Raw genomic sequence first — 64,013 nt, forward strand, 5'->3', positions numbered from 1 at the left:
ATAAAAGGAGCTGTTATGCAACCACTCATTCAGGTTTTACGCTGAGGAGCCGATATAAGGTCCGTCCATTTCAGCGGGTAGTTCAGCGTTGTGGCAGGAGGGACCAACGTCTCGTTCCCTCCATCAGGGAACGGAGGTTACACCAGTAACCATGACGTTCCCTATCTGTCACTCACTCGACGTTGGTGTCGATGTAGTGACACTAGGGGTCCCTATACAAAATGCCACAAGGCTGAACGGTGTTACGTGAGCTGGCGGTGTGTGGTGGGCAGACTTGCTGTGTGCCTCATAGCCAGCACACCAGGTCGATACGTAACCTCCCCAACACAGTTATGAGTGTCGAATGGCCCTTTTTGGGGACAAGTCGACTACCCAAAGATAGAGACAGGCTTAACCCAGTCGTGGCCTCTTTTCCCCTTCTCTTTTTCCACTCCCTAAAAAAGAAGGGGGATTATCTGACTGGGCCGCCAGGTCTAGTCGGGGGGTGTCCCTCCCAAGGGGAGGATACCGCGGAGACCACACCTCGCCCCAAGAGAGGGGGGGATATTTAAGTGGAAAAATACTTCACATGGTCTTTCCAACCATGTGGAGAGCCTTCAAGGTAGATCCTGCCCAATGGGGGAGGAGTTACTACAAACATGGAGACTGGGGCAGAGGGGCTCTGCCCAAGGAAGACGCAGTTTGCCAGCAGGGAAACAAACTAGTGGAAGATATAGATCGCATGGGGTTTAGCCTTACAGGGAACCACCACATGCGGAGCACCTACCCCAGAACAGGGCTCTTAGCGCGTGTACTGGGCCGGCAGTGAGTCTCTCTGAAAACTCGACTGCCACAGGGCTCGGAGAAAGTCAACCAGGGAACAAATTTTTTGAACACTACTGGGAATTAACGGTGCACGTCTTCAGTTCAAAAGGAGGTGGAAGGTGCTATGTGCAAGCGATACACCCGACCGGCTATCACGGGCTTATCCGCTTGTGTTGCATGCCACTACCTGGGACAAAACCGGTTCCACCCGGAGGTTGTAGAAATTTGCAAAGGTGTTGGGTGTTGCCCAGCCCGCTGCTCTGCAAATGTCTGTTAGAGAGGCACCTCTGGCCAGGGCCCAAGAAGCCGCTACACCACGGGTAGAATGGGCTCATAACCCTACCGGGGGCGGCATGTTTTGGGCGAGATATGCCATGGTTATGGCGTCAACGAGCCAATGGGCAATCCTCTGCTTGGAGACAGCGCTTCCTTTCCGCTGTGCACCAAAGCAGACAAAGAGCTGCTCAGAGACTCTAAAGCTCTGCATGCGATCCAAATAGATGCATAAAGCGTGCACCGGACACAGCAACGACAGGGCTGGGTCTGCCTCCTCCTGGGGTAGCGCTTGCAGGTTCACCACCTGGTCCCTAAAAGGGGTGGTGGGAACCTTGGGCACATAGCCCGGTCGGGGTCTCAGGATCACGTGAGAATAGCCCAGACCGAACTCCAGGCACATTTCGCTGACAGAGAACGCTTGCAGGTCACCTACCCTCTTGATGGAAGTGAGCGCAGTCAGGAGGGCAGTCTTCAAGGAGAGTGCCTTAAGCTCAGCTGACTGCAAAGGCTCAAAGGGGGCTCTCTGTAGACCCTGAAGAACTACGGAGATATCCCATGAGGGAACGAGGCACGGTCTGGAGGGATTCAGCCTCCTGGTGCCTCTTAGGAACCTGATGATCAGGTCGTGCTTCCCTAAGGACTTACCGTCAACTGCGTCATGGTGTGCTGCTATGGCAGCAATGTACATCTTCAAGGTGGAAGGGGACAGCCTCCCTTCCAACCTCTCCTGCAGGAAGGAAAGCACTGATCTGACTGCGCATCTCTGGGGGTCTTCGTGTCGAGAAGAACACCGCTTAGCGAATAGACACCACTTAAAGGCATTCAGGCGCCTCGTAGAGGGGTCCCTAGCCTGAGTGATCCTGTCTACCACCGCGGGTGGTAGGCCACTTAGGTCTTCCGCGTCCCGTCCAGGGACCAGACATGGAGATTCCAGAGGTCTGGGCGTGGGTGCCAGAGGGTGCCCCGTCCCTGAGAAAGAAGGTCCTTCCTCAGGGGAATTCACCAGGGGGGAGCTGTCGCGAGGAGCGTGAGGTCCGAGAACCACATCTGGGTGGGCCAGTAGGGTGCTACCAGGATGATCTGCTCCTCGTCCTCCCTGACCTTGCACAGGGTCTGTGCAAGCAGGCTCACTGGGGGAAACGCATATTTGCGAATGCCAGGGGGCCAGCTGTGTGCCAGCGCATCTATGCCGAGGGGAGCCTCGGTGAGGGCGTACCAGAGCGGGCAGTGGGAGGATTCTTGGGAGGCGAACAGGTCCAACTGTGCCCGACTGAATCGACTCCAAATCAGCTGGACCACCTGAGGGTGGAGTCTCCACTCTCCCCTGAGGGAAACCTGCCATGACAGCGCATCCACTGTAGTGTTGAGGTTGCCTGGGATGTGAGTGGCTCACAGCGACTCGAGGTGCTGCCAACTCCGGAGGAGGAGACGGCGGGCAAGTTGTGACATACAGCGAGAGCACAGACCACCTTGTCGGTTGACATATGCTACCGCTGTGTCTGTCCGAATTAGCACGTGCTTGCCCTGGATCAATGGCCGGAACCTCCGCAGGGCAAGCAGAATTGCCAGTAACTCGAGGCAGTTGATGTGCCAACGCAGTCGCGGACCCGTCCAGAGGCCGGCGGCTGTGTGCCTGTTGCAAACAGTGCCCCAGCCCATTTTGGAGGCGTCTGTCATGACCACGACATGCCTGGAGACCAGTTCTAGGGGAACACCTGCTCGTAGAAACGAGAGGTCGGTCCAAGGGCTGAAAAGACGGTGACAGACCGACATAATGGCCACGCGGTGTGTCCCGTGGCACCATGCCCATCTCGGGACTCGAGTCTGGAGCCAGTGCTGAAGCGGCCTCATATGCATCAACCCGAGCGGGGTGGCCACCGCCAAGGATGCCATATACCCCAGAAGCCTCTGAAAAAGTTTCAGTGGAACCGCTGTTTTCTGTTTGAATGCCTTCAAACAGTCCAGCACCGACTGGGTGCGCTCATTCGTAAGGCGCGCCATCAAGGAGACTGCGTCCAACTCCAAACTGAGAAAAGAGATGATCTGAACTGGGAGGAGCTTGCTTTTTTCCCAGTTGACCCGAAGCCCTAGTCGGCTGAGGTGTGAGAGCACCAGGTCCCTGTGTGTGCATAACACGTCTCGAGAGTGAGCTAAGATTAGCCAGTTGTCGAGATAGTTGAGAATGCGAATGCCCGTCTCCCTTAACGGGGCAAGGGCAGCCTCTGCGATCTTCGTAAAGACGCGAGGAGACAGGGACAGGCCGAAAGGGAGGACTTTGTACTGATGCGCCTGACCCTTGAATGCGAACCGCAGGAAGGGTCTGTGTCAAGGAAGGATCGAGACGTGAAAGTACGCATCCTTCAGGTCTACCGCTGTGAACCAATCTTGATGCTGGATGCTCGCTAGAATGCGTCTTTGCGTCAGCATCTTGAACGGGAGTCTGTGTAAAGCCCGGTTCAGTACTCGCAGGTCCAAGATTGGCCGCAACCCACCGCCTTTTTTTGGTACGATGAAGTAGGGGCTGTAAAACCCTTTCTTCATCTCGGCTGGAGGGACAGGTTCTATCGCGCCCTTCCGTAGGAGGGTAGCGATCTCCACGTGCAGAGTGACAGCGTTTTCGCCCTTGACCAAGGTGAAGTGAATACCGCTGAACCTGGGCGGGTGCCTGGTGAACTGAATCGCGTAGCCGAGTCGGACGGTCCGGACCAGCCACCAAGATGGATTGGAAAGTGCAAGCCATGCATCCAAATTCCGCGCGAGGGGGACCAAGGGGACAACATCGTCGGACGTACCGGCAGGTGGGGCCTCACGGCGGGGCGGAGCATGAGGTGCCACAGCACGTCATGGCCGTGCTGAGTCTAGGGACATCGAAGCACTTACCTGGCTCCTTGTGACCACCCCAGGAACAGCCTGAGATGGGGGAGGAAGAGGCCTGTCCTCGTAACCCATGGAGGCTGCCACATCGGGGGCGGCTGTGTGCCACAGCTGGGCACTCGGGGGCGGAAAGGGCACCGCTGGAGCGCCAATCCTGCAAGAAAAAGCCCGTGGACGGTAGTCGTGGTGACGACCGTACACACCGGGTATGTGACCCAGGGAGGAAGGAAGCCGCTCTTTGGCTGAACTGTTGGGTACCGCAGCCAGTTGGGCCTGCAGCGAAATCAAACAAAAAGGCAACAAAAGATTTTCCACCCTGCCCTCCACCGGGGGATGGAGTGATCTTTCTACCAGTGAGTGGGTACCCTCGTCCCTGGGTTACCCATCTCAGGGGCACTTCAAGGACCTCTGTGGGTTCTTCGGCGCCGGCTGTGAGACGGGTGGCGTCGGCTTCAGGGGGACACAGGTTGTCACCGCAGGGGGACGCCCTTGGCGACAAGCAGACGGGTGCAGGATCTTGAGCCACGCCGGGGCAGGATGTGCTGGATTGCTTCTGTCTGCTGCTTTACCGTCGAGAACTGCTGGGCAAAGTCCTCAACGGTGTCGCCGAATAGGCCCACCTGGGAAATGGGGGCAGCAAGGAACCGTGTCTTGTCGGCCTCGCCCATCTCGACCAGGTTGAGCCACAGGTGGCACTCCTGGACCACTAGTGTGGCCATCGTCCGCCCGAGAGACAGCGCCGTGACCTTCGTCGCCCGGAAGGCGAGGTCGGTCGCCAAGCGCAGTTCCTGTATCAAATCTGGGGCGGAGCTACCCTCGTGCAGTTCTTTCAGTGCCTTGGCTTGGTGGACCTGCAGGAGAGCCATGGCGTGCAGGGCAGAGGCGGCTTGTCCAGCAGCGCTGTAGGCCTTAGCCGTCAGGGACGACGTGAGCCTACAGGGCTTGGACGGGAGCTTAGGGAGTCCACGGCAGGTGACGGCGCTCTGCGGGCATAAGTGCACCGCGAGCGCCTTATCCACCGGGGGAATCGCCGTATTGCCCCTGGCCGCCCCGCCATTGAGTGTAGTGAGAGCGGGGGAACTGCGGTATCGGGGCCGGGCAGTAAAAGGTGCCTCCCACGACTTCGTCAGCTCCTCATGCACCTCCGGGAAGAATGGCACTGGAGCAGGGCGCGGCTGTTTTGAGTGGCGCCATGAGCCCAGAAACCAATCGTCAAGCCGTGAGGGTTCAGGGGAGAGCGGAGGGTTCCACTCTAGCCCGACGCTCGTGGCCGCCCGGGAAAGCATGTCCGTCATTTCAGCATCGGCCTGTGACTGGGCGACCGTCCCCGAAGGGGGAAGCCCAGCTGAGGCTTCTGCGTGCGACTGGAAAAGCCCGCTCTCCGATGCTGCGCTCGAGAGCTTATCATCTTCATGGGCCCCGAACAAGAAGCCAGACTCGCCGTGCGACGAGCCGGCGAACTCATCCGGAAGCCCAACTGGGGCAGACGAGCGTGCTGGGGAATGGGAGGTCCGCGGGGGGATACCCGGCGGAGGCGATCCCATTGAGGTCCCCAAATCGCCCCCAGTGCTAGCCGCACTGACCTCATACCCGTAGGTAGGAGGACCGAGGCGGGGAGCCACTGGGGTGGCTTGCTTTCGTTGTGACTGCAACGTTGCCATGGTCATGTTCTCGCAGTGAGAACATGAACCATTCATAAACGCTGCCTCCGTGTGGGTCGCGCCCAGACACGAAAGACAGCGATCATGACCATCTGAAGTTGAGAGAAAACGACCGCAACCAGGAATAACACACGATCGGAAAGGCATCTTTAGAAAGACGCATCTTTAAAAAGATGTTCCGTGTGTGCACTCTTTTAGAGAAATATACCCTTTTAGAGGGGAAAAACGCTCTTTCAGAAAATATACTCTCTAGTTTTTCTGCCGAAGCGCCCAGGGGCGTTCTCTGCAGTGCACCAGTGCAGAGGAGGGAGAAGCCGCTGAAATGCGCCGTCAGATCCAGCAGAGGTGAAAGAACAGTACTATTCAGCTCAATGAGCATGACCGTTCGGCTCCGAAGAGAAAATCTGAATGAGTGGTTGCATACCAGCTCCTTTTATACCCGTATGTCCGGGGGAGTGGCATGCAAATACTACTCGCCAATTTTCATTGGCCTTTTATCAAAGACCAGTGGTGTCTCGGGCTCCCAAAAGTGACCCCTAGTGTCACTACATCGACACCAACGTCGAGTGAGTGACAGATAGGGAACAAGGATTTTTCAACCTCTGCTGCCTTGTGCTTCACAGAAACCTGGCTGAGTGAAGCCATTCCAGACAGCGCGTTACATCTGCCGGGCTTTCAGCTGTTCAGAGCGGATCGCATCGCGGATTTAACGGGGAACATGAGAGGCAGTGGAACATGCTTTTACCTCAATGAAAGTTGGTGTACAGATGTAACAACGTTAAAGAAGATGTGCTGTCCTAATTTGGAAGCGCTCTTTATTAACTAAGCCTTTCTACGCGCCATGGGAGTTTTCTTCATTCATCGGTCTTTGTCAGTCACGTGTGTTTACTATGTGTGACGTCACAAAGGCTCAATTTTGAAGGTATCGGCTCTTCAGAGAAGTGAAGAAAAGAGATTGCATTACCTGCCGAGAAGGCAGTTGGATCTGTTCTCGTTGTTCCACCTAAGCCCAAGCAGCTGCCTAGCATGTTAGATGTTTCCATTCTAGTAATAACTATTGTTATTTTTACTTGTTGATGCTGCTAATGTTACACAAATATGTATCAGCTTATCTTATGGCCTTATGTGCCCACACAGCCTGAGGGCAAGAATTGCACATTGTTTTCTGTTGTACATTTGTAATGTTTACTTTTGCCCAAGTTGCACATTTCAAAAACATGTTTGTTCTAAATCATGGGATGTTACAAAGGGATGTGATGTTATTGTCTCTACTTAGTTCTTTGTCAGCATTTACTTACATGTACAAATACTTGAAAAATTGACTTACATTTACTTATAGTACTTGATTTGTCTACCACTGATTATTATTATAAAATGTATTATTACACATATTAATATTATATTATACACAAATATAATAATAATAATTATTATTATTGCAGTTATTATTATTATGACTATAGTAGTTGTCAACATGTGACTTCTATGCCTCTAGCATTAAACCTTACCCTGTGTGTACAACATTTGGTTTCCATACTTCACTTGGCTGTCAAAGTGTTGATAACAAGGAGACAATCAAGAATACCGCATTTTTGAAAAATGCCATAGTAAATACTTTATTGTGCATGTAAGACTGGGTGAAAAAGCAGTTTTAAAATGCATAACAGGAGATGTGGCAAGCAGGATAAAGCATCAGCACAAAATGTATTCTTACACTGTAGGTGTACACAGTGGAACTAGTGGAAACAAAGTTGCATAAATCGAAAAACATTTTTATACATCAGATAGATCAAAATACATCAGCACAGAACGCATTTCTACACTACAGTTGGACATTGGTTTGTCAGTGCACAACAGACAGTGATAATCTTATCCAAAAATGTGATGTCCTCACCTTCACATGGAAGTATCATGTTGATGGGTATGGTTCCTGTTAAGATTTTATACTTCTGAGAAACATTTCCGATGACCTTTTCATATGGATTCTTATATGTGCTATTTTTCAGGTCTCCTCTACATCTTTTGCAGCTAGCTGACACCTGCCTTTTGTACAGGCTGGGAGTTTGACCTCTGCACACAACATGCCAACACTTTCCTGTATGTCAAAACCTCTATCAGCCAAGACAATGTCCCCTGGCAACAAATTGTCAAGAAAACTGCTGTTCTGTGTTATATGTTTGCCACTTGTACGACCACCCCACACTTTGATATGAAACAAATAGATCCCTTGGGTGTAATACCTATCAAATACTTCATAGTGTGATTGTGCTTGTAGCTGAAAAACATTAGGGCACGTGCTTTCAGATTGGATGGTTTCTCTGTGACAATCTCAAAACAATCAATAATCACTGCTACTCTGTGTCCAAAGGACTCCACAAACTGGTGAAGCATAATTGTGTGCAAAGTGTCTCTGTCTGGCCATACAATCAAACACCTCAGGTTTGCATATAAAAATGACACTATTTCATTGAAAGCTCTGTACACTATCTTTGGGGAAACATGAAAGAGATGGACCAGGTGTTGTGCAGGCAGATCCAATCTGAGGCACATAAAGGTTAACAGAAGCATTTGAAATGGAGTGAGAATTTTATTTTGGTCTGACATGAGAGGCACCAAAAAATGTAATAAGGCCATAAAGGATAGGTGGGGGTCACATGACACAGTGTGAGCGGCTAGCTCTGAACACTTTGCTGGTTTTTTGATTATTTTCATGTTATAACCGGTGAGATTCGATACACCCAGTTACACATTTGCTCTTTGAGGTAAACATGGCAAAGAAGTCAAATTCCTCAGACTTTGGAGACATTAAAAGACACTTACGTGTTCAAGCTGAGGCCTCTGATGGGACTGCGAGCCGGGGACTCGATTTGGATGGCACGTCGGGAGATGAAATCCAGCGTCAACTGTCCAACATCTCGGTGATGCTGATGAAGGTTGTTGCTGACTTGGAGGATCTCGCTGTAATACGTCAATCGATTATGGCAATGGAAACAAAATTCTCTGAGTTGGTCACAAGAGTGACAGATGTTGAGAAACAAATCGATTGTCTGGAATCATCAGAAAGGGAATTATCCGCTAATCCTCCCACGTACAAAACAGACTTGGAATTTATTTTGGAAAAACTGGAAGATCTCGAAAATAGGAATCGAAGGAACAATATTTGAATTGTTGGAATTCCTGAACATGAGGCAGAGGGCAGAGATATGGTGAAATTCCTAGACGAGCTCTTCCCGAGTCTGCTCGACATAACAGGCCATAAGCTGGAAATCGAGTGAGCTCACAGAGTCCCGGCTCGCAGATCTGCCGAGGGAGACAGGCCCCGATCAATTCCGGCCAAATTTATGAGATCATCCGATAAAGATCTCGTGTTGTGCCAGGCGAGGAGCAAAGGAAAGCTTTCTTGGAAGAATCACAATATTTTCTTGTTCCCAGATTTTGCAAATTTGATGAGAGATACGCGATTGGTTCAAGGAATGTAAAAAACTCTTACATCAATGGAAGATCGCTTTTGCACTGATGTTTCTGGCCAAACTGAGAATAGACACCAAGGGTGGCAGCAAAGTATATTTATGCTCCAAAAAGGCACTGGCCTTCATACAAACTATGGGTGAGTAAACCATTGGGTGTTTCTTATGTGAGTGGATTGACTCGCTGTTCAGTGACTCGACTATCTGAGGAAGTTGGGTGCCATTTTTTGTTTCTTTCTGCATTGGCTCCGCCTAGCGGCTGGAGTTTGTTTTGACAACAACTGGGCTGTTTCTGGTCTTCCCTAAACAGTTCACCATAAGCCTGCATCTCTTTATCAATCAATTTCATTCAAATATAGCCTACTATTCACCCTCCCGTCGAATGCTGTGCTTGACGACTCAGCCCATTCGTATCCCAGAATGAGTTCTTGTTTATATGCAGCGTAAACTTTTCACACAAAAACTGTTAAACGCTGTGTGGTCCTGTGCTCGAGGATTCAGCCCGTCCGTTTCTTTTAAAAGGCAGCATATATCACTTTCACATGAATCAAGTGTTCTACCATCGGATGCTGTGCAGGCCCACACCTGCAGATTCAGCCACTCGCAGCACTGAGTGAGCTCAGTAAAATACAGCATAAACCATTATCATATGAATTGTATGCCCTCCCATTGAACGCAGTGTGGTCTCGCACTCGAGGATTCTGCCTGTTCATATCGCAAAGAGGGGGAGGGCTCTCGTTTTAAAGCAACTTTAATCACTTCATTTGAATGCAGCACGGGCTCTCCTGTTTGAATGCAGTGAGAGTCACCACATCTAGGCCGTGAGCTCTCCCATTCGATTCGCAGTATGGCTCTCCCGTTCAAACGCAGCACGGGCTCTCCTGTTCAAATCGCAGTAAGAGCTCTTCTATTTCGAATGCAGTGAGAGTCACCACGTGCAGTTCGTGGGCTCTCCCATTTTAATTGCAGTATGGCTCTCCCATTCAAATGCAGTATGACTCTCCCATTCAAACGCAGTACGACTCATCTGTACAAATGCAGTGCGGCTGTCCCGTTCAAATGCAGCATGGGCTCTCCTGTTCGAATGCAGCAAGAATCACCACATGCAGGCCGTGGGCTCGCCCATCAAATCGCAGTACAGCTCTCCTGTTCAAATGCAGTATGGCTCTCCCGTCCAAACGCAGAACGGCTCTCCCGTCCAAACGCAGCACAGGCTCTCCCTTTCAGATCGCAGCAAGGGCTCTCCCATTCTAATGCAGTGAGAGTCACCACGTCCAGGCCGTGGACTCTTCCTTTCAAATCGCAGTGAGGGCTCTTCCGTTCAATCGCAGCACGGGATCTCCCATTCGAATCAGAGAAATGGCTCTCCCATTCGAATGCAGCAAGGGTCACCATGTCCAGGCCGTGAGCTCTTCCTTTCGAATCCCAGAGAATGCAGGCTGGGATTATCCGTTCGAATCGCCATGCGAACCTTACATCAGTAGGATGCAGGATACGCAGCAGAGTAAATAATTTACGCATTTGGTGCTCGCTCCAAACAGCCTCGTCCATACACATGGAGGGCTCTCCTGTTCGGATGCTGCGAGGGCCCCCCGCTAGACCGTAAGCCCTCCCGTTCGTACTGCTTTGAAGGCCCTCCCACTTATATGCATTCTGGGGCTCTCCTGTTTGAATCGCAGTGAGGGTTCTTCCATGCAAATTCTGTGTGAGCTAACTCAAGTTTATTTGTGTCATGGGCTCTCCCATTTGTACCGCTGTGAGGACTCCCCTGTTCTAATGCAGTGAGGGCCCCTCCCGTCGACTGACTTGCGTCTGGAGGTGGCATAAGGTAGAGTCTGGGACAGGCCCGCCTAAGGTGGCAGGGGCCCGCTCTTGCCAAGGGCAGACCTGAGGGGCTGGGGGGTGGCCTTCCAGCCACATGTGTTGCGGAGTCCTCCAGTGCAACATCAACTCCTGTGAGAGCTCATTTCCATTAGGCAGCAACCGCCACTGTTTCTTCAGTGTTTCTGCCTATTTTCACTCTACTCATCCTCTACCTATACTGTAGCTCTCAGTTTCCTATCCCCCAAGTAGACCCTATTGTGAAGCTGCCTCAACAAGCGGCAACTGCTTGTTCTATCATCTGTGGCACTTCTGCCCCTCTCACACACAGGCTCAGCAAACCCCCCCACCCCTGCACGCCGTTTCAGGTCCCATTCCGTTTGGGGGGGGGGAGAGGCATCTCAATATTCCTACTTGAACACATTGCTTTCTGTGTATTCTGAGGCCTACACACACAGTCATAATATCTTACTGATAAAGGGAGTCCAAAACAGACTACAAATCCCATGAAGCCTTGCTCACTTTACACCTATGTGTGAAATTCCAAAGGATCGAACTCTCAACTCCTATTGGATGAGGCGCACGACAGAACGCCCTTCAACCATGATGTCATCAGGAGTAGAAATACCTCTGAGATCCTTCTGGGCATTGCTTCCAGCAACTTTGCGTGCAGTGCATAGATGCAACTCATCGCTGCTCTCAGGTGTAGCCTCGTTGCACAAGGAAGTAGTGCCCGACCGATATATCGGTCTGCCGATATTATCGGCCGATATTAGCCTTTCACCAATATATCGGTATCGGCGTATATTTTACCGATATGCGTTGATATGAAAACTTTTTTTCAGAAAATATAATGCAGAAAACAATGCTTTAGAATTGGTGTCATTAAGTAGTTTGTCCAGCAGAGCGCGCTCCGTCTCCATTGTTTACAGAGCTGAACTGACGGTGGCTCTGCAGACAGGGTGGAGTTGAGCTGTGTCGGTAAGTTGCTAACTAGTTTGTGAAATACATACTGGAAAGTTAATAAACAATGACCCCATCATTTTCCCTTTTCAATATTACTAATATGATGTTAACCTTGTCCCTGACAACCATGTCACTCATGTCTGTTTGCTGTTAGCCAGCTATAGTTTGTCAGTGCAGTCAGTAATTTAGCAGATTGAAAGGTAAACATCAGAGCATCTTTTTGCAGCTCAGCAGACAACGGTGCGGTGGTGGATTGTGTCTGATGAGTGTTGATTTCATGCTATGTTGCTACCTAGTTGGTGAGACACAATGCTGGAAAGTAAAATAAACAACGTCCGTCTTTTACTCTCAATGACAACGAGCTTATAGCTAACTAGCTAATCACGTAGCTACTTTCATTGTATCAGCTGAGTAGAAGCTAATGAGTAAACATGTATTTCACCAAACTGTTTTGTTCAGGATTCACAGTTTGGTACCCCCTTCAACTGAACAATTCCAGTCATGTCATTTATAAAATGTAATATTTAAAAGTCTGGTTTTCCACCATTGAAAGATTCCCCTGAACTTGTATAGCAGAATACAGTGTAACACGGCTGCCACTGTAGATCTTGACTCGGCAGTATTAATATAGTCAGCATTTGACTGATACTAAACAGTAATACTGATGTTTATTTAGCTATTTATTTTATTTTATTTATTCTTTATTTTAATGGTCAGCATTTGACTAATACTAAACAGTACTGATGTTTATTTAGCTATTTATTTTATTTTTATTCTTTATTTTAATGGTCAGCAATTGACATACTGAACAGTACTGATGTTTATTTAGCTATTTATTTAATTTTTTATTTAATCTTTATTTTAATGGTCAGCATTTGACTGATACTAAAAAGTACTGATGTTTATTTAGCTATTTATTTTATTTGTATTCATTTATTTTAATGGTCAGCAATTGACTTATACTAAACATACAGTACTGATGTTTATTTAGCTATTTATTGTATTTTTATTTATTCTTTATTTAAATGGTCAGCAATTGACTTATACTAAACATACAGTACTGTTTATTTAGCTATTTATTGTATTTTTATTTATTCTTTATTTTAATGGTCAGCCATTGACTGATACTAAACATACAGTACTGATGTTTATTAAGCTATTTATTGTATTTTTATTTATTCTTTATTTTCTCAGTGTTCATTTCTAGAATTTGTTGACAATTTATAATAATAATGTCAAATATTCTTTGATAAAAATATTTAAGAAAGCAGCCTTCTGAGTACCTTTGCATAGTCATATCGGTGCAAAATTGGTGAAAAATCCACATAGAAAAGGTCTGTTTTCATTCTAGCTCAAAAATTAACTATATCGGCCACTATATTGGTAATCAGTGAATTTACCCTCTCTAAAATTGGTATCAGTATCAAAAATCCCATATCAGTCGGGCTCTACAAGGAAGTAACGTACGACTTGAAACTGTGGCCATAAAATCTCCATCTCCCTGGACGAGTTGAGATTACTCTGTGTTCCACCGAACACTCTAACGGATCCGAAGGAGACTGCCAAGCACTCCACATCTTCATCCGTTTGCCTGCAGAAGTGAAGATAGAAGATTTCTCTTTCCTCTTCAACCGAGTCAACGTCGCTGATTTTTTCTCCAGCCCGCCGAGAATCAGCAGCCGTACCACCTGCCGACAGAGTGAGGAAACGCGCTCCCGTCATCACCCGAACCTGAGTTAAAGGACAGATGAACACACATTCTACATGCATCCTCACGCAATTCAAGTAAGAGGTTTACATCTGGGCAGAGATAGAATATTATAGTGTGTTATTCTTGTGTATCAAGGTTATTGCTTGTACAGTTTACGGACCGCCGAGTCCACTCATTGCTGCTTATTATTATTATTATTACTTAAGGTATTTCTGTAACGTACTGTTATCATGAATTAGATTTTGCTGTGTTGTGTATTTCCGCCATCACGGGTGAAACCAGCACACTGAGTTTATCCATTAAAGAACCAAAGACCACGGGACGGTTTATGAGCCGTTCACCACATCTCTGAGTGATAAACTAACAGCTGCTTTCTCTCCCACAATCGCGAAACTGGCTTAGGTGCAGCCACTTTATTCTCTCTCTCGTACTAACCACACACACACAACCCCCTCACAAACACACCTGTGCACACATTTGGCTAGTAGATAACTTTGTGATAAAGCTTTGTCCCTAAGTTATCATACAAGCGGAGACACACGGTAAACGGGCAGACGCCATTAACCGGCTTTTCTCCGCCCACATTCGCGGCCATATTCTCTGGCTGGAAAACTTGCATGACGCACTCTCCATGAGAGTCACGTCCGCCATTTTGTGTGCGTCACTCCTTACACACACACCCACACACATTCACACACACACATACCTTCCTCTCATGTGTTATAGGCTTATTTTGGTTACCATATCTAATCATGTCACTGTTTAGTTTGTAGTTGTAAGTCAGAAGTTTATTGACTGCATTGCATTGATTATTAATTGATATTACTGCATCAATAAACTTTGTTATATTTCAAAGAGAAGTGTTTTGGTTTGTTTTGCATACACCTGTGTCAAGGGGGGATGTCAGTGCTCGGATTCAAGCCTTCATTGTTTCCTTTTGAATGTCGATGTTCTCCGGACGTCGATTTACCTAAGAGAACAATCTAATATTGAGATTGTTATACTGTCTGGTTATTAGTCCCTGATTCCAGGGTGGCGATATTAATCCTTATTAATATTCTATTGATTTTGATAATTGATCATTATCTTTGATGACTGTTGAATTTGAAGGATCAATAAGCTAGTGTTAATTCTAATCAATGTTCCATTGGTTTTAATAATTCATGATTATCTTTGATAATAATTAATATTCTATTGAATTTGATAATTGATGGTTATCTTTGATGATTGTTGATTTAAAGGGTTAAAAAGCTAACATTGATTCTAATCAATGTTCTATTGATTTTAATAATAATTATCTTTGATAATTATTAATTATTGCTAATAACCAAACCCACTCCTGAACGTAGCTCACAACACAACAAGTCTGGTGGGGGGGATATTCGAGCTCGGGTCAAGTCTCGAGCCCTCCTCCAGGGACAGTGAGCCAAACACGTTTACACTATCCTCATGGCAGGATTACATTAACTTGCAAACTACTGAAATGAGTAGATCAGAGAGATGTCAATACAGAATCACAAATTTGGGGTTATTTAACAAGACCTGCTCTTTTAAAATGTCGTCTGCATGTAAAATTTTCTTTCAAATATTACACATCACATGTGTAATGTCTTTTAAAAATCAGCTGCAGTTAGAAATGTGTGATTACAGACATCAAACCTGTAGGGAGCACTTCAATATTCCTGACGAAATTTCACCTAATAAGCTGACAAGACTTGACAGGAAGTTGGTACAAGTTATACAAGAACTCTTCATTATAAAATATACTGAATCTGACTGATTGACAACAGCATCTCATTCCAAAACTTTTAAAAGTGGTCATGTTGAAACAGACAGACCTTTTGAGCACACAAAATGGATTTGAAGAGGGAAAAACAGTAATTCAAGACAGGGTGGGTTCTGTAGATTCGGAAGGCAAGCTCATTGAACTCACAGCGTGACAGTAATGGAAGTACAGAAATTTTTTTTCACCCTGTCATTGTTTGCTGTCTCAGAGATGATGAAGAGTGGCCTGATGGAGAGAATGGTCAGGGAGGTAGTGTTGGGGAGGCGTTGAGAGGGTGTGCATGTAGATAGCATCCAAAATACACTGGCAAGAAGACTATGAGCAGACAATTGCAGGATTTAATCCTGAATCGGACCCCCCGCCTATTCCCACGCAGAGTGACAGATGGTGTGAGATATTGCAGTCATTAAAGCTCGGAAACTCAGGCAAAGTGATCCTCCAAGTGTGCGCAGACTTCATTGATCCGAGAGTGTGGCATTCTTGCAATGCGCTCAAGCTCCTTACTTCTGACACCCAATGATAAAGAGGGAGTTGTGATGGGGAGCAAGGGAGGGCATGAGAGAAGAGCAACTTGAGTTTCTCATAAAAGCATTGATTTACTATTATGTTTTGTCATTCACTGTTTCTAGCTCAAAATGTATTATATTTAGACTGGAAGGGTTACAGGGAGAGTTAACAGTTAGTCTTGTTCCTTTTCGAGACCTTCAATGGTGTCATTGGTTCATTTTCTACTCTGAGAATATTCTGCCTCATATTGGACTGAAGTCACTTATCTTGAGTGGCTTCTTCACAGTTTTGGCAATAACAGCCTGCTGACTGGACACTTGTGCCAATAAAGAGATTTAAAAGAAGGATGCCATAGAGAACTCAAACCATTCACTTTAGCCTGGAGATAATGGGCCACCATCTATGACAGGTTTTCAGGGTGCTCAAACAAAGTTGCTCACATGCTTCACCACTCATTGCTTGAGGAATCATGGTTATTTGTCCATTATGCTGGAGATTTGTATTATTATTGCAACTTTCACCATTCCGTTTTGGAGAAAATTCCAAACAACCGTTTTGTAGAGTATAGTAGGTATACAGAACCTCAATTTTGATTTTAAACATGAAGATCAGGCTTGTTTTTCCCACTAGACACAAGCTTTTTAAAATAGTATTTTATTTGGAAAGAGCGCCACCTATATATCAATGGTGGTACTATTCTTTTAAAGTACACCCTAAAAAAGTGTAATAATTAGAATATTTACTATTTGTATTTGTTTGAATCAAATACAGAATCCTGCATTTTATTAAAAAAAAATTTTTTTTCATAATGTTAACATCCTGCCTGGCAGATGAAAAATGATCGAAAACTCACAGACTTCCATTGAGAAGGTCCCTACACATATCTAGGGATCAGGAAGCCCTTTCCCACCAACAGTCTAAGGTACTTTTACCTTAGTAACTTTCTAGATGAGAACTCATACAAGGAACGGAACACCCAAGGAGATTTTTCCACTTTTGCTTTCGCATTCACAAAAGTAACCCCTGTAGTGAAGTCATCTAGTATCAACCATTTTTTTCTTCTGATGTTATTGGCACAAGCGATTCAAAAGTAACAGCAACAATGACTAAATCAGTTTAAAAAGTACCTTATTTCATCCTACCTCATTATACAGCCTCCGAAGGCAGCATTTTCCCATTTTCGGATGCAGCCTGTGTTTTTTCTTTTTTTTCAATTTGGAATGCCCAATTCCCAATGTGCTCTAAGTCCTCATGGTGGCATAGTGGCTCACCTCAATCCGGGTGGTGGAGGACAAATCTCAGTTGCCACTGCGTCTGAGACCATCAATCCGCGCATCTTATCACGTGGCTTGTTGAATACCGCCGAGTCCTAGCGCATGTGAAGGCTTCATGCTATTCTCCGTGGCCTCCATGCACAACTCACCACGTGCCCCACCGAGAGTGAGAACCACATTATAGCACCCACGAGGAGGTTAACCCAACGTGACTCTACCCACTTTAGCAACTGGGCCAATTGGTTGCTTAGGAAGCCTGACTGGATTCAAATTTGCAACTCCAGGTGTGGTAGTCAGCATCTTGCAGCCTGTGTTTTAAGGTGAAGGTTTTAGACTGGGTGCATGAGCTCAGTGATGCTGCGTCCCGAAGCCGCAGTGACAGTAGAGGGAAGGCGGTCAGACTTCCACACTGCACATGCTGAACTCAGTGGACAACATGTTGAAATTGCATTATAAACCTGTTTATCAACAAAATCTTCTACAATAAAGACTTTTATTACTTAAAAAAAAAGATACAAGTTATTGATGCAAGTTAACCACACAGTAACAGGCATGTAATACTTCCCTCATGTAAATTACATTTCATGATAGTTTAGTTTATAAAAGAAAACAATTACCCACTCTCGATAGACATTTTATTTATATCTGTCATCCCAGGAAATATGTGACATAGTTATCCAGAAATCATTTTACTTTCTGTATAGTCACACAGTACAAACAGTATAGATGCGATGAAAACTCAAGAGCGCATGGTTATGTGTAATGAAGTCACACACTCACACACATACACGTGAAATGGGTGATCCTCTTTGGATACTTTGTTGGTTGTGTTATTTCTGTTAAAGGAATTGTAAAATTGGTGCAATCCTCTGAGTAGTAGGCTAGCAGCTAAAAGTTTGTTTAAAAATGGCGGATGCCGACTCCTTGCACTTTTCAAAGCTATTTGTGCGTCATTGTTTTTGACCAATCAGAGGCTGCAGCACCTACCACAGTACCTCTACACCGCAAAAATACCTACCCCAGTGTAGGAGCTAAAAATTCCCCTTTTATAAAATTAATATGTAGGAACAATTTATATTTGTCTACAAAACTACTTTCTCACATTTAAACATATGCTTTTATGCCAAAATGTTTTTAAGATAATGAGACATTAAACATTTGACTGGTAGTATACAGTATGTATTCATTGTTATTGACCACAAATTGTCAAGCAAGGATACAAAAGGTAAAAAACCATGACATCTGACAAAACCGGACATTTTTCATCTCGTATCTGACTTTACCAGTGCTGTTATTCTTTTATCCACCTCTTCTTAGATTGCTTTCAGCTGTTCAATACATTTGCCCAGTCTCGGAGTTCAGGACAGTCAACTAGTCAGAATAGGTCCAACAGACCTAATATAACTTTATATTAGACATATTATATTATACGTTATTTATTTATACTTTCCTAAGAAAGACCAGTTAGATAACTGTGCATCCCAGTTACAGCAAAACACACAGCAAAGAACCAACCTCAAAAGAAGGACGATGCTCCCTGACATTTAATTAACAGACAACATCTACAAGACCTGATTCAATGCTATCTCGTATTTAAAGACTATGCAAGCAGCTTATACTACTCGAGCATATAGTATGCAGCATAAATAACTTTGGAAGGTGAAACAGTCATGGTCATAAATTAATGAGGAAATGGTAGACATTGTAGGTCACCTTCGTATTGAGGCAGGAGACAAGGGAAGAAAAAAAAAAATGTTTACACTTGTGAGGGACACACAACTATACCAGGGGAACAACAGTGGCTTTGACAGTCACCCTTTCCCAAAACAATGGATGCTGCCATTGTTCCGCGGACTGCTTGCTGGTCTGAAGGACACAGCTTCAAAATGGGACACTTTCTAAACTCCTCCATGGCCACAAGCTCTTGCTTTGGTTTATCCAGACTCTGACACGTCCTTTGGAGACTAAACAATCGCCACAACAGAAGCCTGTCACATTCTTTCTCCTCTATTGAAGTTGCATCTAAAATATGCCAGTGAAGAATAAGTGGAGTTGGGAAAGAAAGAAAATCAATATACCCCAGGTTCTTTTTTTCTCCTCAAAAAGCAAAGTGTATATATTTTTTTTTTATCATCGATTCCCCTCAAAGACTTTGACCTAAACAACAAACACAGACATCTTGTGAAATGGAGAAAAAATGGAAAATATAAACAGGAAAATTATTCTTTCACCTGTCTATCTTGTGAAAAGATGTACATATATTTCTACACTCTGTATTGATAAGGGGCTTTCCCTGCTTGAGGTTAGTGTGTGTTGGACAGCAATTTAAGGATACAGCTGTAGATATGTAAGTACCAAGTCGGAAATTAATTAAATGACTTAAAATTCAGAAATAAATTAGGTGTAATGCTAAAATTGACATCTTGCTAGAGAAGAGTGTGGATGGATAATTTAGAACAGACCAACCATTAACATTGTTTTCATTTTCTCCATTTCATTGCCTTCACTGAATTTGTGTTGTTATTTTCCACATTAATATACTTCAACAATCTCATACTGCTTTTTGGAGTTACTTTGTCCTCTTCCAAAATTAATAAGCTTCATAGTGTTTTTTTTAGTTTTGGAGAATAACTTTGGCTAATGCAGGTCAAACTGCAACTCATTTGTCACATCACATTTTTGAAGATCCAAAACGTACATATATACATCATAAAAGTAATCCATACGACTCCAGTGGATTAATTAATGTCTTGTGTAGTGAAATGCTAGATGTAAGAAAAAGATCAATATTTTAAAAGGGTTTTTTTTCAAAACAATTGTTCGCTTCCAGCCAGCTCGTTGACGAGGGTGGAGTTCAAACTGCCTCTCATGTGATGTAAGAGTTAAAGCCTCCTCTGCATAGAAATTAATTTGTAGATACCCTATTAGTAGCTGTTCCTATGAACCACAATACTGTTTCCACACAAAAGCAGTTTATGCTTTAATGAATTAATTAATTGGAGTCTTATGGATTACTTTTATGATGGCTATATGTGCTTTTTGGAGCTTCAAAAATTTGTCACCCATTCACTTGCATTTTATGGACCTACAGAGCTGAAATATTCTTCCAAAAATCTTCATTTATGTTCTGCTGAAGAAAGTAAGTCATGCACATCTGGGATGGCATGCCAGTTTCACAGTAGATAAGTTTCCATCCAAGTTGCAAATGTAATTCATGAGACAAACCATATATGCGAATAAAGCAGTGTTAAAAAAACAAAACAAAAATCGCACTTCCAGAGAAATTGTAGCCACTGTGACTCTTTTATTAATAAAATACTCTCGGTTTAGGCACACAGACAAAACCATCTAGAAGAACTTTGTCTCATGTCTGGGAGCGACACGTCGCACAATTCTGGGAGCACTATGTTTGTGCATTCCTCCTATGTCTTCGCCGTGTGGATCTATTATATATTTATCAAAAGTGTCAATAAACCTGCTCTCAGCACAGTTCAAGTTTGCATTTTTGCTCTGCAAACTCTTTGCAGGCTTTGTATTTTTAGGTTACCGTTATTTCAGGATGACCAGAGCAACATTTCAGATGCAATGAATGTTACACTGGTTTGTTCAGTTATGAATTATTCAGTCACATGACTTTTTTTTTTATGCAAATCTTGTATTCCTAATAAATTCAATAGTTTATTTGATAAATGCGTTTCCATCACTGAATAAAAAAAAAATCAAGCGAGCTTATACATTGTTTATTGCATTTTGGAGATTTTATTCGCATCTTGGTGTTTCCATCCAGCAGCTTCTATGCGATATCCCAAAATGTGCATAAAAATACATGGATGGAAATACTTGTTTTATTGTCCCTGCAAAGTGTTAAAGCACCCAAGTATGCATACTTGGTCGTGATTGGTTAATGTCGTAAATACTAAATCCCTACATATACCTAAAAAGAGCAAAAGTCACGCAGTTTATTTACTATTTCCTTTTAGTTATTTTGTGTTTGTTTGTATGCAGACCTATAAATTGTAGTGTATTGTAGGTTTGGTTTAAATATTTTTTTTTATTTACTTCTGTGTCTTTTCTATAATCTCCTGATTATTTACACCCAGAGCTGCTGAGTTCAGCGTGAGCAGTGCGGCAAAAATAGGCTCAACGCCGAAACTCTGCTCACTGCCATGTCTGGGACGCTACACCTCGCGGCTCCCACTGGCAATGTGATGGCTGTAATCTGTTAATATGGCCGCCGAAACGAAAACGCACTGCTCACATCACATTCACTATTTGTGAATCCGGACTTACTCTTTTCCCAAATTCATTTTTTTTTTTTTTTTTTAAGTAACCAAATATATATATATATATATATATATATATATATATATATATATATATATATATATAAAAAGTTAGGGATGATTTTTGCCAATTGGGCTGATATACTACTTTATTTCTTCATGATAATATGAGACAATTAAGACAAAACACTGCATTTGCTTTTAAACAAGTGAACATTAAACTATAGTGTAATGTGACTACCAAGTAAGGACTAGTTAACATGAACTCTGAGAACTCCAAAAAAAAAAAAAGACATTATTCTGTATAATCTTTGAATATGACTCCCAGTAATCACCGCGTCATATTTCCAAAAACATGTGATACTATAAACAAATGAATAAAAAAAAAAAAAAAAAAAAAAAAACACATTTGTGTAAATATGTACAAGTACTTGTGTTAAAAATAATAATAAAAAATAAAAAAATAAAAAATCACAAAAATGCCACTTTGGTTAAAAAGGTAACAAAGTTCAAAAATCTATACATTTTTAGCATGCTTTTAATTCATAGCGCATTTCACTCACAAACTGTATTTAATAGAAAGCTCACAAAGTAAACTTGGAGCAAAATTGAAGAAATAAAAAATAAATAGATTTGAACAGTTAAGTGTGTCCGTGCATGCTTGCCATAGAGAATGCTTTAATACAGGAAGGTACCAAAGCTGCCCTTGCCGTTGTGCTTGAATTGATTTCCATGAATGGAAATGAACATTTCCTGTGAGAGTAGATTCTCATCAGCCTGCATGGCACCTAGTGCCTTCACCCGGCTCTTCTGAAGTCTATGTTTCTTGGCCGATGTGGCAACCAACTCTTGCTTGATGGCATCATTACCTTCAGTGAAGTCTAGAGTGTCAGAGTGGCTATGTCTGATAGCTGGGCACTCTTCCTCCACCACAATGATTGGTACATCATCATCATCCATATTTGACTCTGTTTTTTCCCCTGTGTCTTCAGACTCCTCATCTTTTTCCTCCCTCTCTGGGTCATCTGACAAAACAGATTAGACACAAAAGGCTTGAGAAAATATTTGTAAGCAGCATTTTTATTTTTTATCTAAAACCTAAAAAGGAATTATTTTCCCAAAAGTGAAATTCGGTCATCATTAACTTACATTCAGGTTGTTCTTTTCATGTGACTTTCTTATCTTCCGTGGAACAAAAAAGGTGATATTCTTGGGACTGTTCAGGTTACTTTTTTCCATGCAATTACTATGAATGAGAACTGAAGCTTTTAAATTTCAAAAGGTTTCAAAAGAAAAATTGTAATTAAATTATATTAAAAGGTGGTTTATATGACTCGTGATATAGTCCAAGGTTTCTGAAGCCATACGATAGCGTTGTGTGAGAAACAGACCAAAATTTAAGTTGTTATTAACTCTCTTTACCTCCAGCGAGCTGACGACCACTGCGATCAGATTTGATGAGATGAATTCAAGAACTGAATCGGTCTGATTCATCAATGAATCATTCAGAGAGGTTTTCTAACTGGATTTCTGATGAATTGAGATTTGACTCACAAGAATGATTCGGACATCTCTACTCCTCTTATGAATGCAACAAACGGATGTCAAGCAGTTAATGTTTACACAGTTTTTTGTTTTAGTCACAGTCTGTCTTTCATGAAAATGTCTTTTAAAATAAGTCAATATTTCATGTCATATTAATTTGTCAGTTTTTCAGACAAAAATGGCATAGAATTTTAGCGAACTAAATAATATCTTTTAGTTGATGATAATGTGCAAAATGACAAAAACTTGTCAAACTGTAACAGAACACATTTTAAATCAAATATTCAAAATAAATGTATAAACATTTTCTTAATTTAAATATGTAGCCTATCAAACATGTAACAGATAGGCTACATACAAAATACTCAACTGTCCTCATTGTTAAAACCTAAGATCAGAAAATAATAGCATATAATGAATAATGAAGAATTAGATACTCTTTAGAAGTTGTTCTACTTTATTCCAAATTCTTCATGCTATGTTATTAATTTTCCATGTTTAGTCAGTTTAGGATATTGCATTGCGTTTAGCGTGTTTTTTTACGGAAACGTTACAGCATATTCAGAACACGTTACGTAAAATTAGGCATTTTATGAATAGCGCTTAACTTAGTTCAAGTACACCTCTTCATTAGCTTCACCATTTGTGCAGATGTAAGTTGTAATATTACATATATGTTGTGGATACAGTGATTAAGCTCATGTATGAATAGGATGTGTTTGAGTGAGGTAATTAACCTGTTTTAAAGTGGTTCTTTTTGCTGGTGTTGTGAAATCCTCAGCATACTGGATTATTGGTTTAGATTAATCTATATTTAATATCATCTTCTATCCACCTTTTTCACAGGCAGCGAAATTGCCTATTATGCTTAGCGCGTTCTTCCAATGCGGATGCTACAGGCTTCCGCTTCGCAACTTATTCCCATTACCAAGCACTATAATATCACTAACAACAGTCAAAAACAGCAGAAAAGTCTGTGTTTACTTAACGTAAATCACTTTCTCACTAAATGTTTGACGGAAATCCCAAATAGATGAGAACACAATCACACACACACATTTACATGGTAAAGTTACTGTACTCTAGCACTCTCTGCACGTGCCCTGTATGTGTGTGTGTGAGAGAGACAGACATATAGCACACACAGAGAGAGAGAGAGAGAGAATCCACGAATATGACGCGCTAGATTTCATTGCGTGTCTTGTTGAGCAGTTCAATATGAAAACAGCCAAATCCGGGACACTTAGGGAATCTAGAAATACAACCGGATGTTTTATTAAGGTTCGAAAGAGGACATGTCTGTGAAAAGAGGGTGTATGGTCATAATAGGTTCCATTTAAAAATCGTAAGATTTATGGCATTATTTCTGCATTAACAAGTGCCGCCTTCTCACGCACTCTGCCAACAACAACTCTCAACCTCATTCACATACAGTCACAGCGTGACATGAGATATGAGCCTCGTAAAGATGATTAATAAAACAAACAAGGAGCTTGGTTTCAATGTTTTTCATCTTTGTTATCTTCAAAAATGATGGACATAATTTGGAATTATCTGTCAATGTTTGTTTTTTTTAATGCAAGTGACAGAGAATTAGTTTAATGCAATCTCTGCTTATTGCATCTGGTTTGACTCTAAATGTTTCAGCATTGGCAGCTTTTGTGGGGGCTTATTGTTGTGACATTCATTTTACAGTTTTTAAGCCACCTATAGTTGTTATAACACCCTTTAACAGCGCATAATTACCCAGACCCATAGCTGCTCGCCATCACCAGGAACGTTAGTCTAGCTGATAACAACAACTAAGCGGAAGTGTGGAGCATCCGAGAGGTAGTCTCTCGCCGCAATGGTGCCACCCATGGAGAAGTCAGGAAAAAGGTGGATAAACAGATGTTTCTTCTGTGTATATCTTGCAGTACTATTTTTTTCTAGTCATATTTTCATCAACAGTATGCTTTAATAAAATAGCTTAATTATCATCATGATGTGTCTTTTTTGTCTCGTATTCGTTATCGTTGACTAAATCTAAAACACTTCCAAAACGAATGTTTTCTTCAGTGATTTCGATGACGAGATTAGCACTGAAGTCAAGACTTTCACACAAAGCATATGGCTTTAGAACATTTGGAATATAGCGCACAAGCAGTATGGAACACTTTTGATACTTGAATGGCCCTTTGCATCCTTTTTTGATCTCAAAAGCTTCAGTCCCCATCCATTGCAATTGCATGGAACGTTTGCATTCCACAAGAAATAAAGTCATATGGGATTTGGAACAACAGGAGGGTGAGTAAACAATGACAGAATTTTCATTTTTGGGTGAACTATTTAATTATAAATCATAAATAGAGCAAGACAAATTGGAACAACATTAACACTGAATAGCAATCAACCCCAGTTGTGGATCGCTTTATTTCTTTTTGGTGAGCAGACAAATGCAGACCGATGCCTCGACACAACACAGTCTCATTCAACCCTCCAGTGGTGAGAAATCTGAATGGATATTGTCAGCCTGCAAATGACAGGGTACAATAAAGGATGGTGTCTGAAACACATCTACAGTTCATCCCTAAATTGAAGGCTTCTGCACTTGGCAAACAAAGACATTAATGACACAAAGAACAACTTCACTGTAATTCTAGACTAAAAGACTTGAGTTAATTCCTACACTGCATGAGAAAGAGGAAACTGTCAGCTGTTATACTGCGAGTGTATCGTATAAAAGGTATTTTTATTCACTTACTGCTAGGGCTGGGCAATATTGGTTCAAAAATTATATCGTGATAATTATGTTTTTGTTCTGAAATGGCTCTTTTTTTTTTTTTGTTTTTTTAATCAGAAGAACCGTCATTTCATCCAAACAGCCATTGTAGCCAAGTATATTAAAGATTTCAAATAAATAAAACTATCAAAGGCATGTTTCCCCACAATTTTTCACTAAATGAACAAGGGAGAACAAGATCTTATCATTTTCATTGATATGCACTTAGTTACATTTACATTTACTAATTTGTCAAGCATTTTTATCCAAAGCGACTTACAAATGAGGAACATAAGCAATCTGTCAGAAAAAGTCAACACGTAAGTGCAGCATTGCACTGTCACTGCACTGCACGTTATAAACACAGCAGCTTAATAAAAAGCATTATTTACCTTCATATATTCATATAAAAGTAACATTTCTGTCCTATTTACCTCACCTTGGGCTTATATTTTGACACTGTAAACTGGCAAATACACTGCACTTTCAATGTTATGCATCTGTTAAAATGCTGTAATCTCCTTTTCTGTTTTATTGTGCTGCCTTTGTAGATTTTGGTAAATCTACATTGTATAAATGTATGCGGTTACTAATGTTTGAATTGTGCGAATGCTTGAACATGCAATTCTTTTCTTTCACAATGCATGTGGATTGCTCTAAAAGCACTAAAAACACGAGCCATGCACAGAAGTGTGTGTCCCATGTTTATTCTAAAGTGTACACAGACCATGTTTATCAGTCTTTAAATCGCAGCTATTTGCAGTTTAATAGTCATATATTACCATATCGCCATTTTGATGTTATTTTGATTAATTGTGCAGCCCTGAAGGATCGTGAGATTAGTCTACTGATGCAGTCTTTATAAAACTTAATGGCCAAATAAAAAGCACATCAAAATAATTGCAATATTCACGATATTGCTTTATATCATCAGCAAAATTAATCGCAATTATATTGTGAATATTCAATATATCGCCCAGCCCTACTCACTACTGAGACAACTGCAGTTTTGATAGACACAAGAAAAATACCACACCCTGCATTTTCTGGGGGGTGGTGAACTACCACTTCAGAAATCAAATCAACAGGCCAAATAAAAAGAAACAGGCCAGCAATAAGAGCAAGCACATATAATCAAGCAACTGTTCCGAGCATCTGTTATCGGAACCCATCTCACCTGCATAATAATAAATGCATTACTTCATTATATTTTTAAACCTCAGAGGAAAACTGGCTCTACCTGTTCCTTACAAACTCTGAAAGAAAAACACAAACCTATGTTGATTAAAACCATAAAAATTTCACTCCTCAACACTTTTTTCATGTAAAAAGGTGGGAGTTCAATCCAGCAGAGAGAAGGACTACATAAATGCGTTCATTAGACAAAAGCAGGCGGTGAGAGGTGGGAACATAAAGGAAGCAGTGGGAGAAATGGAGTGTAATTTTATTTAAAGCCAAGATGCCTTCTGCGGAGTATAATTCAGAAATTAAGCACCATCCCTTCACAGCCGCCCTTCATTGAATGTCAAGCACATTTCCATTCTTTCCTCTTCACCAAGATGAAACTGGCTGGTAGAGAAAAAAAAAAAAAAAAAAAAAAAAAAAAAAGAAAAAAAGCACCATTCCTGTTGAAGAGAGGTAGCGTAGGGATGGCAGTCATTACGGACAGGTCTTCCAACACCCCCAGGGGGGCATTTTTAACCCAAAATGTATGCAGGCGAACATATTTTCACACATATTACCGCTGGAGAAAGTAGAGCATTCTCGCATAGGCAGACCGAGTGCTGCAGACTCCTTTATCAGTTATATAGGCGTGTAGTGTATGCAGGCATGCATGTAACCATTTACAGCAATGGGGAGTGCAGTTGTGGCCCATTTAATTTTTTGCAAAGATGATGTGTAAAAGGAAAGAACAGCAAGGTTACAGGATTCCTCACACAATAAAAATAAAGCAGACAATAAACATATTCAGAACTCTAACACGGTGGACCATGATGCCAGTATGAACAGCAAAACGGTTGAGGACAAAATAGTGTGTTTTCTAAGAAATTACAAGAATTACTGGATTTCAAAACATAAGAATTAAAAGGAAATGTTCACTAAAAAAAAAAATTGTCATTACTTACACTCATGTCACCCCAAACCTGTATGCTGTTATTTTTTTGTGTGACCAAAATCTAAATTGCTATTCGCTAATAATCTTGCCCTTCCATGAGCTGTTAACTTGATAACTTCATTTGTAATTTGTTTTGGGCAAAGGTGTCTGCCAAATTAATAAATGTAAATGTAGAACCACTGAGACCAGAACATCAAGTCAGTGACTGGAGAACCGGATCAGTCTGATTTAAGAACCAGATCACACAAAGCTATCATATGGCTTCAGAAGACTTGGAATTTTACACACAAGTCATATGAACTATTTTTATTGTGCATGTTTTTTTGTGTGTTTTTTTTAAGCATGACAGATGTGGATACTGTCAACTGTTGTGTATAAAAAGTAAAATTCCCCTTTAGTATTCCATGGGGGAAAAAGCAGCATACTAATTTGTAATGACATGGGTACGAGTAAATAATAGTAGAATTTTCATTTTTGGGTAAAAGAAAATATCCACCAGATCAGAAAATGTGAAAAAGCAGATGCATAAGCACGAGAACTTTACGCATCTTCTTCAGTGTGTCTGATATCAACATGCAGTGACACAGATGCGAAGCACACACACATCTCAAGAGAAGCCCAACTAACAACGCTACTTCACTAAAACAATGGACTCAACTGCATCTGGAAGAAACAGCATTCCGGTTTTGTTCATGCTCTTCTTGTCTTTTCTGACTTTAACATGCAGTAACGCACTGACATTGTGATTGATATTTGTCATCACAAAATCAGAGACCCTCCCCTCGAAATCCAAACACAAGTGGTCAAAAGAGATGCATTTAAGCGACAAGGTGTAAACAGTGGTGTGTCTTGTCTGACCACATGTGATTGGATCACCCGAGACACATCTTAATACCAAGTGTAAACATACAAGTACAGGTCCTCCATGGACAGGTACTTCCAAACAACTGCCCTTAATTAAATGGTTAATGTTGTTAATTTGAGCATATGCACTTCTGCTGTGTGAACTGAGGTGACATGAGCAGACAGAAGAAGAGATGGGCACCTGCAGCATTGGGCTCTGCAGGCAGATCCTCCACAGTAGTGTCACCTGGCTTGACCAAGATAACGCCGTAGCACTGATTGTTGTGGATCACATTATTCACCATGGTGATTTTAGGCATGACGTCCAGCTCGTCTGCAAAATCCTGCCAAAGGGGAAGCAGGGGAAGGTAAACACGCAGCAAGCCTACACAATAAATATGTACACACAAACACCCACATCACTTTTTGGCTTTTGCAACATCATGAAAAATAAAAGACTGAGGCTGGGGAGGCTAGCCACATGAACACAAACAAGCAAAGCTTTGGGAAGGTAGATAAAATCCAATTATTTCACTAGAGGTTATTAGGAAAAAATCCTTTTGGGATGCCTCTACCTGTGTGTGTATTTGAGTGTGTGTTTGCAGCACTTAAAATCTAATTTAGTTTGAGGGGAGATAATAACCCAGTATTCAAGTATAATCCAATTCAATAAAAAGACCAAGAACGAGTGTGTGAGCACACTGGCCTCAGAACACCGATTTGAGAAGCATCCCATAATACATTGAATCTCAACTGGTGAGTTGCAACACAAAAATGGGCCACAGGTTTGTTCTGACAGCGGGTAAATTACAATGTTAAATGCAAATAATAAAGTAAGTGAAATAAGTAAAGTAAGTAAAGTAACTAAGCAACTAAACAACAGTGAACTTGTTTACATTCAGCTGATCTGTTCGCTGATTAAGTTAGTTAGAAGTGGATACTGTTTAATACAGATATAAATAACTCGCTCAGGCTTTCAAGAAACAGGAAAAATTCCGGTTTTTAAATAAATTACATGTGGAGGACGTTTGCATTGTAGGGATGTACATGCAGATTTCAGATATAAAATCAGTGATTGAATGGCTAATGTTTACTCGCTGACATAAGATGATTTCCTATTAAGTCAATAGGGACATTGGAATGTTTGGGCATAGCAATATGGCAGCGCAGTGGCTTCACTGATATGACGTCATGAGCAATCCAGTTATATACAGTATACATATATATCAGTGGGGTCAACTTGATTGCATCACTGTTCTGCAAGCGTTGTGTGTAGTTCAAAATGGTAAGTGGAGAAAACAAGCCGCTAATAGAGAAGCCCCCTGCATTTTCCAGGTTTTCCGTCTCGAAACATTTTAGTTTTGCTGTCAGTTACAACAGCGATGGTGAAAAAACATTTACAAAACAGGCATTGTTTGCAGACGTCGCTCGACACGAGTGCTGTATACTGGTAATACATCATCATATGATCATTAACAATGAAATCATCAGGGAAAGATGAGCCAAAACTGGCAAGCACTCAGTGCTGATTCGGACAGGCATAAAACACTTACTAAAGCGATTGGGGTGTTCAGTGTCAGCAATGTGTTTCCCTACTCTACTGAAGATGTGTGATTTCCACGTATGATTAAAACACTCGAGCCGCGTCACAACATCCCTCGTATCCATTTGAATAACAAAGTTCCTTCTATAGTGATGTACAGCTTCCGAATATTTAGTATATGTACAGTAGTTTGAAATGCATTTTATGTCGATGCATGTATAGCATAATAATGCAGGTATTAAGCTAAAATGTTGATTTATTAATTAGAGAAAAGGATTTTAAGTTAAAGACCCTAACGAAAATTAACCATGGTTTTACTATAGTAATACTGTAGTAACCATGACTGCTGTCAACATTGCTTTCTTTGCAGAAATCATGGTTTTACAACAGTAATCATGTAGTTCCCATTTAGTAACCATGATTATACTATATATTGTAAACATGACAGTAACCATGATTTTGTGGTTACTATGTTTTTACTTCAAATACCACAGTTAAACTATGGTTACTGTAAAACAATGTTTTTTATTAAAGGGCAAACCTGCTGAAGTGTTTGTTACCAAATAGAGTATTCTTACTTTGGATTCTTTTTTAATTTGGATTCTTTTTCAGAACATGACAAATAACGAACCGTACCAAAATCGTGACCCTAAAACTGTGATATAAACCGAACCGTGAGAAATTTGAACTGTTACACCCCTACTAACTAACCATATATTCTTGGTAAAGGCAAGCCAAATAAGACAGAACATGGACTGGTTGTGTCTCATGCCCTCCTCCTCAAATGCCATGAACAAAACAACACAAGGTAAAAGAACATACAACACAGACTACATCATAACTAAGAGAATGTTCACCCAAAAATTAAAATTTGGACATCATTAACTCACCCTCACGTTGTTCCAAACCGTATGACTTTCTTTTTTTCCATGGAACACAAAAGAGGATATTAGACAGTATGTTAGTCTCAGTTACCTTTCACTTTTATTGCATCTTTTTTCCATGTAATGAAAAAGGAATGGTGAAAGGCGGTCATTCTGCTTAACATCTCCTTTTGTGTTCCACAAAAGAAAGTCATACAAGTTTGGAACAACGTAAAAGCACGTTTCATTTTTGGGTGAACAATAGCTTTAAAAGTTAAATTAAATGGAGCATAAAAAAAATAAAATAAAAAAAATGTTTTGCCTACCACAGTGTGAGAATTATTGACTGAATGAAACCATCGATTCGGTTTTGTGAAATAAACAATTTTGGTACTGTATTGGGTCACCACTTGGGATATGCCCAAGTAATCGACTAATCGAGTACTCGTTCTGCACCAGCTAGTTGACTATTAAACACACTACTGGAATATCGCAAATTGATTTTTCTTTGCACATTTGCCTATCATGAACAGCGCTGAATACTGTACTTTCCCTATGAATCTCTCACCAAATCTTGCAGTTACAATCGAGTCCACTGGGGGTGCTGTGGATGTGTCGTAATCGAGGTGTTGGATGAGAGAAGATAATATGATGGTGTCTGTGCTTTTGAAAGCAAAGCCTAGAGTATCACTAGCAATACTTGTAATATTTTGATTCTTATTGAATTTGACTCTGATATGCGGTTACTGTCATGCAAACCAAAGAACGAGGATCTGCTTTTATGGTGGAAAGAAACTGCGAAGCGGTACGAGAAGTGTCTGTATATGTGTGTTAGCTAAATCTCTGAACAAGGGCAGAGTGAATTTGATAAAATGCCAAATTTCACCACTTGTTTTTCTGATTAAGAACATGTGAAATAATAATGGACTTTGTGTACACTAAGTTTATATATGTGCATTAACCTAATATGTCAGCATTGATTTATATGTTTCCAAGTTCTGAGTGAGTGCAAATGTTTTACTTTATTAATTTTAATTTTTCATTTTTATTAAATGCATAATGTTCAATGCATTTTTTTCCCAAAAAGAAAAGCATAGTTTGTTGAAGTTACATTATTTTAAAACCGTTCTTGATAACATTTGTGAATAAACATGAAAGACGTGTCATACTTGTTATTTTTAACTTGCATTTTAATTTGAGTAATCGATTACTTTTTTTAAAATGCCCATCCCGTCAGGACCCAATTTTTGGCAAAACCAGCTGAGAACCACTGCCATAATGCTTCTACCCAAGAAACATTTTCTCAAGTGAAGCTAATGGCCCAGATTTAAAACAGAGCTTTCAAAAAGATTTGTGTCTACAACTGCAGAGTTCATTGGCTTTTCTATGATTTCTTCTGAGCTACGTGGGTGTACTGACCTCTGGTGACAAGGCTTAGAGTTATAAACGTCAAAGATGCCCCATGGTTGCCAGTGAAGTCCCATTCCACTAACAAACTAAAGAGGAAAATTTCCCTGGAGGTCTTTTAAAACCCTGCATTAATCCACCAAATAAATTATAGGATAGTCAAGCAGCTCTACAGTGTGGCCGTGTTGGGTCTGGTAAAATACTTGCTGTTGCCTGGGCAACATTAGCAGTAACCGGAGCAAGGCAGGCTAATCTATGAGCATTTAGAAAAGCCGAAGCTCATCCATCTTCCTCACCTTAATCAGGATCCCATCCTTGCAGTGATGGATGCCGTTGCCCACCAGACTGCATACACTACCGGGGTAGATCTCCACACCAGCCCCCTGAAGAAAGCACACAGTGACCATCAAAACGATAATGACATTGGTCAATGAAGAAGTGGCTCTTTAGTGAATGGCTGGCGGTAATTCAATCAAAAGAACGCTGCTGGCTAGAACTTCTGCTGAGACACACAGTTAAGACATTTCACATCTGTATCACATTCTGCACATACTAGAATCACTACTGTAAAGGCTAGCAATAAATGAGCAAGCAATGAATTAAACTGATAATGTTTTTTTTTTTTTTTTTTTTTTTTTTATGAATTCTTCAGGAATAAATTAAAGGGATATTTCACCCAAAAATGAAAAATTGTCATCATTTACTTACCCACCTGTCATTCCACACAGTTATGATTTCCCTTCTGTTTACAACAAAATGTGATGTTAGTCAAGATGTTTAGTGCTCTTTTGCATTCAATGAAAGTAAATAGTGACCAGAGGCTGTCATGTTAATGGCAAACAGCACCATAAAAAGTACCAAAACAATAGTCTATACGAATTGCGTGCTATATTCCCAGTTTTCTGAAGCTTTCACATCTAAACGTTATGATTTGAATACAAGAAAGTACCATTTCAAATTTGTTGCATTGCAACCATTTACAAGATACGAGAACCAATGACGTTTTGCATCATTGATGACAAACCTTTTTGATGAGTCATATTTCAATATTTCACCAATGTGAATGAGATTTACAGTAGCGGCACTGCTCGCCGTCTCCGGAGGCTGCTCAAAATTCTGCAGTGCCATGGAATTCAACTTGCATAGTTTTCAATTCAATCCAAATCATCAAAGCATAAAGTTTATTTTGCTCTAGCCATCACTGGATGATATATCTTTAATATAGCCTACACTATGCATTTTGAGTTACAAATATGTCTTTTTGTGGTTTGACAGTTGAATGAAACATATTCAAAGCTACACTGGCAGCCAAAAGTTTGGAATAATGTACAGATTTAGCTGTTTCAGAAAGAAATGTGTACTTTAATTCACCAAAGTGTCATTCAACTGATCACAAATTATAGTCAGGACATTACTGATGTTAAAAAACAGCACCATCACTATTTGAAAAAGTCATTTTTGATCAAATCTAGACAGGCCCCATTTCCAGCAGTCATCACTCCAACACCTTATCCTTGAGTAATCATGCTAAATTGCTAATTTGGTACTAGATAATCACTTGCCATTGTATCAAACACAGCTGAAAGCTATTTGGTTTGTTAAATGAAGCTTAACATTGTCTTTGTGTTTGTTTTTGAGTTGCCACAGTATGCAATAGACTGGCATGTCTTAAGGTCAATATTAGGTCAAAAATGGCAAAAAAAAACAGCTTTCTCTGGAAACTCAATCAATCATTGTTTTGAGGAATGAAGGCTATACAATGCTTGAAATTGCCAAAAAACTGAAGATTTCATACAAAGGTGTACACTACAGTCTTCAAAGACAAAGGACAACTGGCTCTAACAAGGACAGAAAGAGATGTGGAAGGCCAGATGTACAACTAAACAAGAGGATAAGTACATCAGAATCTCTAGTTTGAGAAATAGACGCCTCACATGTCCTCAGCGAACAGCTTCATTGAATTCTCCCGCTCAACACCAGTTTCATGTACAACAGTAAAGAGAGACTAAGGGGTGCAGGCCTTATGGGAAGAATTGCAAAGAAAAAGACACTTTTGAAACAGACAAACAAACAAGAGTGGGCAAAGAAACAGACATTGGACAACAGATATTTGGAAAAGTGTTATGGATCTTAATCCCATTGAGCTTTTGTGGGATCAGCTAGACTGTAAGGTGCGTGAGAAATGCCCGACAAGACAGCCACATCTATGGAAAGTACTACAGGAAGCGTGGGGTGAAATGTCTCCTGAGTATCTGGACAAACTGACAGCTAGAATGCCAAGGATCTGCAAAGCTGTCATTGCTGCACTGGAGGATTTTTGGATGAGAACTCTTTGAAGAAGTTTAAGATGTTCTGAAAATTTGTTTAAAATTGTAATAGTAATTTTTCACGTTGTTAATATCCTGACTATACATTGTGATCAGTTGTATGCCACTTTGGTGAATAAAAGTACCAATTTCTGTCCATAAGAGCAAAATCTGTACATTATTCCAAACTTTTGGCTGCCAGTGTACAGAGAGAAATTGCATAATAATTTCAAATCGTTTAGATTACGCAGTTACACCAGTTTCATACACTAACCTGCAAACTCATAAACATCACTTTGTTCATTTTTTAAATTCAAAAACCTTTGTAACTTCTGTGTGTATGGTAACTACTTCCACAACTGTCACCTGCTCTGCATCAATGCGTCCTGTGTTGTGACACCTGTGCCAAGTTCGTTTCTCAGTAAATGTTATATCACCCTCTTGTGGTCTCCCAACGCTATTACGCCAGACTACATGAAACAAAGCCAACTGAGTGAGTTGGAAAGCACGCAAATTACGCTTCTTATTTAAATATCAGCTAATGTTAATATATCAATGACTCAAAAATATATAGATAAAATAAAGTGCAGATCAATAATTTATATATCGATATTTTAAGACATGCCTAATATGGACTACTTTTTTGATGCTTTTATTGTCCTTTTGTGAACTGCACATTCATTGCATGGAAAAGAGCAGCTACAACATTCTGCTAAACTTCTGCTTTTGTATTCCACATAAGAAAGAAAATCAAATATGTTTGGGTGAGTTAATGATGACAGAGTTATTATTTTTGAGTGAACTAATCCTTTAATAAAAGGTTGAGAGGCAGGAACCACATGCTAGTGCAGCTTGCCTTTGAGCCATACAGGTCACACATGTTCATGGTAAGCTGGGCCGCCGATCTCACAATCACTCCTATGGTCTCGCACTGCATCACACAATTTTCCATTTCCAGCTTCCCCTGGCAAACACCTGACGACAGACAAAAAGTGAAGAATAGAAAGACATGGCAGAATGGTGACAGGAAATGCACGGGACAAAGAAGAAAGAAAGGCTTTCAGTTATATATAAAGACACACCAGGAAACGTGTTGTGTTGGAAGCAAGCAGGGAATAATAAACAAGGCCATTACTCTGACCAGCTCAGAAAATCTCATAGGAATCAAACCTTTAGCATAATTGCAAACAGGAATATGGAGTTACATCTCTCAAGGCTAGACATGCTTGAATGAATCAGCAACAGAATGAAAAGGACAACATCAGATGACTATTTTGATACTGTGTTGCTCTGGAGATTACATGAATGTTTAAGCATTCAAGAGTGGCAATCCCTCAAGATTTACTAACTGAAGACTAGAGGACAAACTGCTGGTGAAGAGGGAAAGGGACAGGGTGATTCTTTTGAAGCTCACATAAGATGCCTTCAATGGCGTCGCGCTGGATGAATTTCAGATTTGAGAGTTTGACGTTTGCTCCCGTCGACTCCACAAAGGCGTCACCCTTGTTACGCTTCTCGATCACCACCTCATCTGGCAGACCATATCCTGAGTGGAGACAAAGAGAGAGATGCTTTGAGAAAGTGGTTTTGTTGACCAACAACTTGCATCACTGACACTCATGCTGTTTTGCTTGACGAAGACCTGACGGTTTAAAACACTACAGCTTGATTTCAACTAGATTTGCATTTCCTGAAGGAAATACCAGTGCTTGCAAGGCAGCAAAGGAATGGTGTTATAGGTTCGGGAAAGCTTCGGTTTTATGCTTTGGTTCTGCTTAAATGTAAAAATGAATCAGAGCTGCGTTTGCATTGACAAATGCCCATCATTTTAACACCACACAACACTGTCTTTGCAGTGTAAATGTGGCTATATGTAGTAGATGCTGACCAATATATCTGATATACTGACACAGATAGTTGCTTTTTGGAATCGGTTATTGGCAAAAAAAAAAATTTTAAATCAAAGCTGATATTTGCAGATATTTTATTATTATTGTTATTCCTTCATTTCCAGTGCTGGAGGGTTCTACAGTTAGAACTCCTTGGTTCCACAGTATAAAAGCGACCTCTAGGTGAAATAAAAACAATCAACTCCGCATCAGAATCAGAATGAGCTTTATTGCCAAGTATGCTTACACATACAAGGAACATGGAGTTAGTTTTGCAAGTGACCTCACTATGCACAGAGCTGGACATTTAAGATGCTTTTTTAAAACATAGACTAAGAGAAGCCAAGGTATGTGTACAGTACACGTTAATATTACATTTAGTCATGATACAATAAATCAATCATTTTAGACAATGAAAATGTAAAAAGTAGGTGGTTTTATCAATTAACTTGTTTAACCAATTCCTGCATTAAACAGATGCCACAGATTAGCTGTTCAAATGGTTAGAACAATATTACAAAGTCAAGAGCTGTGTCCGAAATTTCTTACTTGTTAACTCGTTCACTATTTCCTACATAGTGGAAGTCTGTGAGTGCATTATATATCAGCAAGGAGGGAACAAAATGAGTGAGTGAATTCGGACAATGACGTATACACAGTGTCGGAGAGAGCGCTGGAGAGGACAACTAGCATGACATATGTACTTTTATCTTACATGTAGGATAATAATTATCATAACAACAACAACATTAATAATACTTATATACAATTTTATAAGAATAATATACACACACAATGAATCTTCATTCTGTTTGTCATGTTTATAATGATTAAAATTATAATAATACTGTTAAAAACATTTAAACAAGCATACATTATTGTATTTATTTATTATTTTTTAGCATCTAGACCAGGGTTGTCAAACTCAGTTCCTGGAGGGCCACAGCCCTGCAGGGTTTAGTTCAAGCCCTGCTCCAAAATGCCTCCTTGTAATCTTCAAGCACTCCTGAAGACCTTGTTGAGCTGCTTCACGTGTGTTTAATTAGGGTTGGAGCTAAACTCTACTGGACTGTGGCCCTCCAGGAACTGAGTTTGACACCCCTGATCTAGACACTCTCCCATCCAAACTGGGCAGCATTCTGAGCGCCGAGACGAGATAACATGTGCGCATAGCGCCCTCACATGACTGGAACACAATACTGAAGTCATTAATAACAACATTTATTCGTCTAATAATTAGTTACCTATATGTGATAACTGTGTGCAGTCTTCTGAGTTATCAACAATATCACCTCAGTGAATTAGTGAAAAAAAAATAACCATCTCAAATTTCACCTGTATAAATAAATCATTAATTTTCCAATTTATCTGTATGATTTTGGATCATTATATTTTATTATGTAATTTTTAAATCATGTATTGCTATGTCAAACACTACAGCCAGCGTGAAAGGCACACCTAAATCCCGTTCAAACTGTCAGCGATTTTGTCGCTGCAAGCGCCAGGAGACCATTCATTTTCAGTGAGATCTGGCGACTTCCGGCGACACGAGTGACAGCAACCTTTGGCGACAGGATGTGGGCGTGTCAAGCGATGAGATAAGTTGAAAAAAGTTAAACTTGATGAAAATACAGAGCGATATCATGCAGCAGCAGCCAAGGAGAAAAGACAGTGAAACTCACATCATCTGTGAGATAATCGAGACGAATGCAGGAAAGACAGGAGTTGTTGTTGTCATCGATTTCACTGTTCTATATCATGTTTCTGTAACAACTTACACGGATATAATAAAACAGTGATGCGTGGAAAACCGTGTCAAAAAATGTCAGCATTCTGAGTGATCTTTGTGTTGATATAATGCATTGAGTATTGATGCAGTTTATAACACTTTCCCGTCCAGAATGCTAATTTTTAGTAGCAAGCAAACTGATTTCTTATCAAACTGGATAATGTACCAGAAATTGTCGACATTGTTAGTAGTGCCCGACCGATATATTAGTCGGCCGATATTAGCCTTTCATCGTGTATATATATCTCATATCGGCGTAAATTTTACCGATATGCGCCGATATTAAAACTTTTTTTTTCAGAACATAATGCAGAAAACAATGCTTTAGAATTTGTGTCATAGCATAGTTTGTCCAGCAGAGCGCGCTCTGTCTCCATTGTTTACAGAGCTGACGGTGGCTCTGCATATGGCGAAGTTAAACGGTGCGGATTTGAGGAGATCTCTTCTCGTTAAATTGCTAACTAGTTTGTGAAATACATACTGGAAAGTTAATAAAAAAAAATTTACCCATCATTTTATAACTAATTTAATGTCCCTGACAACAATGTCACTCATGTCTGTTTGCTGTTAGCCAGCTATAGTTTGTCAGTGCAGTCAGTAATGTAGCAGATTGAAAGGTAAACATCAGAGCATCTTTTTGCAGCTCAGCAGACAACGGTGCGGTGGTGGATTGTGTCTGTTGAGTGTTATTTCACGCGTCGCTGTTGCCTAGTTGGTGAGACACAATGCAGAAAAGTAAATAAAGTCCATCTTTTACTCTCCCTGGCAATGAGCTAACAGTTAACTAGCTAACCACGTAGCTACTTTCATTGCTTGTCAGCATGTAAACATGTATTTCACCAAACTGTTTCGTTCAGGATTCACAGTTTGGTACCCCCTTCAATGGAACAATTCCAGTCGTTGCATTTACAAAATGTAATATTTAAAAGTCTGGTTTTCCAGACATTAAAATAGGATACGTAATAAAAGTAGATTTAATAAATAGTATAATTGCCCTGTGTAAATAATAATATATAGGAACTGTATCTAAAATAAATGAGGGGTGATAAATACTAATACAACAGGCTGGAAGAATAGACATTTATTCATTTTAATATCCTAATATATATATATATATTGAATGTGTTGAAACTTGACACCGGGCGACCCACCCTAAAAACAGCACCGTTAGATCGGTTTCATACTGAAGAGCCACTTAAGTTTTTTTTTTCCTCTCTCGTAAATGTAAATGAGTGTAAATGCCAACATCATCATATATGTTGAAATGATTGATGTTTGTCATGCAAAACATGAGCTCATTGATGTCATTAAAGGAGTCTGCTTTTTTTATTCCATCAGTTACTCCTGGTCGGAGGCTTCCGTAAATATTTAGTTTATACGTAGGGTTATGTCCTACATAAATGTGAAGGTGCAATGCTCAAATATTTAATAGAGTGTAAATTGTGACTTAGTGCCCATTTACGCCACAACTAGGCTAAGTTGTAACGTACGTATAGCTGGTGCAACCAGCCCCTGATGTTTATTTAGCTATTTATTCTTTATTTAAATGGTCAGCATTTGACTGATACTAAACAGTACTGATGTTTACTTAGCTATTTATTGTATTTTTATTTATTCTTTATTTTCTCTGTTCATTTCTAGAATTTGTTGACAATGTATAATAATAATGTCAAATGTTCTTTGATAAAAATTATTTGTTTAAGAAAGCAGCCTTCCGAGTACTTTTGCATAGTCATGTCGGTGCAAAATTGGTGCACAATCCACATAGAAAAGGTCTGTTTTCATTCCAGCTCAAATTAACTATATCGGCCACCATATCGGTAATCAGTGAATTTTCCCTCTCTAAAATCGGTATCGGTCAGGCTCTAATTGTTAGTGAGTTTAATGCATACATTAAGAGATTATGCGTCTTGTTCATGATAGGATGCATTGAGCACAGCTGTAGTTTATATTATAGCACTCTCCCCTGCAGAATGTTCATTATTAGAGGCAAAACAAATGATTCCTTGTCAAATAAGAATGATATACTGTATTTGTTTTACTGGCAATCTAGCTCATCTGTGATTAGATTTTCTGAAGCTATGGCCAGTTGTGCAGCCAACCAATAACATAAGAGCAACAGCAGTAGGAACGCCACTAGCGACAAGAAATAAAGAGACTAGCGATTTTCAAATTTCCTTTGTTATAAACCATAGTTTTGCCAATAAAAGAAACCATTAAAATTGCACTCTGCAAAATTCTGTACTTGAATAAATAAAAAACTGAAGGTAAATTGACAGGCCCTTAACCCTGATGAATCACGGTCATTTACCACTAATAGGCTTAACATTCAGCAAAGAGCATCTCATTATAGCAAAACCTCTCCATAAAGGGCCTTATTCTCTATGGAAATTAAAAAGTCTCTCAATCTATACATATGGTTTCTAAGTAACAATGTGACTAAATGACCATCAGCAAGCATGTTGAATCTATAGCAGGCAGCAGACTGATGAGTGAAAGGTCAGTTTCAGATCTCAGTTTCGGATAGTGGTGGCACATCAACAAGAGCCGCAGAGTTTGACAGCCCAGATTCATTACACACTGCTCTTTGACAGATGGTCCTGAAGCAGGTTTTTTTTCCCCCAGAGACTTCTAACAATGCCAAGATGAACTTGAGCACCCTGATCAGCTCTCAAATACTCCTTTCAAATACCAAGGGCTGAATATAGACCAATAAGGTTACACCGCTATTCCCACTTCTACACCTGCAGGTAACAGCTGTGGAGTCGCTCGAAGATCTCATCGTAATTGACAGCAGAGGGACGCTTTCAATGGGGAAAAATGCAGAGAATCACAGACAAGCTTCGTCCTCTACAAAACACATTCTTGAATGTCTCAATGACTCACTTTACTAAGAAAAATTGAACTGTTTACAGCTCCTTCAAATAATCTTTATGATAAAGTTGTAGCCTGCGAAAGAGGCATGCGCAATGCTAAATATCAAAGACCTTTAGTAGGGGAAGAGGGGTTCATTTATGGTAATCTGGCAGTGGTCTAATTGAGTTGCTCTTCTCTTGTAGTCAAGCCAGCAGCCGTTTGTGTCGTTATCTCCAGTTTCAGGGCTTCCTTGACATGGCAGGAGGGACTGCAAAGCACACAAAAACCTCCATATTTTAAGTGTCCTCCAGGCCTCCTTCCTTTTCTTCATTTGACTTCATCACTATCTAACTTTGCAGGTCGTCCATTTGCATACAGAGACACGACCCTGACCCTGCGCTCTGTCTGCTTGCCTGCCTGCACATTCCTCATGCATTAATTTCCGTCCCCCATCACTGGAAGGTGGTTATTGCACCATCGAGCTCAATTACCTCAGCAGGCTTCCTATCTCACGCACTGGTTGCGGCGTTCGTTTTAAACACGCTCAGGGAGCCATTCTGACAAACAAGGCCCAGTGCCAGACAACTGACTTTCTGTTATGAAGAATACATCACAATTCTCTATTAAAGGAAAAAGAATAGGACTTTAAAGATGACTTCCTCTGAATTTTAGATAAGAGGATGAAAGTTACAAAGTATCATTTTCCAGTCAGTCAGATAACAAAGGTCAATGCCTCTACACCACTCTAGCTAAAATTGGCTAAACAGCAGCACAAAGTAAATGTAGACATTACTAGCATCACTAAACAGTATTTAAAGAATAGTTCACCCAAAAAGTAAAAATCTGTCATATTTTACTCTAATGTCGCTCTAAATCCATATGATTTGCTTTTTCTGTGTGGAACACAAATGCGACCACGTGACATTATGGTCACAACTTCAGTTTAGAGACATGATGAGAACCAATTTGGTCTGATGTTATCGACATAGCCTCAAATTTGATTTCAGCGCTATATTAATGATTCGATTTGAGAGCGAATAAGGACTTAAATTTCATTCTGTTCACTGCAAGAAGTGATTGTATCATTTCAGAAGCCTCAGAATATAGTGCAGGAGTTGTATCGATTATTTTGGGGGGGGGGTCCTTTTTCGAGCTTGAAAGACAGAATTTCATTTTGGCAAATAAACCCTGAGAAGAGTTTTTAAAAATTCACCTTTTGTATTCTACATAGGCCTGTCGTGATTATTAAATAATGGTCTGATCACTGTTATTTGAGATAACCGCTATGTGCACTTTCAATTCTAATCACATCTTAATGCCCAAAATAAAGGAACTAAGAGAATATATAAATGCCATGAATACCATGTCATTTGTGTGTCATTCAGTTGAACTCAGAGCATCACTGAGCCGCACTGCCTACGTCAACAAGATCTGCTCCTGTCCGGAAAAGCGTGTGAAATGCTTCTCAAACGCTCTGATGCGGGCGCCAAGCAGAGGCTCACACCAAACTCCCGTTAAAGATATAAACAAATATAAACTTTGATAGTGAACGAAAAAGTGATCCGGCTTCACTTTAAACGATCGTGTAATGGCAATTATTCCTGGTCATAGCGGGTTCATACACACAGAGGAGACACACGCTTCTATTTCTGTGCAGTGAAACGAAATCTCAAAGGTTTTGCTTCATGAGAAATAAGGGCTCATGGGTTTAATCAAAGAGCATGTGACAGTGAAGAAATAAAGACAGAAATTTTACCACTGCATAATAAAATATGGTATAAACTAATATTATATAAATACAAATATAATAAAACTATACATTTAATAAATGTATACATCACTTTTAGGAGATTTCAAAAACAACCTAAATGTAAAATTGACCCAAACTAAAGATGACCAAAAAGAGACATGTTTTAAGTATTTAGAAATATTTTGATATTGAAAACATTATTTTTCATGTTATTCATAAGATTTTAAAGAAATCATATATTCCCATTTTATTATTCAATTTATATAATGTAAAATATGAAATGTGTAAAAATGACTTTTTACAGTGTATGAAGCACACATGCACCTTAAGAAATGACAGTTAATTGTGAAAGCCCTAAGAGAGATAAGTAATTGTCATAGCACTAAAACAGACAATTAAACGTCATAATTGCAATTATTTGTTTGACAATTAATTGTCAGCCAAATTTCATAATCGTGACAGCCCTAATTCTACAAAAGAAAATGAGGTTTGAGATAAATTAGCATGAATAATTAATGACAGTATTTTCATTTTTGGGGAACTATTCATTTAAAATAGCAAATAAATCGGAGCTAGTGATTGCTCCAAATACATTGAGCCTTAGTGCTCATGTGGGTGTCCCAGGTTCAAATTCATCCTGCATTGTGCCTCAATCCCACTCCCTCACCAATGCTTTCCATCTCTAATGACTTTTTTTTTTTTTTTTTTAAAGAAACAAAAAGGAAAATACAATTTTGCTGATCAACTGAAACTCATTCTGCATGCCAAAGAGAAAAATTGTTCACATGAATTATCAGAAAAAAATAAATATATATAAAAAAATAAATTATATATATATAAATAATAAACCTGTTTAATCTGTGTAAATCAGAAAGTACTGCTAGTTAATAGTGTGAGTGATATGATTACCTTCAACCTCGATTGAGTCGACAATACTAATGGAGCTGGTAATGCTGTAGAGGCCAGGGCATACTATGACCACATCCCCCTCATAACACGCATTTACTGCAAGCACCGGGTCACTGTGAAACTGGGATCAAAGCACACATAACAAATTAGTTGAACACAAATCATCTTGGTCCAGAAGAAAAAGCAATAAAAATTGAATTTCAAAGTACTAGCCTGATTTGGTCTAAGGCATGATTTTCTGTAAAGCTGCTTTGAAAAGGTGTATTGTGAAAAGCACTATACAAAAATAAAAATGACTTAACTGGAATAACGCATTTAGAGCAAAAACAGTCGGACACACACTTAAAGATTTGTTTACCTAAAACAAATTTTAATTCTGCTGTCATTTACTCACCCTCATGCTGTTACAAAACCATAACTTTGAGAAATTTTGAAGACACAGCTCAATTTTCCATACAATGAAAGTGAATGGTGACTGAGGTTGCCAGTCCTTCACGTTCAGTCCAACATCTTTTGTGTTCCACGGAAGATAGAAAATCATACAGGTTTGGAATGTGAGGGTGATTACAATGACAGAATATTTATTTTTTATTAAAACTATTCCTTTACACTTCTTGGTGCTTGATGCACATGCAGAGAGCTAGATGGTGCTAGGAAGTGTAATAGAGCTTGAAACCATAATTGCCAAGGAGACTGCTGATGTCAATATTTACTGTATAGTGAAAAAGTATAGTCATGTTTTCCATTTAAAATAGTCTAAAAATCATTAAAACAAGATACATCTACTTGAGAAGCAACATATAATATTTATACTTGCTTTAAGAGAATGTATCTTAAGTGTATAAGTTATATGTATTTTTTCACTTGGTTATACTTCTGCGAGTGCAGTAAAGACAAAATATACTTATTTTCAAGATCTATTCTCTAAAAGCAAGTCTAAATATCTCATATGCTGCTTCTCAGGTGAATGCATCTTTTTTTTTTTTTTTTTTTAAAGGATTTTTAGATATTTTAACATTTTTATTTTTAATATTATATTTAACATTCTCAGATAACAATTTTTTCTTCTGCAGTATAGCTGCTAAAATAAATGTACGTTGTTTTAAAAGGAGTTTTAGTTATTTATATTGGAAAACAAGCCAAAACAAAAACAAATCAAAAACGTATTTTGTTGCAGTGTATAATGGGGCGAAGATTAACCTCTCTCACCTTCCTGTTCACTTCAATCCATCTTTAACTCACAAAAAACAAACTCTCTCTTATTAATAAAGCTGCATATTGCCAATTTTCTTCACGATAAGAAATGCACAGTGACATATGATACAATAAGTCGCGAGCCATCACGTTATAATCTAGCTGCAGCAAGCGCACGCACTCGGGCGAGCGCCCCCACAAAAGGGTGTGCATCAGCCGGGTGCAGTTTCAATCTCTCCCCCTTAGATCGGGACACTTTGCGCAACTCTTAGAAGAGACGCTGACCGCACAAAGTGTCATTTTCAGAGTTTATAGTTATTTACATGACCTCCTCCCTTATTATTTGAAATTTAATAAAGCTATAACGCATTACATATAATGCTCAACACGCAGGTTTTGTGGAATTCGCTTATTCCACAACAATTATTCGTATTTTTCTACAATTCCCTCATACTTTGCGATCTACATCACCTGAAGCTTTTTGGAAAGTTTAGAGTGCATCTGTACTGGGACCGGTTTTCCCTCTCTTCTCAATCAGGCGCAAGCTGCAGTGCTGCTATCGCACGCCATCATTAGAGTTTAATGTGATCTCATGTTACGTTAAATGACATCAAATGACTATTCGACAACGAAAATATTTCTGCATTTTTTTTTGTCTAAGTTGTTGCTAAAGTCGACTAATCGTTTCAGCCCTACACATCTGGGGTGGCAAGAGTGTGAGTAATTAATGAGAGAATATTTGGGTGACCTGTTCATTTAAGACAGTGTGTCCCAGTGGATATGAGCAAAGGCATCCGAGCTCACACATCTGCACCATTTTAACGAGTTCTTGAAGGATAAACTGGCTCACAGAACAAGAGAGATCAAACATCAACTAGTGAATGAACACAGCTTTACAAACCACTACAAATCCTGCATTACAACACCTTGACACATTAGTGATCATATCCTCCGAGCAGCTTCTTTCTGCACAAACTACTCTGATTTCAACCCCCTCAATGCAACCTAACGCTCACAAAGAGCCAGTCAGCCAAGACTTTAATATTGCCATCTCAGTGGAAGATGCAAGAAGCTCTTCACAGCACTTCAGATTTTACTGGCAAAATCATTCACTCAGTCCTTCTGGTCATAAAATTATACTAGCGCGCGTGAAATCAATGATTTGATTTTTTTTTTTCCTAAGAGCTCTAAAGCAGCAGGCACTGTCAGGAAGATATTAACCTTTAAGAGGTAAAGCCCAGGAAATTAAAAGGCAGTGGTCAGAGGTAGTGAGAGGCATAAATATCAGCATTTGTGCAGGATTTGTGCTCTACCTTCCTTGTCTGAAACTACTTTTTTTAAATGATCCAAAAGCCTCTATTCAGATTCAGATCTCTGACTAGCTGAAGTGACATTTCCAACTCAAATACCACATTTTGCCTCTCAAATGCCCTGTCATTACTTAAAACCATGATGTTCTCCTATTCCTTCAGACTGTTGATGTCTTGACCTCCTCCCACAATCCCCAATTACAACACTAGTATAGCTGAAAAGTACACAATTACAGACTGCAAGAGTGAGTATAAGGTCTTCTGACCAATGTGCTACTGTGTCATAAAAGGGGGGTGTTACACATACCTGCACTTCAAACTCTTCGTTGGAGTAGTGGGGCATCAGTTTGTCAGTTATCAAGCTTTGAAGCTGGTGAACTGTGGCTGAGGCAGATACCAAGTGGACCACTCTGCCACCGGCAGGACGTAACCCCTTTGCCCTGTATGACTGCTGACCAGAGTTCACCTTGTAGCCCAGAACATACCTGTAATGAACATCCAGGTGGTGTGGGTCAGCAAACCATTGAACTAACAGGCACCCTCATTCAGCAATCACTCACACACAGCGGTGGACAGGCGGAAGAGGAAAGTTTGTCGGATCAAGTCTGATGATTAACTATGGAGCAGTGCGTATCGAACCAGAGGTTTGGAAAACATAAATAAGTCAATAATTCAAAAATCATGAATGGCCAGTAGCAAAATTAATCACATTTATATTGATTACAGTACTCTCCTGATTAAACTGGGTTGGGGAACAGAGGCACGCTGTGGACACATATGTAAATGACAACTTTCCATCAAAAACACACAAAGCATTGATATTAACCTGAGCAGCGGGTTCTCAATAATACGCAGCTTGCGCTTAAGTGCTTCCAGCTGCTCATACATGCACATCCCTTCCACCATGGACACGTTGTCTAGTTCTGACTCAGAGTCGCTGTTCAGGTCACTTCTCAGGCTGGAGAACTCCTGGAATTTCTCTGAGCAGAGCGTCAGCACAGAGTGATACTCAGCTACAAGACCAGCTGGAACACGATCCTCCAGAATATCGTAGTAACTGTGGAAAACACATGGAGGAAGAGTTCAGGGAAGACAGACAAAGCTTAAAAGGTGATGTGTGTAATTTCTGTGCCACTAGCACCACCAAACGGAATTGCAATCTGTTAGTTTGAAAGGCCCGACTGGAGCGGCATAACAGCATTGCTTCAAAAAATGAAAGTGGATGAGTCGTCGGTTGAGACTTAACCAATGAGTCTGGAGCAGGACAACTTGTTTTTCTGAACAGTGGAAGACAGGGGAAGGTTTAAAACTTGTTTGACAATATAAATTTTTCGATTCTGTTTGGTGCCACCACTAGTGGTGCACAAATTACACCCTTCCACTTTAAGAAGAACAGTGATCCAAGAAAGAGAAGAAATGGTGCCATTAGATTTTTATTTAATTTGTCTAACATATTTTCCAATATTAAGAAAGTTTGTGCCAATATAATTTTAAAAGCAGACATTCAAGGTATCAAAAACACAAACATGAATATTGAATAGCTCATTTTATAATGACACTATAATTTACTTGCAAAGTAATTTCCTCTGCATTAACACAAAGCATGCAATGAACTTTATTTCTTGGTACACACTGCCACCTGGTGGTCAGAGCTTCTTTATGATCATCACAGAGTTGCAATAGACCACAATATCTGGACTATTATGAGATCCTGCTTCAGGGAAAAGACAGGACATGCGGAGGACACTTACAGTCGGAGACGAGGTTCCACACACCGAACAAAATAATCAAAGTCATCATCCTCATCTTCCTCATCCCACTTCCTCCAGATATGCTTATAGAAAAACCTGTAGAGATTAGACAGCATGTACAAGGGTGAATGAATAATGGAGACGAGAGATGTGAGAATGACAGAAAATTTTGCTTAACCAGTCTGTTCAGTATAGAGAAGGGCCCCTTAAAAAAAAAAACTTTTTTTTAAAAAACTAAATTAGTATGAAACTCTGTCCATTTGAATTACTGTTTTGGTACTAAAGATGGCTCGCATTATTCCATTCCTTTGATTAGATATTCAAAGTGTCTTTTGGCTACAGTATTGTTTAATACAACAGTTAGCCACAACATTAAAACCACCGACCTACTATTATGTAGGTCCCCCTCGTGCCGCCAAAACAGCGCCAACCAGCATATCAGAATAGCATTCTGAGACGATATTCTTCTCACCACAATTGTCCAGAGCGGTTATCTGAGTTACCGCAGACTTTGTCAGTTCAAACCAGTCTGGCCATTCTCTGTTGACCTCTCTCATCAACAAGGCGTTTCCATCCACAGAACTGCCACTCACTGGATGTTTTTTGTTTTTAGCACCATTCTGAGTAAATTCTAGAGACTGTTGTGCGTGAAAATTCCAGGAGATCAGCAGTTACAGAAATACTCAAACCAGCCCAACTGGCACCAACAATCATCCATGCGATTATCTAATCAGCCAACTGTGTGGCAGCAGTGCAGTGCATAAAATCATTCAGATACGGGTCAGGAGCTTCAGTTAATGTTCACATCAGCCATCAGAATGGGGGAAAAAAAATTTATCTCAGTGATTTGGACTGTGGCATGATTGTTGTTGCCAGATGGGCTGGTTTGAGTATTTCTGTAACTGCTGATCTCACCCACTCCGTAGTCACTAAACAGATCTATCATTGTCAACCTTAGTTTACTTTCGAAGTAACCAAGAGATGGTTGTTCACACACACACACAGACACACACACACACAGACACACACACACACACACACACACACACACACACACACACACAAAAATAGAAAAAAATATCAGTAACTCGAAGGGATAGCTCACCCAAAAATGAAAATTCTCTCATCATTTACACACCCTCATGCCATCCCAGATGTGTATGACTTTCTTTCTACTGCAAACACAAATGAAGATTTCTAAAAGAATATCTCAGTTCTGTAGGTCCATACAATGCAAGTGAATGGAGACCAAAGTTTTGAAGCTCCAAAAAGCACATAAAGGCAGCATAAAAGTAATCCATACGACCATTAATTCATGACCCCCTCTACAGCAGAAAAACATCAATGCCTACTTTACGTCATCGCATCCTTGGCCCCGCTCACTGGTGTTCAGTTTGTTCACAGAGAAAGAGAGCTACAAACATTTCAAGTGGCGAGTATATCCAGAAACAGCACGAGGAGGCTTGTGCATCCTGTGACCACATCATGAGCGCCTGCGCAGTGCGCACGAAAGACAGGCATCAGAGTACGAGCAGCTCATCGGCCAGCGCACGGCTCTGAAGGGCAGCCAGAGAGCTCTGGAGCAGAAGCACCGAGCACTGGAGAGCAAGTCAGGCACTTTACAATCCTCTCTCCCTAACCGCTCCCTTGTGCGCCACTTTGGACCATGTATGTGCATTTTTTTTTTTTCGGCTCATATCAGCACGGATTGCTTGTGAACTAGTCATAATACGATTCAAGCTTTGCATAGGAACTTATTGAAGGATGGGTCAGCTAAAAACACTTTGATGCAAATCGCAAAAAAGTAAACAGTTCAATTCATGAATATTTTAAATGCCATGACTGTTTGATAGTTTATGGTGCGGAGTGTTAAGTTGTCCTTAAGAAGGGCAGTTTAATATATTTGGATGCAATGTATTGGATGTGTGTTGTGAATAAACACTGAAATTTAGTTTTATATTGTTGTGGAGCCTGTTCATTATCTTCCGATTGAGTTTCAAATATGGCTGTATTTGAGGGACTGCACTATGTTAGCCAATCTTAACGGTGGCCGTTTATGTTAAAGTTTTAAGGAGGCACTTATGGAATTACTATGTGATATAAATCGTTACTGTGATATAAAATTATTCATATTGTGATGTAATATTTTAAAGGAACAGTTCTCCCAAAAATGAAAATGTTCTCATTCACTTACCCTGATGCCATCCTAGATGTGTATGACTGTCTTTCTTCAGCAGAACACAAATGAAGATTTGTAGAAGATCGAGCTCTGTCAGGTCCTTATAATGGAAGTTCACAGGTGCCAGCACTTTGCCTGTCCAAAAGTCATATTTAGGCAGCATAAAAGTAATCCACACGGCTTCAGTCGACCAATGAATGTCTTCTGAAGCAAATCGATAAGTTTAAGTAACAAAATAAATCGATAATTAAAAAGTTATTAACTTTTAAAAAGCACTTCCTGCCAGCAGCTGATGCGAAGTGTGATGTAATCTCGTTGGCGAGTTCACGTGAGAATTCAGAAGTGCCGTTTATTCACAACAGAAGAACGAACGACATACGAGAGTTCGGCCATTTCAAACAGCATCAGAGCCCTGGATGGAAGCGCCGATTTAGAGTTAAAAATGTTTCAGTTATCGACTTGTTTTACATAAACGTATTGATTCGCTTCAGAAGACATTCACTGATCAACTGAAGTCGCATGGATTACTTTTATGCTGTCTAAATGTGACTTTTGGACCCTCAAAGTGCTGGCACCCGTGTACTCCCATTATAAAGGACCTGACAGAGCTTCATCATCTTCTAAAAATCTTTACTTTTGTTCTGCTGAAGAAAGACAATAATTTTGAGTGAACTATCCTTTTATCCTATCGACCACCCTTACTTCAAAATATATTTGTTTGTATTCCACAGAAGAAAGAAAGTCATACGAAACTGAGACAGCTTGAGGTTGAGTACCTGATGAGAGAATTATCATTTTTGGGTGAACTCTGTGTAAGATGCACCATCACACAACAGCAGAAGTTTTCAGTTTCCAATGCCAATGTAGAAATACCCAATTCGCAGGTGTGTTTTTCATCCATGATTATTTCGCAACCAAACATATCCGATAATAGGGGGGTTACCGAGATCAAGTGAGTAGTATTTGGATGGGCATGTGATCTCAACATGGCATTCACTCTTATGTAGAATAAAATAGGCTTTCTTGGCCGCTGATATGACAGAACTTGTAATCTCATGTAAGTGAACATCGCTTTTAACAAGTACTGTTCACTTCATTAGGTTTAAATCTTTATGTGGGTCTTAAGAGCACCTTTAATTGGTAAACTAACCCGAGATGTTCCAGGGCCAAAGCAGTCTGATCAAAGTCCCCAGACTCATCATAGACGACAGAGAGGTCCAGAAGTGGCACTTTATGTAGCGTAGCCTCCAGAAGGGCCTTCATGGACTCTTCAGTAAGTTCACAGCCTCTGGTCTCACACTGCATCGGTTGCACCAACTCCACCTTTGCTTTCAGCTCCTTGCAGTCCACATCAACAACCTACAACAATAATTCTCAGCTTTCTAAACGTCCCTTTGTGCAGATCCTTCAGCCATAAGCACTCAATGTTAATGTTTTGACAGTAAATTTTAATTAACTCTATTTTAATTATGCAGTAAGTATTTGCCTTTAAATAACTTACATCAACCAGCACATCAAATACAGAAGTGTGCCATATAGCCTGCCAGTCACATGGCTCTACAACCTTCTCCAGGTACTCAGCAGTGAAGGCCCCTACTTCCGATGTTTTACAATCACCTGTCAAAGATTTCAGTTAAATAAAATGTAAATACACTTTGTAAGTCCTTTTTAAGTCAGATATTGTTGTGAAATGTCTGGCTTGAACACATTCATAAGTGTTTGAAAGGTAGAAGCAGTTACCCAGCATGTAATCTTGATATGCTTTGAATCTCTCGTAGTACAGAAGGTGATCAGTCTGAAAGGTGTCTGGCAGTCCTCCATTTGCAGTTCTCTCTGCTCTCAGTAAATGAGTGCACAACCTCTCATCGCTATTTAGATAATGGGTGCCGCTGTCATCATCGCCGTCATCATCTTCTTCTGTCTGAAATAATTCTAAAAACAAATGGGGGATTCAGATGAAAGCAGTCAAGAAAATGTCCTGGTAATATTTAAAGAAATAGTACACCAAAAAATTTAAAATCTCTCATCTGCTCTGTATGTCCATAAAATGCAAATGAATGGTGACCATTGAACTTATTGATCATGCAGAGAGACTGCAATGACAAGATTTACAGTGAAAAAGGAGTTATATTTTAGTCTGTTATTACCCAAAACCGACTGGATCGCTTCAGAAGACATGGAATAAACAACTGGAGTCGTATGGATTACTTTTATGCTGCCTATGTGCTTTTTGAAGCATAAACGTTTTGGTCACCATTTACTTGCATTGGATGGACCGACAGAAGTGAGATATTCTTCTAAAAATGTTTGTTTGTGTTCTGCAAAAGAAAGTCATACACATCTGGGATGGTATGAGGGTGAGTAAATGATGAGAGAAATTTCATTTTTGGGTGAACTATCACTTTAACCCCACATGAATACTAAAAAATACAAATAATATGAAATTTAATTTTGAATAAAGAAAATGAAGTCTACATTTAGAACCATTAAGATTTTTGGCATTGTGACATTTTCAGGCCACCGCATTTTGCCTTTCAGTTCTTATTGCCTTACATATTACCTTGTTGCTTTCAACAAAAATGAAAGGCAGTACCAAGGGAGCACTACTATGACATTTAAATAATAGTCTTCATCTCTTTTTCCACATTGCGGTAATGAAAATAGGCCTATCATGACTATCACATTGCAGTAGTGAGAATCGAGGTGTAAAATGAGCGTAACTGTCATGACAGTAATGTCACAATATATGGCAATAAAATAGGCTCAGTTTTATTTATACAAAATGCTTATTTGTTTCGTTTTATTTTGGAATAAAAGGACCAGGACATTTTCTTGACAGGTTTTGTGCACAAGTACTGCCTAAATTCAGATGAACACTGTTGAGTAATGTGGCCTACAGCAGTTATTCTCAACCTTTTTCTTTCTGTTGACCAAGACAATATTCGCAGGCCTGCCTCACCCCTGATGTGTAAATATTCTGAGTAAAACTCAGAGGGCATGTGTGGAATGGGATGGAAATTCAGTGCAAAAAAATTATAATAATAATAATACAAAAATAAACTGTTTGAGTGAGAGCGTTTACAAATAAGTAAGAAATATGTGTCAGTTTACATGTTGTAGGCCAACATCTTAAGTTCTAGTATTTTAATACATTTCGATAATTTGAATTTAACTTGTTTATTTAAAATAAGTCATTTTGAGGCCCTTCTGGAGGTTTGCTAAGCCCCCCTGGTTGAGAACCATTGGCCTATACAGAACAACATCCTGGACAACTAAATGTGTTTGGAGACTTTGGACCGCTTTCCATTTTTAAATCAGCAGGGTCAAACAGTCTCTAATGTCAAGAGGTTAACAACACTGGCAATCATAGAGAGCACAAACATGACGAACCTTTAGGAACACAAGTCGGTTTGATCTCATTACAGTTACACTCCGTCTCTCCCGGTCTCTGCTGATCGGCATCATGACGTTGATGAGTGTCTTGAGGATCTTCACTGGTCACTTTGACGACGGTTTCCACGCCGTTTTCACCCTCGGCGTCTCTCATCTCCTCCGGCTTTGAACACACAACCTCCTGAGACATCACTGAAGCTTACAGCTTTAATATATCAACAGTAAACAAGTGAGAGCCTAAATACAGTGCCTTTTAATTACTGAGTTCATCAGTTAACTGACGGTCTCCTCCCTTCAGTTGTATTTTCAAAAGTTGCCCGGGTGGAGCACGAGGGCCCAATAAACTGACGGGGCGGAGCAAACCGACACCCAGCGCTTTATTTAATATATTTTCATGACTTCCATACACAGTCTATGTGTGTGGTGTGATCTATATCATTATAAACAACTCGTGTAAATTCATTCACCTCTTTACATTATTATTATTTGATTGTTTTTCTTTCCGTTGACTGTGGTGAACGATGCCGTGTTCGATTGCTCTGGTCTGATCGATGAATAGCTGATCTGCTCGTCTGTCCTGTGTGCACACACGTGTGTGTTGAAAGCAGCAGTGTTTCCTTAGACAGAGAGGGTCGTGTGTTTTGAGTTATGGAACGTAAGTATGATACGTGGTTGAAATTGAACGCATTCCTGTATCTTTTTGTTTGATTTCTAACACTGTTTTTGGATTGATTTGACTTTCACAGTTATAGTGCAGTCCCCAATCCCATCAGAAGAAAGCGCTATTTTGGGATTTCAGGTGAGTCGTGTTTAATATCATATCATTCTGTTATTTGTTTTAGAAATATGTCCATACAAAAAGAATGGGATCACGCTGCCTTGATTTAGAGAGACTTTACCAAAAGCAGCAATGGAGCTGTATGTCACTCGTGTACTTGTTTCTTTTCTAGTCGCAGCGTAAAAAAGCAGCAACAAATTTCACCAAAGCTTTCCTGAAGAACAGCCTACCCCGGTTGAATGCTGAAGCAATTGAGGATGTGATGCAACACAAGGCCGTGGTGCTGGAATATAAAAGACAGAATAAGAAGGAGGGAAAGAAAAGAAAGGCCAAGGGGCTCAATGCCAAAGAGAGACGACAGCTGAAAGTATTTCAGCTTAAACCTGAACATCAAAAGTATGAATGAGACATTTCATTTAATCTCTCTCCCCCTACAGATGTATTGTATCATGCATTTCACTATATCTGGCAATTAATTAATTATATTACTGAAATCACTCATGCATCTGTCAAAAGACCTTCTTACTGAGCCATAGTGTCATCATTCATCACTGTGTGGTGTTATGTTTGTAGATATGAACTGTTTTTACCTCTGCATGAACTATGGAAACAGTACATTGTGGAACTGTGTGGCGGATTAAAACCAGAAAGGTAAAGATGCATGTTGTAATTGCAATAAGACACTATTATTTGGCTCATAAATAGGATTTCACATCATGTTTGATGTTTTTAATATCCTGCTTGATATATATGTATATATTTAGCAACCCACAGATGATCCAGCAGAAGTTTTTGAAAGCTGATTTCCATGGTGCTATCTTAAAAGGTACCAGATAATTAAAATGGTTGAGCAGTAGGCTAAATCCAGATCTCTGATTTACTGCTCATATTATGATCTTAAAGTATAGTCTCATGTTCTCTTTCATATTTTTTCCTAATAGTAGTCAGATCAAAATGCCCATCGTATGTGGGTCTAACTGGCATCCTGGTACAGGAACTGAAGTACATCTTCAAAATCATCACAAAGGAGGACAAACTAAAAGGTATGGGTCTAAATATAAATAAATAAACCACCCAAAATTATACTTTTTTGTACTGTGCCTGAAATGCTGGAATTCCAGACAAAGGAAAGCAATCTTAGCACTTCTGCTGTTTTACTGTCTACCTCCAAAAACACATAACTGCTTAATTAGGTGTAATAAATAACAGTGTTTATTAAAATCAAAAGTTTTATGTTAACATTAGTTGATGCATTAAACACTAATAATGAACAATACTTTTACAGCATTTATTCAGTAGTGAAAAATATTTTTTTTTATCAGTTACGAATGATTGCTAAATTTAAATCAGCTTTATCGGTTCAAGACCTGGAGACTGTTCTTCATGCCTTTATCACCTCTCGATTGGATTATTGCAATTCCCTTTGGTCTTCCTCAATCCTCTCTTTTCCGTCTTCAATTGGTTCAAAATGCTGCGGCCAGATTTTTGACATCATCTAGAAAATGTGATCATATTACCCCAATCCTGGCCTCTCTGCGCTGGCTTCCTGTTTATTTCAGGTTACAATTAAAAAATTAAATTAAAATACTGTTGTTTGTTTTTAAAGCTCTTAATGACCAGGCCCGTCATATATTAGGGATTTAATACAGCCATACTTGCCTACTAGGCCTTTAAGATCTACTGACAAACTATTATTGCATATTCCCCGGTCATGTTTTATACATAAGGTTGATAGAGCCTTTGCAGTTGCTGCCCCTAGGCTATGGAATCAGCTACCACTTGACATTAGACAAGCTTCATCACTGTCTATTTTTAAATGCAGGCTTAAAACGTGCTTGTATTCTCTAGCGTTTTGCAGTATCAATTGAGATTGTCTTGTCACGTTTTATTGTATGTATTTTAATGTATTTGTTTTATTTTACAGTTTTTATTAATATTTGTTAATGTTCATTTCAACATACACCAATGAGCCAAAACATTATGACCACATAGAGGTGACGTGAATAACGTTGCTCATCTCCTAACAAGGGCACATGTCAAAGTCTGAGTAGATTAGATGGTAACCGAACAATCAGTTCTCGTAGTCAACGTGTTGAATGCAGGAGAAATGGGCAGGAGTAAAGACTTGAGCGACTTTGACAAGGGCTAGATTGTTATGGCCAGACAACTGGGTCAGAGCATCTCTGAAGTGGCAAGGCTTGTGGGGTGCTTCCGTGAACAGTGGTCCAAGGAGAGACAAACCACAGACCGGCGACAGAGTTTTGGGTGCCCAAGGCTCATCAATGAGCAAGGGCAACAAAGACTATCCCGTCTGGTCTGAACCAACAGAAGGTCTGCTGTGGCACAAGTCATAGAAAATTGTAACGATGGTTACTGGAGGGATGTGTCACAACACACAGTGCATCGCACCCTGCTGTGTATGGGGCTGCGTAGCTGCAGACCGGTCAGAGTGCCCATGATTACCCCTGTCCACCGTCGAATGCGCCTACAATGGGCATGCGAGTGTCGGAACTGGACCTCGCATGCCCATTGCGTGCCCATTGTAGGTGCTGCACACATTGTTCGGGAATGGTTTGAGGAACATGATGTAGAGTTCAAGGTGTTGCTCAGGCCTCAATTCCTGGGGCTGGTTGCATAAACATAGCCATTAACTTAAGACTTTGTCTAAAAATTAGTCTGACTAGCCAAAGATGCCATAGAAAGCCTATTGCATAAAATAAACTCACAGTTGTCTTTAGTAAGACAGTCTAATTTGCATTGCATTGTGGGAAAAGTAAGACACTGAACAGCTTTAAAGAAAATGGCTGACAGTGGACACTCAATACCGTTTTCATTCGCTGAAAATATGTGCTTCAAAATTGATTCTAATGAACAAATTTAGTGCTTTTAACCCAAATAATAAAAAAAACATGACATTTTGTGACCATCATTGAAGTCAAAGTCTTCTGCAAACTTTTAACTCAAGCCCCCTCTGGCTCAGCTAACAGTTATTTTCCATGACAACATAGAATGTAATCAAAAGTTAGCCTAGGTGTGTGCTGTCTTAAATTAGGCTGAACTAAGTTTTTATGCAACTGACTGAAAAAATTAAGACCAACATTTTAGATGACTTACTAGTAAGACTAGTTTAAAACAGTTTTATGCAACCGGCCCCACATCTCAATCCGATTGAGCATCTGTAGGATGTGCTTGACCTACAAGTTTGATCCACGGTGGCTCCATGTCACAACTTACAGGACTTGAAGGATGTACTGCCGATGTCTTGGTGTTAGATACCACAGGACACCTTCAGGGGTCCATGCCTCGGCAGGTGGGCATGTTTTGGCGGCATGCGGAGGACCAAAAGCATATTAGGCAGGTGGTCATAGAGTTTTGGCTCATCAGTGTATAGTAATACATTTTTTTAAAATCAAAAGTTAACATTAGTTTATGCACTATTAACTAACATGAACTAACTATGAGCAATAGTATTTTTATTAACTAACATTAACAAAGATTAATTAATGCTGTAAAAAATATATTGTTAATTGTTTGTTCATGATACCTAATGCATTAACTAATGTTAATGAATGTAACCTTATTGTAAAGTGTTACCACATCTTTTATACAAGATTGTAGGTCAAGATGCTTTTTTTTAAAAAAAAAAAACACAAAAATAACAATAGTTTAAAAATTAAGACTCAAGAGTTTCATAAAGATGCCAAACCAGTCTTCTGTCCACTAGAGGGAGGTGGAGCCTGTGAGCAAAAAAGCCTTACAAAACGAATGAGTTTTTCCTCTGTATTTTATGCATTGTAGTGTGATGGAGTTTTCCTGTTTTTCTTTTTACATGTAAACATATGATAGAAAGCTGTTATATCCTCATTAATGTTATGCGTCAACAGAGATTGTGCATAAGTATATTTAATTCTGAAACGGTGTTTTTCTTCTTAAATATTGTAGAAATATGTAATACGTTATGTCCCTCTGAATGCTTGCTTGATTTTCTTCCTCTCTTCAGGTATACCTAAGAGGAACAGTGTGTTCAGTGTGGAAATTGGTGACTTTGTAACTCACATCTATGGCAGCAAGTTTGAACTGCGTTCCAGTGAGCGGTCGGCAAAGAAATTCAAAGTAAAAGGAACTATTGACTTGTAGTGGAAAGTCATTAACATCATTTGTAACGCTTGGTACTGAACATTTTGAAGCGAAGACAACCAATCCACATTTCTTCATTCTTTCATTATGGATGCCTGTTTTTGCATATACCATTTTTTGACAACATAACTTTTTATGTGACTGAGGAAACACCAGTCCTTGTTCTTCCTTTATGTTGGAATGCCTTTTATTTGGCTGAAACTACAGTCCTAGCTGGACATTAAAGACAATTTTGCCTTTTATTTTTAGATTGTCCACTAGAAGAAGACCATAATTAAATTATTTGTTTAAAAAGATTTAATCTTCACCTCTGTTATTATTTTCCCCCACTTGGTCTCTTTTATTATCCAAGGTCGTTATGGAATACTATATATATATATATATATATATATATATATGTATGTATGGTTCATTAATTTTCGTCTGTCCATAGGTTCCCATAAACACTTTCATTATGACCTCATTCTGTCAACAAAGGTGTACTGAAAAGCAAATATCACTTCTATAAGAACTGCTTTAAATCTCTTATAAACAATGCTAATGTCAGACTGCGTGACAGTAGATTCAATACATTTAAACAATGTTTTAAATGCATATTTACGTTGAAAAATTATTTTCAATAATGTGAGATGTTCAGGTAGGTCATACAATTTAAATACAAAATAAAGTACTATAAGAGTAATACTTTCTCCAGCATACTAAAATGAGCACTGTAGACAAGATTTCCAGTTCAAAGTATAGTGAGGGGAATTAGTATAGTATATTTCAGTTTGGTGGTTTTCATTGGAATACATTGTGTAATTTTGTGTCTTTATATATAAACAAGGAAATGTGTTTCTTCTCAGAGAAACTTGGCATGATATTTGGTCTGTGTTTTTCCCCCATCATGAGACTTGTCTACACCCCTTGTAATAATGTCATGGAATTTCCTTCTTCCTAGAAAGGGAAGACTATAGTTTTGGCAAGTCATTTAGGACATTTACTTTGTGCATGGCATGAGTCATTTTTCCAACAATTGTTTACAGACAGATCGTTTCACTTTTAAGTGACTATATGACAATTCCAGTGGGTCAGAAGTTTACATACATTAAGTTAACTGTGCCTTTATGCAACTTGGAAAATTCGAGAAAATTATGTCAAGCCTTTAGGCAGTTAGCCAATTGGAGGTGTACATGTGGATGTATTTTAAGGCCTACCTTTAAACTCAGTGCCTCTTTGCTTAACATGGGAAAATCAAAAGAAGTCAGCCAAGACCTCACATTCTTAAAATAGTGATCCTAACTGACCTAAGACAGGGAATGTTTTCTACAATTAAATGTCAGGAATTGAGTTTAAATGCATTTGGCTAAGGTGTATGTAAACTTCTGACTTCAACTGTAAATATATTAAATATAGGTCATTTAATATTTAGTACTGAGATCTTATTAGAGTTCAGCAGCACTGTTTGAGTAAACTTAGAAGAATCTACTGGTTATTAAGTACTGAAATAAGACAACAATGAACATCACTCTTGCGAATAAAGTCCATTCACACCAGAATCATGAAGTGTCATTTCAGAGAAAAGAGGTGTGTTACATTTAATACCTTCTCCTTTTTTGTCTTCTCCTCTGAGGTCACTGTAGTGTGATGTGCACTTCCTCTAAATCAGATTAAAAAAATAAAGTCTCCGGCAATGAGTCTGTGTATTAAATGCATATGCCTTGCACATATGCCAAGCCAGTTGCTTTTTCGGGTATTAAAAAAAATATTGTTTGACTCGTTGTACCACCCTTTACTGGCTGTCTATTCAAGCATTTTGAAGGGCAGTGTTCTGCTGTTGTTTTTGATAGTATTATTTCATAAATCGGATAAAGATTTTCACCAATCTGACACCCATATTGTTTATCTACAGGTAAACAACTTCAAATATAATCTTTGCTGTAGTTTACGCCAGCCCAATTCTTTGCACAGCTTGCATTTTGTAAAGCTACATGATTTTATTATGTGCGTGATCGATTTGAAAATGTAATTTGTCTGTACTTACGTTCATCTTTTTACAAGAAAACAATGGAATGGTAAAAATCTGAACAGTAATGACAATCACATTTTTGTGTTTACAAACATGATCACTCAAACGCACGTTGCATTTATGCTTAAATCATTTGTATTAGTGTCACCTGAAGGCTTGAACAGGGATGTGGAATATAAATTGAATTGGGAATAGCGTTGGGTGTAATCCAATTACAAAGTAATTAGTTACTGTAGTCTAATTATGTTTTAGTCAAAATTAAATTTTAAATTATTGTAATCAGTTTACAGTTACTGACTTTCAATTAATTAAATTAATTTTAAGTACATAATATGGTTATGATTATTTCTAATATATTATTTATGTACAATACATGAATTATGGCCCCGTAATAAGTCATTGTGAATGAGAAATGTGAGGTGCTGAGTGTATGACTTGTATGTAACAATAAACAAGGATGAAATATAGATATTATTTTGAATTTGTTGAGTGGAAATGTGTTTTAGAAAGTAACTTAGAAGTAATTAAAGTAATTATCAGATTAATTAACTAATTACTTAATTGAAAAAGTAATCACATACTTTTTCAATGAAGTAATTAGTTAAGTAATCTGATTACAGTTTTAGAGAAATAATTAGTAATTTGTAGTGGATTACTATTTTTAAGTAATTTTAACAGCACTAATTGGTAATATAGAAAAGACAGCTAAATCTAAATGGCATATTTCACACTATTTTTGAGTCTCATGCAGAATGCAGTTATTGTTCATTAGTTATTGTTTTTAGTGCCTTAGTTTTATGTGTCATTACTGTACTAAAATAGCTGAAGAATGGTTTACATATTTATCCATAGCATTTAGTTTAATTCACAGGTGAAAAGTTTTCCATATTTTTTTCAATTCATAATGTCTGTTTTATAGGCTGTTGGCATGTATCTCATATTGTCTGTGTTCTTTTGTTTCTAACATCAAATTTAAAATAATCCACTCAACCATCCTTCTGGGATGTATCCTTTTCCTGTGACAAAAGGGATATGAGGAAGATATCTAGAGGGGGAAAGTCATCGGTTTGTTTAAAGTTGTTGGTGAATATGAAGTCTGTCAGTGACTGTAAGTATAGGACAATTCAAGTGACCCAAAAAATCAGGAAATGGAATCGGGACATGATTCAGGCCAGATTAAAACCTCTGCCACAGTGAGCCAATGGTTTTTCTGTGCACCGTGAGCATGTGCACTGTGCTATGCCCTTTCAACAGGTTAAGCATGTTTACAAGATTTTTTCAGAAAAATGCTGTGTGACCAAAATGAACAAAAGAATGACAAATTGATGTGAAAGGTTAAAACAAAAACATCTATTATAACAATAAAACACATCACTGTATTTGATAGCAATGCCATTTTTTCATTTGATTAACAAGTGATATATAAAATATTGTGATACCATATGTTACCTATAAACTCAGTACTCAACTGTATAACTGACTTGGATCAGATATGACATTAGTTTGAAATATTGTTATGTCTGTATGTCTTCAGTAAAGTATGTATCTGAGTGTTGTGCCTGTCAAGAACAAGGAAGCATATGACTCTAAAACAGATACATATCTTCTCAGGGCTCTGGTACTTCTAAGTAGATCAGGAATTTCCCCTTTACAGACAGGAAAGACAAGTTTATGAAACCGGTATAAAAGGGCTGTCTTATTAGTGTTTCTGACCAGTTAAGTAAGAGACTTGGAGATTTGCTGAACACTCTGCTTGGCCAAGGAATCAGATTAACATTTGAAGAAGAAGTCACAATTTTTATTGTAACTCCAAGGATGAATCTGTAAATGGACACAGAATTGGTTTATACAGGGACAACTGCCCGCATTTTTCACCACAATCAGGTATTTGGTATTTCCTTATTGAAGCCCAGTTGCTCTTCATTTATAATTATTTTATGTCTCGACACTTACTAAACCAACTTGACAGATACATGTATCCAGCTGTTAGCAGTCTATTGAAAAAAACTTGACTTTGTTGTTGTTTTTACATGTTTTACAGGCAATGGAAGAACTGATGTTTTCTGATCAGAACCGTCTACGAATCCAGTCAGTGGAGAGCACTTTCCACCACACTGGAAAGACACTTCTGATACCTGGTCGCATTTTGGTGGGAGAGGGATGTTTGCTGAAGTTGTGCAGACGTGGACCCAAACCCAAAGTGTTCTTCCTCTTCAGTGACATCTTAGTCTATGGCAGTATCATGCTGCCTGGTCGCTGGAACAATAACCAGCAGATCATCCCTTTGGAAGAGGTGTACCAGGAAGATCTGGAAGACGGAATGGCCATGGCCAACCAATGGCTCATCCGCACACCACGCAAGTCCTTCTATGTGGCGGCAGCATCGGCTGAGGAGAAGCTTGCATGGATGGGGCGTATTGAGAAGTACAGGGCTCTGCACTTGCAAAGCAAGGGCCTCCTTATCGACAGGACCGCTGTGGAGAATTTTGCTGCTACCTGGATACCTGACATGGCTTCAGCCATCTGTATGCGCTGCTCTGAACACTTCAATGTTACCAACCGGAGGCACCACTGCCGGAGGTGCGGCTTTATAGTTTGCAGAACTTGCTCCAAGTATCGGGCCTTGTTACCCAACATCTCCTCCAGGCCAGTTAGAGTTTGCCGGCATTGTATTATCAACATGCAAGATGGACAAGAGCAGGGACAGAAAACCGAAAAGGGAAAGTACTGGAAGAAGAACTCACTTGAGGACTCACCGTCACAACCCAAATTTGACACTTCCAGCGAAGGAGAGCTCGAGGAGCAGGACGGGTACCAGGTGCCTACCAAGTGGTTCAAAAGCCAGCAGGAGAATTTCTCCCCATATAGTTATTTAAAGCCCGAGCACATAATGCCTCCTGTCAGTGGACTTTGAAACTAGACAGAAGTTAGAACCCACTATTATGCTGAACTATGCTGGAACAAACATCAGGTACACAAAGAACATTGCCAGCAGTTATTAAGTATTTTGCACTAGAGTCACTTCTATGTCTTCTATTTTGCACTGTTATTTTGTGCTGTATTTTTATTTATTTTTGAATGTAGACTCATTGTATAGCAGCTGTTTTATAATTGATATGGCGCAAACCAAAATGTACAAAATGTGAAATATGTGTACAGTGTAATCTGGATAATAAACAATATTATTATAATATACTTTGGGGAACTTTGTGTTTCTTAGATGCTTGGTGCAACTAAATAAAAAAATAAAATAAAT

At 39.8% G+C, this 64,013-nt stretch overlaps 3 protein-coding genes across 3 annotated transcripts; 2 read left to right on the forward strand and 1 right to left on the reverse strand.

Moving 5' to 3' along the window:
• Window positions 1-21,507: 21,507 nt before the first annotated feature.
• On the reverse strand, window positions 21,508-54,383 carry shcbp1 (SHC SH2-domain binding protein 1). The gene is made up of 13 exons (XM_051644843.1): window positions 53,832-54,383; window positions 52,182-52,373; window positions 51,943-52,058; window positions 51,592-51,800; window positions 48,263-48,358; window positions 47,338-47,568; window positions 46,819-46,996; window positions 44,008-44,128; window positions 36,229-36,360; window positions 35,671-35,789; window positions 32,805-32,891; window positions 28,898-29,039; window positions 21,508-22,455 (listed from the first exon to the last, which is right to left on the reverse strand). The coding sequence occupies exons 1-13, from the start codon at window positions 54,022-54,024 to the stop codon at window positions 22,109-22,111; spliced, it is 2,163 nt and encodes a 720-aa protein (XP_051500803.1). The 5' UTR covers window positions 54,025-54,383; the 3' UTR covers window positions 21,508-22,108.
• Window positions 54,384-54,393: 10 nt separating this feature from the next.
• Window positions 54,394-58,991, forward strand: pop4 (POP4 homolog, ribonuclease P/MRP subunit). The gene is made up of 7 exons (XM_051645014.1): window positions 54,394-54,489; window positions 54,581-54,633; window positions 54,785-55,008; window positions 55,186-55,263; window positions 55,377-55,438; window positions 55,554-55,655; window positions 58,613-58,991. The coding sequence occupies exons 1-7, from the start codon at window positions 54,483-54,485 to the stop codon at window positions 58,747-58,749; spliced, it is 663 nt and encodes a 220-aa protein (XP_051500974.1). The 5' UTR covers window positions 54,394-54,482; the 3' UTR covers window positions 58,750-58,991.
• Window positions 58,992-62,450: 3,459 nt separating this feature from the next.
• Window positions 62,451-63,952, forward strand: LOC127409954 (pleckstrin homology domain-containing family F member 2-like). The gene is made up of 2 exons (XM_051644945.1): window positions 62,451-62,641; window positions 62,799-63,952. The coding sequence occupies exons 1-2, from the start codon at window positions 62,585-62,587 to the stop codon at window positions 63,669-63,671; spliced, it is 930 nt and encodes a 309-aa protein (XP_051500905.1). The 5' UTR covers window positions 62,451-62,584; the 3' UTR covers window positions 63,672-63,952.
• The last annotated feature ends 61 nt before the right edge of the window (window positions 63,953-64,013 follow it).

Source organism: Myxocyprinus asiaticus, chromosome 2, assembly GCF_019703515.2.
Source record: "Myxocyprinus asiaticus isolate MX2 ecotype Aquarium Trade chromosome 2, UBuf_Myxa_2, whole genome shotgun sequence".
Lineage (NCBI taxonomy): Eukaryota > Metazoa > Chordata > Actinopteri > Cypriniformes > Catostomidae > Myxocyprinus > Myxocyprinus asiaticus.

Coding starts and splice junctions, on each gene's coding strand:
- pop4 (XM_051645014.1), top strand. Junction 54,634..54,784: donor GCGCTATTTTGGGATTTCAG/GTGAGTCGTGTT, acceptor TTTCTTTTCTAG/TCGCAGCGTAAAAAAGCAGC. Junction 55,656..58,612: donor AAAGGAGGACAAACTAAAAG/GTATGGGTCTAA, acceptor TCCTCTCTTCAG/GTATACCTAAGAGGAACAGT.
- LOC127409954 (XM_051644945.1), top strand. CDS start 62,585: ATGGACACAGAATTGGTTTATACAGGGACAACTGCCCGCATTTTTCAC. Junction 62,642..62,798: donor GCATTTTTCACCACAATCAG/GTATTTGGTATT, acceptor CATGTTTTACAG/GCAATGGAAGAACTGATGTT.
- shcbp1 (XM_051644843.1), bottom strand. CDS start 54,024: ATGTCTCAGGAGGTTGTGTGTTCAAAGCCGGAGGAGATGAGAGACGCC. Junction 52,374..53,831: donor ACCGACTTGTGTTCCTAAAG/GTTCGTCATGTT, acceptor ATTTGTTTTTAG/AATTATTTCAGACAGAAGAA. Junction 29,040..32,804: donor AGGATGGGATCCTGATTAAG/GTGAGGAAGATG, acceptor CCCCTTTGGCAG/GATTTTGCAGACGAGCTGGA.